The sequence below is a fragment of the Leguminivora glycinivorella genome, chromosome 5 (assembly GCF_023078275.1).
Source record: "Leguminivora glycinivorella isolate SPB_JAAS2020 chromosome 5, LegGlyc_1.1, whole genome shotgun sequence".
In the NCBI taxonomy this organism is placed as follows: domain Eukaryota; kingdom Metazoa; phylum Arthropoda; class Insecta; order Lepidoptera; family Tortricidae; genus Leguminivora; species Leguminivora glycinivorella.
In genome coordinates this window covers 18,808,919-18,881,007 of record NC_062975.1, presented here as the reverse complement: position 1 = coordinate 18,881,007, position 72,089 = coordinate 18,808,919, and the positions used below count along the sequence as shown (strand labels likewise).

The 72,089-nt window shown below is 35.2% G+C and overlaps 1 protein-coding gene across 13 annotated transcripts; it reads left to right on the top strand.

Moving 5' to 3' along the window:
* The first annotated feature begins 16,976 nt into the window (after positions 1-16,976).
* Positions 16,977-48,815, top strand: LOC125226703 (antichymotrypsin-2-like). Of its 13 annotated transcripts, none has more exons than XR_007177114.1 (11): positions 16,978-17,116; positions 21,200-21,288; positions 21,525-21,668; positions 22,811-23,014; positions 23,631-23,729; positions 24,663-24,803; positions 25,187-25,396; positions 25,634-25,778; positions 29,772-29,896; positions 30,631-30,749; positions 34,415-34,476. XR_007177114.1 is itself a non-coding variant. In XM_048130773.1 (10 exons), exons 1-9 carry the CDS (start codon positions 17,098-17,100, stop codon positions 46,952-46,954), a joined length of 1,173 nt encoding a protein of 390 aa, XP_047986730.1. In that variant the 5' UTR covers positions 16,977-17,097; the 3' UTR covers positions 48,720-48,815. The 13 variants fall into 13 exon arrangements, 11 of the variants coding, with proteins under 11 accessions (XP_047986730.1, XP_047986731.1, XP_047986726.1 ...); XR_007177115.1 differs by lacking the exon at positions 29,772-29,896 and adding an exon at positions 27,717-27,835; XM_048130773.1 differs by lacking the exons at positions 29,772-29,896; positions 30,631-30,749; positions 34,415-34,476 and adding exons at positions 46,833-46,954; positions 48,720-48,815 and having other exon boundaries at positions 16,977-17,116.
* The last annotated feature ends 23,274 nt before the right edge of the window (positions 48,816-72,089 follow it).

Genomic DNA, 72,089 nt, shown 5'->3' with positions numbered 1-72,089 from the left:
AATATTTAAATGTCGAATGTAAAATTATTGGATAAACTTATGATTTTTACCTTTGTTTTGCAATATCTAATATGTAAAACGTATTTAAGTTTATTTTTTCATCTTGATTTAAATTATGAACCTAAATATTATATTATTTATTAAAAGTTACTTATTACTGTAAATGAAAACATACCTGATAAATGGAAGTTGTGCTTTTAAAAAAAAATTAACAGAACTCCTATATTCATATGATTACTGCTAGCAGTAATCCTATGAACCTATAGACAAATAGACTTTCTCATCGTTACTCAAATGAACTTAATTTGGATACCGCTGACAATAATCTAATTGACAGATTTAAGTGCTGGAGTAGAAAAAATACCTAATGCATCAAAAACAGTAGCAGTACCGTAAGCTGAAGACCCGGGTTCGATTCCCGGCTAGGCCACCAGTGGGCCGTGTCGTTTTTCTTTCGTGTATGATATCTTGAAAAATAACAAGTCAAAAAATATTCAATAAAATAATTTGATTTGTTCTCTAGTTGAGTAGCAGACAAGTTATTTATATGTTGATTATTATATCACTATCACTACATAGTATAAAACAAAGTCGCTTTCTCTGTCCCTATGTATGCTTAAATCTTTAAAACTACGCAACGGATTTTGATTCAATAGATAGAGTGATTCTAGAGGAAGGTTTACATGTACACCGTGTCCAATAAGTTTGAATACAGCACAAATAGCCAATAAAACAAAATGAACAAATAGTTACTACATTATTATTATATTTTATGAATGGCACTCTTATTTACTACATTCACAACAAATGTTTTGGAATAACTCCAGCATTAACTTGTTTACCAGCCTCAAACGCTTCTCAAACGGATCACACGCGGCACGCACCGTTTTCTTCACATTTCATCCCAAATACTCTCAATAATCTTTTTGAAATGATCTATGTTTATGATTTTATAAAAATTTAGTCTTCAAAGCATGTATGACCATACAAAGTAGTCTAATACGCCTAAACCTGGAGGCCTGGGTGGCCACTCATGTTTCGGATAAAAAAACTGCCAAATTAGTCTTAAACTACGCTAGAATACCATTTGCCGAATGTGCTGGAGGTGCGTCTTGTTGGGACACATGATACTCATTCCCAAGCATCCTTTTTAACTTTAAGGCATTTTTTTTCTCCAAAACCTTGGTTTTAAAGAAAAAAACTTTGATTTTAACGCTTTTATCTGTAAGTACTGAAGGTAGTTTACCTCGCTTACATACTGCATCCCACACCTGGGCCGATGGTGAGCTCTGGAACCTAGGCACATTTTTCTAGTTGCCCGGAACGTTATCTATCCTCGGTACCCATAATAATTTATTTTGGACACGTGGCGTCTGTTTTATCACATACAGATTCTGCTTATAAAAAATAACTCGTCACCTGCGTGCCGAGCAAGTATTTTGTTGGCACTTTACCTCTTTGTTTTTCTTAGACACTTCGGAAATGTCATGAACTTTGTGCTTGTATTTTATTAAAAGGAATATACTCTTCAGTTTAAATAAGAATTTGATGGCTTGTGATCCCTATATCTTAAGAACTGAGGTAAAATGTGAGTATTCGGACTTATTGGACACGGTGTAGGTATAGAACCCGTGCTAAGCCGGGGCGGGTCGCTAGTTGTAAATAAAATACAACGAGTTCCCCGATTATACTTTTAAACAACGACGACAGGTTCTTTCAGTCTGCAGGGCAATCATGGTCGCGCGATAAATGATAAAACATCGGGCCGTCCCTATCGCACTTACAAATAGTGCGATAGGGACGGCCTGATATTTTATCATTTATCGCGCGACCATAATTGCCTGCCTGGTATGTAGGTACCATACTTGCTTCTTGGATCACTTATAAGATTACTCCCGCCTCGCATATTTTTTATGGTCCGTCGTCAATAAAAAGTCTATGGCGCCACGTAAATATAAAACTTCGATGTAAAGTGCATCGACAGAACGCGGTAAGGGGCAAGACAAATACAAAAAGAGGTCACTCGAAGTTAGATATTGGATATCCTCTTTGAAATCCTCATAGAAATTTCTTATCCAGTCATTTCTCCGATATTTTATGAAACATCTCTGTATATCAACCCTTTCGACAAGCCTTTTTTGATGGTACCATTAGTGTACCTAGATTTAGAGAGATAGTTTTTGTCTAGAGCTAGTCTGTGTCCATTTTTATGATGTTTTGAGTACTTATAACTTTTTTTTTTCAATCCTTAACGTCCGAACAATTATATTATTATCTATCAACATAAAAATGATAATTCCTCAGTAGCCTGTTATACTATATTTCATAAATTATTCGCGGTTCCACGAGTGGACGAAAACTAGTGTATTTGGACAAAAATTGACATATCGACCCTCTAAGCCAAGGGTAAAGTAATCTTCTATGATAATACCCTTACGTTATTGATTGTAAGGAAAGAGCTTAAAAGTAATAATTAAAACCGAGAATCAAAGCTAAAATTTCAAACAATAGAACAAAATCGGCTGCAGATAAACATGGAGTTATAATATACCTAACACTGGAAAGAGCTCAGAGGTCCTACTGCGAACCACGGTCGACTTGTTGCTTCTCTGTCACACTTGAAAAAGTGCGACAGGGAGGCATAACATGGTAGTTGAAATCTAGAAACAATCTTTACAATGCAGTTTTATTCCAATAGCCATTTGTAATTTATCGTTGCATTTTGCTCGAATTAGTTATTTGCCACGTGTGGCGCTGCACATCAAAACTGTGAAAAACTCATGGATGGTCATTAAATTAGGAGTTCGCCGGACTTATCACTATCAGCGACGCGAAACGAAATCGAAACACCGCAAAAAGATCTAAGAAGTCTGTCGCGTCAATACGCAAGAGCGATAGAGATAGACAGCTACGAAAGAGATATTATCGTGAGCGTTTCGTGAGCGTTTGTGCATTCGGGTGCGCATACAGGAGCGAAAGGGGCGATCTAGGGTTTGATTTGGGTGTCACCCGGAGTAGAAAATGCTTTCTCTCAAAGCACGGTCACCAGTCACCACACTGCTTTGTAGCAGAGCTTTGGTGACTGACTATCTGGTAATCGTTACATTGTATGATTCAAGAAGACACGCGCCTCTTGTAATATTATGTTAGATTTAACAAATCTGCGGATGACACGAACGTTTTATAGTCGAATAAAGCGATTCCGATATCGGTTTATTGCCAACTAGCTTTTGCCCGCGGCTTTGCTAGCGTTAGAAAGAGACAAAAAGTAGCCTATGTCACTCTCCATCCCTTAAACTATCTCCACATAAAAAATCACGACAATTCGTCGCTCCGTTTTGCCGTGAAGAACTGACAACCAAACAGACACACACACTTTCCCATTTATAATATTAGTATGGATGTTCGTTTCAATTGAGTTGAGTCTGTTTTATTCATATCATACAAAAGAGCTAAAAATCTGCACTTTCCAGTACCTTTAACTCTACAAGGAAGACTTATTAAATTCGCGAATCTTTGTTTTCCATTAGTTGATTAAGCTTCTATTGTTTATGTTTAATCCCGCTCAGTACTGAATAATCTTAATATAAATATCTTGGCTCAATTTAATCCAATTTAATCGTGACTTTGGATTATCTATTTGAAAATTTAATATACTTTTTGCTACTCGTATTCAATAAATTGAATAAGTTGTATTTTGTAGGGTATCGTGGAATCCTTCTAAATTGATACGTGCAGTACCATAATATTTGCTAGAAAACTGCTACACAAAGTTCAATATTATAAATAAATAAAATAGAATCAGACCTAAGTATATCTTTGAACAAAAACGCCAATTTCATAGGTAATGACCTAATATATCATGTCCAGCACATAATTATTATTGTACCCATTTTACAAATGGGCAGTAAGTTTTTTGAAGGACAAAACTTAAAAAAAAAATTAGTATAAATTTGCCGGTCAGGAAAAGATAAGTTAGGCTGGTAAAAGGTAAATTTGCTGATCAACTGTTTTTTTAGCGAACCAATGTTAGTGGATCAGTTAAATTGTAATCCAAACTGAAATAAATCGCTTACCCGCAGGTTGCTTGAAGAAATCTGATTTAAGGCTGATAGCTTACTGCTGCTTAAGTAATCAAACTGTCAACCAAAAAATTTTTGAGTAGCTCAGTATGACATTAATTGTGAACTAGTTTAAAAATACTTTCTGACCTTCAGTTGCTAACCAACTGTCCAATTTTGCTGACCAAATATATATTTTTGCTTACCAAAAAAGGAACATTCTGCAGATCGATTAAATGACACCCTTATAATATTAAGTATGACCTGAAGATATACCTGTGACCTAAAGACGTCGTGTAACAAAACTAAATGAATTAGATACATACATTGTGCGAGGTGCGTGACCATACATTTTCTCTGCAAAGAGACAAAATAAAAACTTTGCCCTCTAAGTTTTTTGAGGCGTTTAACCAAAATGTGCTTTACTTATACACGGAACTATACATCAGAGTTATATCCTATTGATTCAAATCATGACATTTTTTCAGTTATAATAATGCTAGTAAATAGTTATTTGTTATAAAAGGGGGCAAAGTTGTATTTTAACGCCGAGTGTAGGATTGAAAAACGAGCAAGTGAAAGGATTCTATAGTTGAACCACGAGCGAAGCGACTGGTTCGAGAATAGAATCCTGAACTTGCGAGTTTTTTAACACACGAGAAGTAAAATACATTTGCACCCGAGTGTAACACAAAACTATTCCCCTCACTATAGCGAGGAAACTACAACGCAAAAAATATTTATGTTCATCACTGCTTCCAGTAGTTCCACAGGTAGTAAATCATCTTATTTACTAGAATCACCTACTTTTATCAATTTTAAAGCAGTTGACTTTATTCGAGGTCAAATTACTTTACTCACTAGTGGATAAAATGCGTTTTTACCCGCTGGTATTAAAGGACAAAACACGTGTTTCCGAGCTAGTGAGGGGAAAATAATTATGAAGTTGCTAAATCCGTATAGCAACTAAAACCAGTGGATGGACACTATCCCAATTGGGTGACTCCGCTCGCTCCGCTTACTCGCATTGCTACGTAGCAATTATCAGGTTTTGCACAATTTGACTTTGCGGACGCTACCACAGATAAAATAATTGCTTGATTCTTGTCAACTCTAAGTCCGTTTTCACATTATCCGATCCGATATCGGATGTCGGAAGGATTTCAATGGAAAAAATCCAAGATGGCGCCTGTATGGGATATCGGTCTGACATCCGATATCGGATCGGAAAATGTGAAAACGTACTAAGTAGTAGAAAAGGATAGTGCCATGCATTAGAAAAAATGAGATTGATAATATTCGAAGTGTGAAATGGGGCTACCTTTGTAAAAAGCTTTATTATAGTATTAGGCATCTTATTTTTTTTTCTCCGCATACTGTTTAGTTTATAGCATGCAATCCTCTTGTCTTGATTGTTCTAATAAATAGGTATGGTATATGTATGAACATACACACTAGCTAGACTGTAAGCAAAACAACCTGTGGAAGAGCGGTGTTCTCTTAACACAAGTATCTAATATAGAGGTACTTAAAAAGAGGCACCAGCACAGACATTGTAATCAATATTTTTGTTACTGAATAAAAATATTTTTATTTTTTATTTTTTTTTCTTTCCTCTAAACAACGAAACGGTAATGAGTCACGTGACCCGTCAGCGCCATCCGCGACTACAATTTCCTGACGCTGACGGACGTGATTCCAATTTCAAACCTCGGTGAACCCTTACGAACTCGTTATAATGGGGAAAACCCTTTCTTAAAAATTACATACATCAACACACGCCTGTATTCTCAAAAAAGGTAGGCGGAGCACACGAAACTGCTCCAGTTATCAATTAAGGAGTTAAAGTATAAAAAAATCTGATAATGCAGTGATCAAAAATAGAGTCACTGATTGAAAGTTACAGGATTATTACATACACTTAATATTGTAAACGGTAACTGTAAGGAAAAAAAATATCAATATGAAACGTTTACGAATTGTATTTTGTTACTATATTATTTTTAAATCTATCCAGTAGCTGATTGGAGGAACCATACATATCGTCATTTTCCACGTTACGTAATAATTATATATACACTTACGCCGTATCACAAAACAATTAAATACTTACGATATCCGTATCTTATATAATTATATTGAACTAATTACATTGCTTTTTAACCCCCGACGCAAAAACGACGGGGTGTTATAAGTTTGACGTGTCTGTCTGTGTGTATGTCTGTCTGTCTGTCTTACTGTTTGTCTGTCTGTCTGTGTGTGTGTCTGTCTGTGGCATCGTAGCTCTCGAACGGATGAACCGATTTTGATTTTTTTTTTCGTCTGAAAGCTGAGTTAGTCGGGAGTGTTCTTAGCCATGTTTCATGAAAATCGGTCCACTATGTCGCGGTCGGGGGTTTTTTCAAAATTTTAATTTTGTGGTTAGGTTAGTTAAGACGTGTAATAACCCAGCAAAGAAAATATCGTTACATTATTTCATTAATTCGTTTTGGAGTATACAAAAGTCGATTACACAGATCATCACTTCCTGTGTTACATACATATACTGTACATTCACCTTATCACAAAATATTACCTACGATATTCATATCTTATTTTGAACTTAAAAAAAAACTAATTACGACACTAAAATAAAATTAATTCATTCTGACCAAAGAGGATCGAGTATGTATGTATGTAAACACTTTATTGTACATAAGACAAGTTAGGACATAGAAATACAGTATAGTTATGGTGTACAAAGGCGAAGTTATCCCTATAAGGGATCTCTTCCAGTCAACCTTTGAGCGAATTGAGAGGAAAAAAGTAATAAAAACATGATAGACAAACGAACACTGTACAGAATTAACTTTTTAACAAAAAATAAAACCGCCTTCACAAATAAGCGCGTTACAAAACACGGAGAAACTAAAAAGCCAAAAATAATAAACCTTTCAATTCAGATTTCTTATCGTATTGCAATAAGCTAAACATCCAAATTATAAACAAATCAATTATTTTTGTAGTCGGTACCAGACCTGTTCGTCGCCTTGCTATTGCCTGTTTGCCCCACCCAACCATACACAGGCTGGTACCGACTCCAAAAATAATTGATTTGTTTATAATTTGGATGTTTAGCTTATTGCAATACGATAAGAAATCTGAATTGAAAGGTTTATTATTTTTGGCTTTTTAGTTTCTCCGTGTTTTGTAACGCGCTTATTTGTGAAGGCGGTTTTATTTTTTGTTAAAAAGTTAATTTATTTGTTGATTTTTAGTGGTTCCTAGTGATATTATATGTATCAGTCCGAATATATGTACAGTAGTGAAAGAATTATCCTTTAACTCCTAACCATTGAGGAGTTGACCTTCCATCATCAGCTCAGCCACATAAAATTATTACCATTAGACGTAAATACTGGTGTACCTTTGAAAAATAGACTAAAAACATTACATGTGCCTATAACATTTGAAGAGTTCCCTCGATTTCTCCAGGATCCCATCATCAGACCCTGACTTGGTGCCAATGGGACCATCTCGGGGTTATACCGGTTCGATCAAAAAAAAAATTTTGAAAATCGGTCAGCCGAAAGCCATAACTTATGCAAATTCCTCTTGAGTGATGCTACCGATTGGGACTGTCTAATAGACAACGGCAATTTGTTCCATAATTGTACAGCGCGCACTGTGAACGACTCCGAGTATGCCCGGGTCTTGTTAGGCGGTACAGCAAGAGTCAGGTTTGCACTAGATCTCAAGCGATGACTACTACCAACTGCCAGGTATGTAAATCTCTCGGAGAGATATGGAGGAGAGGCTGGATTAAACAGGACATTGAAAAGCAATGTCAAAATGTGCACGTCCCTACGCCGACGAATCGGTAGCCAACCAAGCTGAGAACGGAACTCAGAGATATGGTCATACTTCCGTAAACCAAAAATGTAGCGGATGCATACATTTTGTAGGCGCTCTAGCTTATCAAGCAGTTCCTCCCTCAGGTCCAAAAATGCAATGTCACAGTAATTTAAAAGTGGTAACAAAAGGGATCGTGTAAGCGTCACCTTGGTGTGAAATGGGAGAAAGTTTTGGAGTCGTTTTAAAGAGTGGAGAGAAGCAAACACCCTTTTACTCACCTCAGCCGTATGCGCAGCCCATGAGAGCGTCTTATCCATGGTGATACCCAAATTCCTAACAGTAGAGGAGAAAGCGATGGGAATACCATCAAAAAGAATGTCGGGTACCACCATTTCCGAAAGCTTTCTAATATAATAAGGGCTACCAACAATAATTGCTTGTGATTTCTGTGCATTCACTTTCAAACCATAATTACATGCCCAAATGCGTATCGACTCAAGATCCTCATTCATTTGCCTGACAAGGGAACGTACATCGTCAATGCCAGCCGCTGCGTAGATCTGTAAGTCATCCGCGTAAAGATGATAAGAGGATCTAAGGGAGGTCGTGATACCGTTTATAAACATAGAAAACAGCAGAGGAGAAAGCACGCCCCCCTGTGGAACACCAGCGGAGAGTTCACACCAATCAGAAAACTTTTCATCGAGTTTAATTCTCTGTCGCCTTCCAAACAAGTAGTCGCGGAACCAAGTTAGGCTGATATGTGAAAAGTTTAAGGATTGTAGGATGCCAAGTAAAATATCAAAGTCCACTGTATTAAATGCGCTACTGAAATCCAGAAGAATCAAGATGGTAAGTTTCCTGTTTTCAATATTAAGGCGAATGTCGTATTAAAAGAGTATTAAAAGAGTTACTGTCAAAGTAAAATGTGTAATCACAGTGCATAGACTGCCATCTCTCGACACAAGCTTAAAACTTTTGAACCTCAGTTTTGACAATTTAGCCCATATTGTTAGCTTAATATGTATTAAAATGTCAAATATTAATATTAGCGCCATCTAGCCGAGCGTTCTCCAAAGGTGTAACGCCATCTAGGCCACCGTACCTTTTTCTCTAGGGCTTTGAGGTACGTTTTTTCTTAGAATTTATCCGTCTATACGGAGTTACATAATTATTATGTAATTTTAATTATAAATTTAAAAATTAAAAAAAAAAATATTTATTTATTATTATGGACCAATAAGTCTGAAATAAATGATTTCAATTTCAATAATTATGTCTTTGATTATGACGTAATGTTTTAACTGGTTTCTTCCATTGGATCATAAATTAAGGTCAAACTTTTTATCTCGCATCATTTTTTTTTCGAATTGTTATTCCAACAGCATGATACCACTAAATCAAAAAAATGCAAAAGAAAACAAATAGAAACAGATATTAGATCACGCATAAAAACGTCTCTTAATTGGCAATGATAAAAGGTCATGGCCAGCACGATATGAATATGTAGGTATTAACAAAGAACATGTTGACAAAGTCAATCTATCTTTTCACGTTACCTAATAATGTTTATCAGTGTATCCAAGACAGACTACACAAAAACTGACAGATAAGAATTAAATTAAAGAAGCATGTCATTTGTTCTTATAATAGTTATTTGTTATACAAGGGGGCAAAATTGTATTTTAACGCCGAGTGTGGAATTGAAAAACGAGCAAGTGAAAGGATTATATAGTTGAACCACGAGCGAAGCGAGTGGTTCGAGAATAGAATCCTGACTTGCGAGTTTTTTAACACACGAGAAGTAAAATACATTTGCACCCGAGTGTAACACAAAACTTCTCCCCTCACTATAGCGAGGAAACTACAACGCAAAAAATGCGTTTATCACTGCTTCCAGTAGTTCCACAGGTGGTAAATCATCTTTATTACTATATTCACCTACTTTTATCAATTGGAAAGCAGTTAATTGGTCTTTATTCAAGGTCAAATTACTTTACCCACTAGTGGATAAAATGCGTTTTTACCCGCTGGTATTAAAGGACAAAACACGTGTTTCCAAGCTAGTGAGGGGAAAAATATAAAAACCGGCCAAGAGCGTCTCGGGCCACGCTCAGTTCCGTAGTTTCCCGTATTTTTTTCAAAAACTATACAACCTATCAAGTTTAAAACAATTTTCCTAGAAAGTGTTTATAAAAGTTCTACTTTTGTGACTTTTTTCATATTTTTTAAACTTATGGTTCAAAAATTAAGGGGGGGGACACATTTTTTTAAACTTTTGGAGCGATTATTTCCGAAAATATTAACAATATCAAATCACTTGAATATTGTTGGATACCCTATTCATTTTTAAATAGGGTTTACAACAATATATTATTTGATAATATTTATATTTTGGAAGGAATAATCGATCCTAAAGGAAAAAAAAGTGCGTACCCTAATAAAACTTTTGAACCATATGTCGGCGGGAAAAATATGGTAAAAATTTCAGAAAGTGCTAACGGTCACTTTATCCGCGGAACGGAGACGGACAGACATGGCGAAAATAAGGGTTTTGAACTACGGTTAAAAACATGGTATTTGGGAAAATATGACGGAAACTTCCACTGGAAACAGCTACATCTGAGTTGGCCCGACACGCCATTTGGTTCGCTTTTTTGTATGGGCTTTGTCTGTTCCGGTATTATATCGTCCTTGGTATGAACATTGTCAATCTTTTATAAATCGTCCTTGGTGTTAGCCTGTTAGGTATTCATTTGTCAGTTATTTCACAAAATCATTGTTGCCGTTATTTGTATGTCTTTCCCATCACGGAACAATGGTGTTCCGGACCTTTGGGAGGCGTGCGCGGGGCCGAAGTCAACGCGTAGAGTCAACCCTTTGACACTTTAATGAAATGTAAGGGGTACACCGAGCGGATGTTGCCCTTGCCCATGGGACACACGCAGAGGCAACACCCGCCAGGGTGTAAGGACTATTTGAGAGTTAATGGAATCTAAAACGAACTGGGCTATTTTGATGAAAGTGATGGACTAAATACTGGGCTATGGATAAAAAACCGGACGCCTGCCTAATAAAACGGTATCCAATTTTATTTCCTTGCCGTTATTATTCTTGTGCTAATTAAATTGAAGTGTAATTATATATATTATTTGTGATTAAATTGTTAAACTAAGCTCATTAGTAGGTAATTAATCATTTGGAAGCATTTAGGTAACTAATGACGCTTAGGTTGATATTATAGTCTAAAAACAAAGTGGACCTATCCACTTAACTATATATAATATGACATAAGTAATTCACATTTTCATACTAGTCAACTTTCTGTTAATCTCTTATGCCTAGTAACATACTGCTAGGTAAAATAGGCATTTAGGTACATTGAGCCTTGACGAAAGACAATGTGTAGTTTTAATTGTGTAGATAATCGTTATCACAAACAATAGGTACCGTTAAAGTCTAAATGTAGTTGATCGAATCGAAGCGTAGATGTAAGTAGGTTCGTTAAGAGGGCTTTCGTGTTAAAAATAGTGAAATCGCAACCGAGCGCTCGATCATACCGTGTGTGGTATCAAATTAAAGGGCTTTGCGAGTAGTTTATAAATATATATCACATTATAGGACTTTTTCTACTTGGTCTAACAAAATATGAGAAAATGTCCAAAAGTGGTAATAATTGTACCGGTGAAGGCTCGTTTTCAAAAAATTGGCAAAAATCAATAATAGCAATTTATAATCACTAAGGCATAACAGCAATTTAAGTAAACGTTGCAAATTAATTAAGTACAAAACTTACTTCGATGTGATGTAGATTTTCAAAGAAATTATCACTTAATTTTAGGTAATTTCTGAAAAAAATTTAATTCGCCTTAGGCTAGTTTACTCTTTTTCAAAAACTTAAAATAAAAATCTAGTCTGAAATGATTGTGGTACAGGATATACGAATTATAAATTTACCCGTTTTAATATTCAAAATTGTCCAAATTTTACAAATAAGATCGACTGATTCAGCTCTATACGTGCGTTTTTCTAAACGTGCTTTAGAGAAAAATTCATAATTAATTTAATGACTTGGTTTTCAAAAATCCAGTCTTATAAAAATCAAGATAATAAGATGCTCTAACGGAAATTTGAATTAAATAAATCTATTGGATAACGGAAAGTGTAGTATTTCACCGACTAAAACTATCAATTTTACATTATTTTGACGTTTTTTTTGAAAGCAGCCTTAATTGAAGCTATACATGTCACGATTTCTGCTAGGTTTGTTTAAATTCATACACAGGTCGAACGAGATTAATTAACATTAATTATACCTATACCTTTCTTTTTCTTTTTTTTCTGGATGCGGATGGTAATGGACCGACAGGCGTGGAGGATGGAGAGGAGGCCTATGTCCGAACTGGGTGCTATAAAGGCTGCTTTAGATAGATAGATAGATTTTACCTTTTTCATGTGTATGACTTTAAATATGTGTACCAAGCGCGAGAACTTAAAGTGTTATTTTGCTAGATTTTTATAAAAAAACCTATTAAAACATTTCATTGTGTCATGAAAAGTTTTCAAATACGAGAAAACTGTCACAATAGATAAACACCAATAGCGTATTTGGAGTTTAAGGTTTTTGCGAGTTCACTATGCATTTTATTTATTTGTGTATGTAGCTTTCACCTGCGGCTTCGCCCGCGAACTAATCTAATCTTGTTTTCCCATACAAACTTTTACTTTGACCCCCATTTCACCCCGTGAGGAGGTGAATTATGAAAAAAACTTTTTAGGAGCACCTCTAGACCTTATAAGAAACCTACATGTCAAACTTGGAATCTCTGGGACCAGCGATTTCGACTGTGCATTGATATTATTATGTCAGTCAGTCAATCAGTCAGTTTCTTTTTTTATAAATTTAGATTTTAATTTTAAAGTGGAAAATTATCGACACACATAGTGGTATTTCTTAATAGGTAAAAATAAAAATAAATAAAAATAGCTTATTTGGATTGACACGATAGAACTACTTATTGAAATGTATATAAATAATTTTAGCAAGCTTTTTTTGTGAAATACCCCTATGTGCGACTATTTCCAGTTGCCATTATTTAAATGGTAATATTATTCTTTTGGTAGATATACCTTACCTATGTAGGTATTTGACCTTTATTGACCTGTATGGTGGAAAGTTTCTAAATCTGGATGAGGTCTTGGTGCCTCAAATGGCAGAGCGCTGAAGTATCGATTCAGAAGCCGTACAAAGAGAGAAGAGTACAATGTTCACCCATGTCAGTAGGTAATTTTTCTGTTAATTGCTGTCGTTTTTGCTTGCTAAGACATTCATTTATCTTATCTACATATATCGTAAGTTCTATAGGTCGCAAAGTGACCATTTCAATTAATGATCATGTCAGTTAAGTATGTAAGTAAAGAAATGACTTGGACTACCTAAGGATTACCAAAGATGATCAAGACGTATTATAGAGAGTACCGTCAAAGTAAAATATGCAATCACAGTGCATAGACTGCCATCTCTCGACACAAGCTTATAACTTTTTCCACTAAAACTATCCACTAGTGGGTAAAGTAATTTGACCTTGAATAAAGTCAAATTACCTGCTTTAAAATTGATAAAAGTAGGTGAATCTAGTAATAGAGATGATTTACCACCTTTGGAACTACTGGAAGCAGTGATAAACGCATTTTTTGCGTTGTAGTTTCCTCGCTATAGTGAGGGGAAAAGTTTTGTGTTACACTCGGGTGCAAATGTATTTACTTCTCGTGTGTTAAAAAACTCGCAAGTTCAGGATTCTATTCTCGAACCACTCGCTTCGCTCGTGGTTCAACTATAGAATCCTTTCACTTGCTCGTTTTTAAATTCCACACTCGGCGTTAAAATACAACTTTGCCCCCTTGTATAACAAATAACTATTAAACCTCAGTTTTGACAATTTGGCCCATATTCTTAGATTGATATGTGTTTAAAATATCAAATAGGTATTAATATTAGTGCCATCTAGCCGAGCGTCCCCCAAAAGTGTAACGCTATCTAGGCCACCGTACCTTTTTCTTAGACTGTAGCTGTCTATACGGAGTTACATATATTATGTCTTTTGTATTACCCAACGACTTACGTAAATATTTTGTTTTCAACTGATAATAATCACTGTGTTTTCCTGCTACCGGTTATATTATTTATTCCTAGAAATGTTATGACTTATTACATCTCAACAAATTATTTTCCAAGTAAATTCTATTTTCTCTAATAAATGTTTTATATTGTAATTGTATTGATGGACAGAGACTCCAGTAAACAAGGCAATCAGTTAAAAAGAAATAAAGTGAGACAAAACCTTGTTTTCGAGTGTGACATGCCTTACATAAACAGAGGATTCACTTTTGTTCCAAATTATTATGAACAATGGTGAAACCGATTAAACAATAAGAATTGTTTTTATCTAATTATTCAAACTAAAATTGTAGAGGTATATATGGGTTTTTATTATTAAAATTTGTTTTCAAATATACTTCGACCGAATTCAATAAAATTGGAGTTTCCAGTTCATTTTCAGTACCTCAATATTTATAATATTTACCAATTTATACTTAAGTAGAAATCTGTCTGAACTTTACACAAATATAAGGTCTATTCGTAAATTACAATCAATAACAATATTATAATAGGTAATTTTTCAGAGAGAAAATTAACCTCTTTAAACGAGTTAACTTGACTTGTACCCAAATATACTTAATATACTTACTCCGTTGGCTCAGTGCCCCAAAATGAGACTTGACCTCCGATACAAGACAGCGCTACTTTTTTCGGTCCTGCGCTACCTGTCGCCAATTCTTGACTTGGAGTTCGCACAGATCCGTCTCCACCATGTGATGACGCTCCAGCGATACCTAGGGCGTCCGGCAGAATTTGAGAACCGATCAATAAACCAGTATTGTGAGCCTAAAAGAGTGCATTACAATACAAGTGCGATTTTTTTTTAAATCGACACAAGTTAGTTACGAATTTCCTTTTCGCACGTGTATCGTACGACGTTTTTCAGTACAGATGGCCCTCCGAAGTTTCGACCTGACAAGTAGTTCATTATTATGTCAGGTCGAAACTTCGGAGGCCATCTGAGGGCACTTGTATCGTAATGTACTATTATACAAAATATTAAAACGTGTCATTGAAATAACTGGAATAAATTGTGCATTATTAAACTACTTTAAATTAGTAAAATAATATTATCTATCAACAAATTATCAACTACTTATTTAATTTTAACCACCTAAAACCCAATAAGTTGTATTATTTTACCCATGGCTACTCAGTCATGATAACAGCAAAATTTAATCGAAAAAACGTATGTCAACGTAAACAAATTAGAATATTTTGCACCTAAAAGATTATGTCTTTCTAAAAATAGCCAAAACTTCTTTCTGAAACCAGTTTAACATGAATCATTACTTTTGGCAATTAAAATATATGGGCATCATTAACAGAAGCTGATTATTTAACACTTTCGAAACCGGGCTCTAAGCTGATACATATGTAAGCTGCTTCTAAGCGGTGTGCCCGACAGATTAGTGTTAATTTATTATCACATAGATAGACGTTAGCAATTTGTTTATACTACGTCGGTGGCAAACAAGCACACGGTCCGCCTGACAGAAAGCAGTCGCCGTCACCTATGGACGCCGCAACTCAAGGAGTGTCACGTGCTGTGCTTTTTGCTGTGTTAAGTACACAGCAAAAAAGAGTGTACAAGTTCTAAGGAGGGTTTGGGGTGCCGACGACTCAAAGGACAACAGGCGGAACAAATTAGTTCCGTAGATCCTTCCGTCACCAGCACACTGCACCCTCATTGAGCTCTGGCAGCCTTACTCACCGGCAGGAACACAACACCATGAATAGGGTCTAGTGCTATTTGGCTGTGGTCTCCTGTAAGGCGGAGGTACTTCCCCAGTTGGGCTCTGCTCTAGATTCGATGATATCCGCTGTGCTGTGCCCTATCACACAAAGCGGAATATCATTCGCAATGCCCTACCTCCTGCAAATATGCTTGATAGGTACTCTCCATACGGACAACTTTTGTAATCACGTTAATATAAATGTAGGCAGTTTCAATTTTAAGTGTCTAAAACTAGCTAACGTATGACAACATTATATCTATAGTCCAACTATGAATTATGGCGCCAAGAGTATACATATTGATAACAATATAATATTCCGGCAGAAGGGATGAAAAATACGAGTACCTTATGTTACGGCGTCTTTCATCAGTACTAATGCATGACTACAAAATCTATGAATGGAATTTACTGCATAGTTCACTGTAAACCTATAAATGCTTCACATATATGTATAATGTGTAGTTTTATAGATTTATAAATCAAAACCTACGTCATTTCTATAAGAAAAAACATACCTAAAAAATATTTATTTTACGTTTAGACCTGGTATTTAAGCCGTTATTTCATTAAAGTTTTCTTTATAATAATATAATAACATGTAACAATTAGATGTAATAATGTAAAACTTAATAAACCGATAAATCGATAACCTGCTATTCAATCAATAATGTAATTTAGGAATGAAACGTACATTCTAATAAAGCAGCTTACATGGGTTACCTTAGTATTATAATTGCAAGAAAATGATGCCTGTTTTTATTATATTGAAGTGTAACCATCTCAATCAAGCCACCGCTTGTAGTTTGTAGAAATAATAGGTATTAATTACCTACTTTCATAAATGTATTACCAGTCTTATTAATTTTTAAATAATTTACACACGAGGTCACATACTTGGAAATTTGAAATCTCATATTTTGTGGTCCTATTAGTTTTTTTACGTATTCATTATCAAATACTCGGAATTGTTTACTACCACATTAAATTAAATGAATACCCAACACCACATTACAACGCGTATTATCGTCTAAAACAAAAGATGAGAATACGGGGATCTCCAAATCTATTTACTTTGTTCACTCATTAGTAAATAGTGCACTAGCTGACTTAACCATGTTTGTACACTTAAGCTATATTAGAAGAAGGTCGTAAGTCCTTAAGAAATTGTTGAAGTTTATGCCGTTTTAGTTCAAATCAGTTGTACTGGTCACTTAGTCTGGCCGTGGCTTCATATAAAAGAATCATATTGGCATACCGGATTAGTTTATGTTCGGTGGGCGCACTTGTAACACTGGATAGCAACATGAAGACTTTAATATTTTGTAAGTGTTATTTTTTTATATTTTAGTGTTTTTGACTTTTTATGGTGATGTAGGATTTTTTTTTTCAATGTCTATGGGGACAACTCTCTTCATTTTTTTAAAATTTTAACCTTCATTATTATTCGGACCACTTAATCGGGACCATCGTTACACGCTATTAAGACCCGATTTTAAAGTTATTTAAATTCAGTTTAGTATGTATAATAATTATGGTAGCCTTAGCAAAAAGAATGTTTATGCTTTATGTAAATCAAACCGTTTTTATAAACTTAATTCTTTGTCATTGCACTCATCATTTTCCAACAAGGATAATATCACATTTTAATGTGACGAATCTAAAAATAACCTTTTTAGGGTTCCGTAGTCAACTAGGAACCCTTATAGTTTCGCCATGTCTGTCTGTCCGTCCGTCCGTCCGTCCGTCCGTCCGTCCGTCCGTCCGTCCGTCCGTCCGCGGATAATCTCAGTAACCGTTAGCACTAGAAAGCTGAAATTTGGTACCAATATGTATTTCAATCAAGTCAATCATTTTTAAATTTTTAAATTTTAGTTTAAAAAATGAGAGTATTCATTTGTGAATTGAATTGATGTTGTTAGCATTATGTAAGCAAAGCATGTAACTAAATAGTGAATAATGTGTATGAATTTTTAAGGAATAAAAAGGCTATAATAATAAAAATAATGTATTTCAATCACGCCGACAAAGTGCAAAAATAAAAAATGGAAAAAAAATGTTTTATTAGGGTACCCCCCCTACATGTAAAGTGGGGGCTGATATTTTTTTCATTCCAACCCCAACGTGTGATATATTGTTGGATAGGTATTTAAAAATGAATAAGGGTTTACTAAGATGATTTTTTGATAATATTAGTATTTTCGGAAATAATCGCTCCTAAAGGAAAAAAAAGTGCGTACCCCCCCTCTAACTTTTGAACCGTATGTTTAAAAAATATGAAAAAAATCACAAAAGTAGAACTTTATAAAGACTTTCTAGGAAAATTGTTTTGAACTTGATAGGTTCAGTAGTTTTTGAGAAAAATAAGGAAAACTACGGAACCCTACACTGAGCGTGGCCCGACACGCTCTTGGCCGGTTTTTTGTTATGGGCGAAAAGTGGAGGTAGCTTAAAATTGCTACAGTAAAGGTGACGTTGAAATATTTAGATACTGCAGCTGTATTGCTGTTGCGACTTGCGACTGCTACATCTCTATAATAAAATATGCTTCATTGGTAAAATGAATGACGTTTGCCATCTGACTAATATTTAGTGCGACGATTATAACGTTGATTAATTAGATAGACCATTTAATTAACACGGATTCAATTATATATTGCATGTCAATTAATAATTAACATTACAAGATTCTTTAACCAAAAACATATCAATCCAAATGTAAATGATTACTAAAATTATACAAGAACAAATTCATTAAGTTTTTATCTTTTGTTGTGGATCGTCAAATCTAGAAATTGCAGCATAAATGACTGATGCTTCTACAGTAGACATTCAAACGTCACCTTTATTTATATTACCTAATGATGGATTATTTTATACCGTTTATTGTAAAATTGTTTGATACTAGTTTCATATATAACCAAAGAATATGTCCCCGCCTTTTCCGTATGTTTGAGATAAAAACAAAAAGCAATAAACGGATTTTCATGCAATTTTCACTTATCAAGAGAAGAAATTAATTAGAAAGGTATAACTCTTAAAGATAGGGTTGTGCGTAACCCGTGTCTAATCGGCGCTGATCGATAGTGTTTTATAAACATCAGCCAGCTGCATAGCAGTGCGTAGCCAAATGCCCAAATGCAAAACGATTCGCTCACAATCGTGATCGTTTCGTGAAGCGTTTGTGCATTCGGCTACGCACACAGCCCGAAATGACAATCCTTGACTGATCGTCTGTCGCGCCATTACGGAAGAGAGAGATAGCTAGCTACGATAACGATATTATCGTAAGCGCTTGTGCATTAGGCTACCCTGTAACGTAATATAAGACTAGGTCAATACATTTACGATTATCTGAGTCGGTTGATATTTTTCCACATGTTTTACGATTCATTGTTAAACTGTGAATGATGTAAGGTAATTGAAGTCATTTAATACGGTTATCGATTATACTCAGATATTGAATGTCAAGAGTATTCCATTGTTCAAGCCTTTACCTCATTTTGCGTGAACATGCTCATGTTACGTAGTTTTAAGTTTCAAAACTCGTTTTATTATTTTAATGAACTAAAGAAATTAAAATTAGGAATCACTTTATAAATTCATACGAAAACTGGACAAAAATAATTACTAACAAATTAATGCAGATTCGAATCATCATTGTTTTTTCTTCAGTTCATTGCTAGTTTTGACCGCCCAGTCATCTTCTTATTTTTCCTTATTATTTCTTATTATATATTACATACAGCTTCCCATATCTGCTATGTATAATTTACTGTGTGTAGTCATTACCGATTAAACGAATCTGTCTATCTTGATTGGATTTTTTTAGTACCTACATCGTGATAAAAAAACTTGTAGGTACATTTAAATCACAACAGCACTAAATATCTACACATACTCGTACCTACCTAAAATACTGCACAATGACAAAGGCAGATATTCAAAACATGTCATGGGTAAAACCAAACGTTGAAATCGAAGTGCTCGTAAACTAACAGCAACACACACAGCGGAACTAACTCTTCACGCTACTGCGTTATTACGTAGGTATGCAATATGCATTGTTTTATTATCTTGATAAGTTTACGTATTTGTACAGTCAATTTGTGGTAATTTAAATGAAACTTCATTTATTTATCGGGGCAATTTAACGATAATAACTAGAATACAAGATCCTATTAAGTATCCACTCAAAACAAAAATAACACTTTGCCTGTTTTTGTAACCTTCATGTGACATTCTACGTCATTATCAATTTTTTGTCTGCTTTTTTATCAAAGAAATTGTTTTAGGTAGGTATTTCATTAAAGTGGGTCTGTTTGTGAAATATAAGTTATTGATATCTATTCATGATAAAAAGTAGAAACGTAGTAACCGACAAAATACTACCTTTACACCAGAGCAAAACACCTGTTTTGGAAAAAAAAAACGTCTTTGATTATGAACCGAATTCAAATTTAGAATGAGTAGGTATGTTCTATTATTATAATGTAAGTTAGATGTGGAAATTATTCATTTCTGAAATAATCTCCAACACTCAATATTCCGGAATCACCCAAAATACATTATACACCAAAATAGTAATAAAGATAATTGTTACATTTTTATTTTATGTGTTCTAAATTCTTGCATTTAATATTGATAACGCCCGAGGTATAAGTAAGTGTTAGTCACAAGAACTGTGTCATTTTTGTAAGTTTCGTGTGCATTTCCTTACTAAATTTTTCATTTGTTTATATTCAATTCAGGTTAGTTCTTTCCCGTAAAATTTATGACTATTACTATTACGATATGAATTCGGGTGTCATCCGCTACAACGCTGTAGTAAAGATACCGAGGGTAGATCGAGCACTGTCTAGTGTTTACACAACTTCGACTTCAACCCGCTTTCAGTTTTCCGTGATCATGATGCTAACTGCATCGAAATATCAGCAGTTCGACAAAAATCAAAAGAGTAATCATGGTCTATTTAGTCTAATTTGATTATTTACTGTGTTTCTTGGTTTTGATGTAACATTGTAAACGGGATATTGTCTTCGGTTACCGCGACAGTTACTCATGAAATAAAAGTATGTAAACGGATTATATCGCGTACAATGCATTTACAATTCATCCTGACGTTTCGGCCACTTTGAGCACGAATGTTGTGTTCGAAACGTCGGGATGAATTGTAAATTCAATAAGTACGCGATATCCGTTTCCATAGTTTTATTTCATTGTAAACGGGACTTAATCGCGTTTAACTAAGTTTTAACAAACCTCCGACGTTTCAAGGTTTTCAGTCTACTCCGAGACCACGGAGACACATGATTTGATTAAGCCCTGTTTACAATATTAAATATGTGTAAAAATCGTGAAAGTTTTAATCAGTGTTTTGATTGTGTCTTCTGTCTTTCCTTTTGCAGTCGCAGCCGCCGTTGCCATGGCGTCAGCCACTGGCGAGGAGAAGCTCCTCAACGATGGAAACAACGTGTTTACCGCCAACATGTTTACGGTGAGTCATGTCATTTGGTATTTGCCAGTCGCTTTTCGGTGAAGGAAAACATCGTGAGGAAACCGGAATAATTACAATAAGATCTAGTTTACCCTTCGGGTTAGAAGGTCAGATGGCAGTCACTTTCGTAAAAACTAGTGCCTACGCCAAATCTTGGTAAATGACGACGAGGTACACACACACATGTTAACATATATGTTAGTGCATCGATTAATTTATATTTTCTAAATGAACAGGAGGTGGTGAAAGAACAGCCAGGCAAGAGCATGGTGATGTCTGCCTTCTCCGTCCTGCAGCCGCTGGCCCAGCTGGCCATGGCCTCCGTCGGCGAATCCCACGACCAGATCCTCAAGGTCATCGGCCTGCCTAACGACAATGTGGTAACTATCCTCTATACACTTCTACATTATACTTTATTTTAATGGGTGTTCAGAAGTTTTATCATAGATTAAATATGAGAATACTATCCCATACATTAAAATGCAACCGCTTAAGAACGCGCATACACTACACCACACATAGATGGCGCCACAAAAAATGTCTTGTAGCTTTCGATTATACTTGTAGATGGTGTTTAGTGTCACTTTTTTTTTGACATAGATTTATGGCTCGAAAGTGACACTTACAAATAATCGATGGCAACAAGGCATTTTTTGTGACGCCATCTATGTGTGGTGTAGTGTATGCGCGTTCTTAGGCGGTCGCATTTTAATGTATGGGATGGTATGAATTTCTCATATTTAGTTTATGGTTTTATTTACGACACATTTTCGAGTCTTGAATCGAAATATGAAATCAATATGAGTCAGAAATTTTGCAAATAGTCGAGTATAATATAATAGTACATTTCTGTTTTAAAGGGTTTTTATTTTCTTTATATTTTTCGAGACAAAGACAAAAAGTTTAATGGTTTTTACATACATACATACAATCACGCCTGTTTTCCATAAAGGGGTAGGCAGAGCACATGAAACTGCTAAAGTTACAGTGCCACCCTTGGCAAATAAGGGGTTGAAAGTAAACGAAACTGTGACATTGCAGTGACAGGTTGCCAGCCTCTCGCCTACGCCACAATTTACCCCATATCCCACAGTCGCCTTTTACGACACCCACGGGAAGAAAGGGGGTGGTGAAATTCTTAACCCGTCACCACATGGGCAAAAACGGCGGCGGGTTAATGGTTTATACTACTACTTTTCTTAATTTATTTCAATTAGATGGCCCATTGACATTTTATCCCGCCAGGCGGCGCCTGTGCAAGTGCCAAGGCATGTTACTGTCATTCATATGTATGTGAGAGAAAAAAATATTTTCTTCTCGCTCTCTCGTATGAAATTCTATATCTGTGCAATGGACTAATAAGGTGGCGCCATCTGTCATAACCTTTGAGTGTGCCTCCTCATTGATCATCCTCGTGTTTGTTTTTGACTTCAGTTTGATTCAACATTTTATTTCTATATTATCACTTCATGATATAAATTCCAACTGATATAATATTCTATAAGCTAATTTTAATTTTCAGACTAAAATCGTGTTCCCTAAAGTGTCCGCTCAACTCCGTGCTGTGAAGGGAGTGCAACTGAGCATGGCCAACAAAATATACATTCCTACCGGCGCTGAGGTCAAGGAAGATTTTGCCGCTCTCTCAAAGAGTATTTTTGGGTCGGAATTCAAGAACATTGATTTTACCAAGAATGTGCCAGCTGCTAAGGAAATTAACTCATGGGTTAGTATGTTTGGCAGTGTGTTTGTATAGTTTTACACTAAGATGTTAACAAATTTGTATGTTAGGGCCACTCTCTCATGTGACTGCATTAGCGACTTTACGTCAACTTTTAAACTTAGTGTTGACGTAACAGATACATAAAAGGAACTTGATGGTAGTGAGTCATTTTCAGCAATATCTTTTGAGCGTTACCTGAAATAAAGTAAGAACAATTGGATGAGGTATTTTCGGTTTGTTGTTACCGTATCAAGCAATTTCTAATATTTAATGACCAGTAACTTTAAAAAATCTCTGGGGCCACAATTTTTTTTAACATCAGGCCAATCCAAACTAGTCGTTAGTGACCCTGCCTGCTAAGCCGGTGGTCTTGGGTTCGAGTCCCGATTTCTGAGTCCTGGATGTTCTCTATGTATATAAGAATGTATTACTGTATTTATCTATATGTGCACATATCGTCACCTAGCGCCAATAGTACAAACTTTGCTTAGTTTGGGGCTAGATTGAACCATGTAAGGTGTCCCCAAATATTTATTAACTACTTTTTTATATATCAGTCGTCTGTCATCTTTTGCCTGGCCATAAAGGATATTTTTCTATTATATTTATTTCTTCTTAGGTGGAGGATCAAACGAACCACAAAATCAAGGACTTAGTCAACGCCGACTCCTTAGGAGCTGACACCCGTGCGGTGCTCGTCAACGCTCTGTATTTCAAGGTCAGTTATAGTAGTTGTATTTCAAGGTTAGTCCGGCGTGGCTTCCGTAGCTCAATTGGTAAGAGCATTGCACGGATTGCAAAAATGGTGCGGGTTCAAGTCCCGCCGGAAGCGTAAATTTTTCCATTTTTTCCTTTAATATAAAAATGTTTAGAATCGTTAGCAGACGTTTCTGCTTAGTAAAAATTAATTTAGTATGGGTTAGCACATTGTTACTGGTGAATTCTCAATATAACTTGAGACTCCAGTGCCGTTACAAGATGTAATAGTCTGTCGGTAGATGGCGCTAGACGTCACCCCAAGACGTGTGTACAAAAGGATAGGCATGGAAAGATTTGCGAAGTCCGGCGTGGCTTCCGTAGCTCAATTGGTAAGAGCATTGCACGGATTGCAAAAATGGTGCGGGTTCAAGTCCCGCCGGAAGCGTAAATTTTTCCATTTTTTCCTTTAATATAAAAAGGTCAGTTATACTGGGTTATACCATCATCACCATCCTCCTTGCGTTATCCCAGCATTCGTCACGGCTCATGAGAGCCTGGGATCCGCTTTTGAAAATTAATCACAAGATTTCACGTAGACACTACATTTATGAAAGCGACTGCCATCTGACCTTTCATCCCAAAGGGTAACTCGACCTTACTGAAATTATTCCGGTTTCCTCACGATGTTTTACTTCACCGAAAAGGTGAGTTATAAGTACTATATTATAAGTATTACTGCATTCAAGCAGATAGTAAATGGAATAGAAATAAAAACACACAGAAAAGGGTGATAAAGGTGTTCTTTTCTACAGTTTTGGAAAGGAAAATAATGAAGCCATTTCTAAATCTTACAGTCAGTATGTGCAGTCTGTATGTGATAACTTTGTGTATGGTGGCTAATATCGCCAACTTTTAAATAAATCTGATAAACATTTTTATTTTTACCTTTCAGGGACAATGGGACAAAAAATTCAACGAGAAACTCACTTCTGATCAAGACTTCCATGTAACTAAAGACAAGACAGTTAAAGTGCCGATGATGTACAAGAAAGATGATTTCAAATACGCCGAGAGCGAAGAGCTCGATGCTAAGGTAATTGATTTTTATAAGTACCCATTATTTGCTCTTTTTATGCCTAAGAAACGATGGTTTTATAATAGACATAAAACCGGAGCACTTCTACCAGATTCGAGCAGCATGTATTATACGCCGTTGCCTTGTATGAAGAACTATTCCATTATTTTTCGTTCTCCGATGCGTATGAATTTTCATTCTTAATAACTTCCATCTAAAGACTATTTACGCTTGAGATACCAAAGTTCAATAGTTAGGTCAGCAAATCCTGATCTCGGAAAAGATTTTTTAAAAGAGCTTCTAGCTAGAAAACTGTCACTGTTTTTGCTGTCATTAAGCAATCAAGATTTAAATTGTAATAGACAAAACCTACATATTTGAAACAAATTATTCCCTTTCAGCTCTTGGAACTGCCATACAAAGAAAAGGAGGCGTCTTTCCTTATTGTCCTCCCCAACGAAATCGATGGTTTGGCAGCTTTGCAAGAGAAACTGAAGGACCCCACCGCCTTGGACAAGGCTGTTGCTCAGATGCGCGAGGTGGAAGTCAACGTGCACCTACCCAAGTTCAAGATTGAAAGTACTATCAACCTGAAGAATGTTCTGCAGAAGGTAATTTAATGAACATAACACTCTTCCCATTATACATTGTAGTATCTGATTATCATGTCAAAAAAATTTAAAATTTCAACAGTTTGACACATCCGCGCAAAATAATCTCCTCGAAACCAAAGATTTTGAGCTTTTTTTCGTCATTGCCCAGATTGTCTGTCTCAATAGTCCCCTTTCTCTTGGTCCGTATGACGCAAAATGTTTACTAGTACTTATTTCCTTGATGTATCTTTTCAGATGGGAGTTACCAACCTTTTCGATGCCTCCAAGGCCAGGTTGGACAACCTCTTGAAGAACGAGAACGGTCTCTTCGTCAGTGATGCCATCCAGAAGGCTTTCATTGAAGTCAACGAGGAAGGAGCCGAAGCAGCTGCGGCTAACGGTAAGTTTTTCTTACTCTATAAAACTCGGTATAGCCAGTGGGATTTCAATAAGGTCCTTCGAATGTGACTTGTCTTATTCTTTAAGAGGTTCCTCCTAGTTCACGTCTAGTCTATGGTCATGAGTTTTAATAATATCTATTCTATTCCAAGTTGTATAATAAGAAAAAAACCGACGACCCTTTTGAAAGCCCAGGCATATTATATTTGGAAATATAGCCATTTTACAAAAACGCCTGTCTAGAATTTTTAAGAATTACCAGGTGGTTTCTTGCATTAGTTAGTGTGTGTTTATGTGTGTCGTTATGATAATTTGTTGGCTTTTTTATTAGATATAAAATAGGTATTTGGATTTTTGATTCAAGTGTCTTTCTGCTATCTTATTTTATAAAAAAAAACTGATGTGTTTCTTCTGTGGATATATATGTATGAACCACTTGTAGGCAAGCAACTTTTCTTGCTGACAGGTTTCGTGTCTGTGTGTGTGTGTGTGTGTGTCTGTGTAAATTTATTATTAACATTGTTGGTATTTCCTACATGTTTTCTCTGTAACTATAAATTAATCTAGAAATCAAAGTAGGCTCAAGAAGCGTTTACTCTTTTAGTCGAAGTGAATTAACGAATAGGATATTAATATTGATGCGTTTATATTTTTAAATGTTCTAATATTATCAGGATACTATTTTGTCATAACTATATGTACACTTCGAGGGCACGAATCAGCGTGAGCGATTAAGTCAATATCAAAAACTTAACAGATATTTAAAACCAGTATAATTAAAAAAAATACCCTTACGTTTACACCTTATTTCCAAACCAACTAGCCAAATTCATACATTTTAATATCATAAAGTGTGCGTTTTAATGTAACATTAAAATATTAAGAGTCTTTGGGATGATGGCAATGTTTAATTTTGTTTTCATTATCATTAAATTTTACACATATTTTACCAATCATATACAAGTGATTTTTAAATATTTTATATCTCATTTAAAGAATAAGAGATAAATTACAAGAAACGTTAGTGAATAATAAGAAAGATCAAAGTATTAAAATTGCTTAGTTGTGTATTTGATCAAGAATACAACATTTTATCTCCACCTTTTTTAAACTTACCTCGATATTATATTTGTCTTCTGTTAAATACCGATTTTTTTCTCTTATTTCAGCATTCGTATCTCTAAACCGATCAGGAAAATTGCACTTCACCGACCCAAAAGAATTTAAAGCTGACCATCCTTTCCTCTTCTTTTTAACCAGTCACTCATATGAACTTTTCAGTGGAGCATTTATCAATGAAATAAACTAATTAATATGTAGTGTTCTTGGTAGTTATAGTGCATGTTAGTTATACGCACTACCTCATTAATGATCAAATATTATGACTGTATATTTGACAAAAATTACAAAATGAAATGTACATTCATTTTTGATGCCCAAACTACAAAATAAATTAATAATACATTTTATATTTCAACATTATTAGTGTAAATGACTATTTCTAAATTGTAAATAAGCTTGTAAAATATTTTTTAAATATATTTTTTAGCAAAATATGCATTATTATTGGTCTCTTAATTTGATCTGACAATACCTGATTTGCGTTTGAAACGAATTCAGTTTTATTTATTTATTTTCAATATAAGCATTAAAATAAACGATTTATATTTAATAACAATACATGCAATATTATTATATGATATTCATATAAAAAGGAAACAATATAATTATGATATAAAATAATCTAGTAAGCACATTGTAAGCAACATAGTCGCTCTGTTGCGATTGAAAATAACTTAAACAACTAATTATTGTGAAAAAATAATAAGCAACCTCAAACTGACAAAAAAAAACGATTATTTTGTTATTTGTGACAGTTTTTTTTATACGTGTCATTTGTATTTGGATTGTAAAACAAAACATAAATATTGTATTTCAGAATTCGGAGTAGTTTACGCAATGCTGAAACCAGAAATTTCTTTTACTGCCGACCGGCCCTTCCTATTCTTCTTAAACGCCGGCTCAAGCACTTTATTCAGCGGGACCTTCTTTCCCTAAGTACAAACTTACATTAACTTTGAGTGCATGCAAAATGCCTGGCAGAAATGTCTATCACAAATGTCTTTAGTTACCTCTAGCGACCTACCATACAAATAAAATTGGCAATCTGATTGGAAACATGCAAGAACCACTGCTTTTGCATGAATTATATAAAAACAGTCATAACGAATGTTTCACTAATAACATAATTACATTAATAAAAATAGTACTATCCATATTTTCTACATTATACGGAAAATTTAATTTTCATAGGCCAATGATTTCTTTATTCGTACTTCAAGTAACGGCTACTAGTTGAAAACTGTCATATACTTACCTCTCAAGATTTTTTTTTTAAATATCACTGAGATTTTTAATATCAATAGCATTTAGGTTAAATTATTAAAAATATATATAATTTTTACGGTTTACACAATTAGGGACTAGAATTGATACCATTTAAATTATTATCGAAAATATTATCATAATACTCAAACCGGGTTCAATCTTAAATAAGGATGTATTGTGTCTTATACGATACTGTCTTAATTATGTTGTACGATAACGATAATGTTAAGCCACTTAAAACTGACTGAATGTTATGTATTTTTCATTGATTCATTTATTAATTAATCATGAAATATGTGATATGTGATATGTTCATATTTTTAAATATTTAATTAAAGTAGCATAATATAACCCAAACATTAAAAAAGACTTTTATTTAATTTATATGATGCCGTTTACCTATATACTCATGAATTGTTAAAAATAAATAAAACTATTATAGTACTTTTTTTATTTGACTTACCTACCTTAAGTACGAAATGAAAACTCCAGAACTAAAGTATTTCAAAACTCAAGTAATCGTTACCATTTTACCCTCGAACTAGTTATTAACTGATTGACTATGGTTTTACTTTTTATTAGAAAAAGTGTTACTAGTCTGTAATAGACAGCTATTTAAACAGTAAAAAACAACAAATTATATAACCAGGTTTAGCGAAACAACTTCTACTTAATCCATTTAATGTGAAAAATCCATTTGAGTGATTTGTATCTCTTCTTCTTAGACATAGTGTTTTCACAGCTCAGTGCTAAGGACTACTCTTCAACTAAATCTTCTCCACTTTGCCCGGTCTTTGTTATCCTCAGGTATTGTTCTCTTTCACGGCGTTCAACCAACTCTTCTTTGGCTTACCGGATGGTAAGGTGTTTATTTCTTTTGTAGCCCTTTAGTATGCGGCTAATAGGTATAGCCAATATGGCCAATACCACGCCATACCTTCGAAGGCCTACAGTTTATCCGCTAAGTCATAAATTCCGAGGCTGCCACAGATGTGTTAGATACGTACACACATGTCATTGCAAAACTTCCATCATCGTGTCGTGAACACACCTTCGGAGGACAAGCCAGGTCTTGCTACCATAAAATAGGGCCGGATGAATGATGATCTTCTACACAAGGATCTCGATATTCAAAGAACAGATTTCTTCTTGCCATTTAGCTCAAGCAGCTCTGATGGACTTGGACGTCGTCATCGATTTCACTTAATTCATGCAGCACGGATCCATCCATGAATTTATCATTTTCCGACTAATTTGTGTACTAAATACTTTCCTACAGTTGAAGTTATATCTACCTATATCCATTTATAAAAACTATAACTGGTTATAAAAAGAATGAACGAAATATCCAATTTGCATACAACTGTGTAACATGTATGGGTCAATCCGCTGCAAGTGTAACGTGAGTCACGATTTTATGGCATGTTCCATTTATTCACGATGCAAGTTCATGTGATAATCTGTCTCTAAGTAAATGTTACTTTCGCGATATATGCATAGATCCTTTCATTTGCAGCTGCAGTTCAAATAAACGATCAATGAAGTCGTGACTCACGTTACTTTTACGTGAATTCACTCTTCTATGTATTTATTTATTGTATTACAGAGTTCTCCGTAAACAGAGTCATGGTTTTAAAGGAAAGATTTTACTACTTCACGGCTGACAGGCCTTTCTTATTCCTCCTTAACGTCGGATCCAGCACTTTGTTCTCCGGCTCCTATCAGTCCTAAGTACACAATTATATACTGGAGTTTCTATGCATGCGCGGTTAGCTAGCACGTTGTCTCCAAGCCTGGCTGGTTTAATGCTTTAGATAACAATGTGTCGCAGAAAGCAAACCGAGATTGAACCTCTCTTTCTCTATAATATTGTCTTCGGTTACCGCGATAGTTACTCATGAAATAAAACTATCGAAACGGATTAAATCGCGTATAATGAATCGCGTATGCGCTCTTTCTCTGCCAAAAAATGTGGCAGGTCATGCCGCTCACAAATCGACCTCTACAGTCACCAAACTCGTTGTCTAACCAATGTGTAAATCTTCTGCAATAGACGCAAAGGCCTGTGACGTAGCGTGAGATAATTCCGTGGGCAAAGTCGCATTTTCGGTGCATTTTATTTCAATATTGACAAAACTTTTGGCTTTCGAGGACCACGAAGTAAGAGCTTGGCGAGGGGTCGCTTCATTCACGCCTAGTAACGCCACTGTTACGCAAGTGCTTACAAGTATCATGATAGGGGCATAACCATTACATGAAAAATATAAGAAATAAAATACTTAACGGTTTCACTTTATTAAATTAATGGGCATTGGATACACTTATATTATACTCTTTTTGTGTAATTTCTTCCTCCTCTTGGATAAATAATAGGATTAGTAGGAATGAAAGAGGACAGGTAGATTGAATATATCCAACTTTATTCTTTTTTTATGACATTTAAGCGTAATCAATTTATATTACAGAATACGGCGTAGTAATGCTGAGTGCGCGCCTCGGATATGATTTCATGGCGGACTCGCCTTTTATTTACTTCATAAGAATCAGAGCAGTGAATATCTTTAGCGGTGCCTTTCAAACTTAGGTTTGTGCCTAGCTTTAGGTGCCTCAGTACTGTAATAAAACTAATAAAGTATAATAGATTGAATAAAGTAGATACATGCATGTAGAACCTTCTTTAATAATCAGTAGTGATATATTAAGCATAATTAAATTATTGTTTGTAGAAATTTAGCTCACGTAGTTTTAGTCACTTTACAGCACTAGTCACTATAGAGTCAAGTAGCGTATCCATTTTAAATGCTTAAGTAATTATTTCATTCAAAACAGTTTATTAAGCAAAAAAATAATGTAAAGACTGAAAAGCTGATCAAAGATACATTCAAAATAAATGGCGTAATAACAACGGGAAACATAAAATTATGTATTTGTGCCGGAAGAGCGTCTATCAGTGCCAGGAGAATTATAAGAAGTTGAATGCCTTAGCTGAAGTTTTTTAATATCTCACGCGATATTTGTGACGTTATCTGGATAAAAGGACCTTATTGTAGATGGCACTTACGTCCCGTGGCGTCGTATATGTACACGAAAATCACTCATAACGCCGTAAGCGCCATCGACAATCAGGTCCCTTTGCCCAGATAATGACACATTTTTCGAATAGCTGGTACCAACACTCAACAGTGCATGAGCAGCTGTGCTCGTAAAATTATATGTGCTTTTGCATAAGAGTTCGTAGCCATTACACAAGGATCTTTTAGTTATAGAACACCGCATTATGTGTCCGGAAAAATGGCCCACCTGGCACTTTAAGACATAAAGGCGCTAAAGATGCAAAACTCGTATAAAGATACAAACAGATTATCCTTACGATAAGAGACGAAGAATGACGTTTTGATATTCACCGCGATGAGATAGCTGATTGGAACGGCCTTGAATTATCACTGTAGGCGAGCAAAATGACGTATCATGCATGGGTCACCCAACACTTTCAGTGATAAACCAACTGACCCTGTCCATTATGAGACCGCGACCTTCAATCTAAAGAGATTGAAAGAATAATGAAAACTTTATATATAACATTACAGAGTTTGGAATCGTTGAAATGATGATGAAACAAGAAAAATGGTTCACGGCAGACCGACCATTCTTGTTCTTCCTTAACGCCGGCTCCAGCGTTTTATTCAACGGTTCCTTCCAACACTAAGTACAAAACTCACAATTTTGGTTTAAACTCATGCACGTGTATCTTTTCAAATTACATATTATGCAGCCCTTAATTTAAGCCCATTTATATTCTCAATGACTGATAAGATCAACAATCGTCATTCAAATAAATGCTTGACTTTTTCGGTCCATTTTTGGGTTAATAAATATTTTACTGGAGCACCATCAATAACGTATTTAAACTTGTCGTTTAGCAAACTTAAAAATAATTGAAAAAAAATATTTAAAAAAAATTCAATACTCGTTTACGATAAATATAATACTTATTTTATCATCTTGAAATTGTTATATTGATTTGCCTGGCCTTGTACCACATTTATGTAGCCCTTTCACGGGTCCTCAAAAGACATGTTGGATATAAATTGTACACATTGCACATTGAATGACGATGATAAACTTGCACGTTTCACATTTTTTATTATTTATTTTAAAACGAGCAAAGTCACGAAACATTAAAATAACAAATACAATTAAATCTAGTCTTAAGCTTAGAATTCGAAGAATCGTGTTTTGGTTTAACTTCGAAAACGGGTAATTATGAAATATAAAATACGTTAAATTATACAATTAATTTAGCAACACTTCTAACAGACAACAGGCAGTATTTGGTAAAAACTAGAAAACAGTTATTAGTTATTTATTGTTTTCAAAATTACCTTGTCTCGTAGCTACTTGTATTTAGTTGTGATAATAAAATATAAATGTCATTCGTAAACAAACGGTGTGTTTTTCGGGATGTCGCAAGCTTACCTAACAAGCTTAAAATAAAGCTCTGATAGTGTTAAAAATGCTTAAACGCGTAGCAGTGGTAAAGTCAACGAGGATTCGAAAACTGGATAGATCGGCTTTGGCTTTAGGTTACCTTAAAACAAACAGGTTAGCTTTTCTCTTTATTGGCACGTTTTGCATGCTGCACGCTTTATGTTGGTATATCTTAAAATTAGCAACGGGTATTTTAAGGGGGTTTAAAAGTTCTGAGCTTGATTCAGATTTAAGAATTGATTATAGTTTGAACTGTTTTGATACGACCGTAATAATCGTGGTATTTATACTTGTCGCATTATTAAGCTGCGGCTGATGTTATAATGCCCTTTCTATCTTAAGCTGGTTTTAGTGTCACGCGGACCGTCCGCGCGGAGCGATCCGCGCGACCAATTTGTATGAAGTTGATGTTGTCGTCCGCGCGGACCGTCCGCGCCTCTCTGAAACGCTCCCTGAACTTAATACATATTAGTCCGATTCATATCGCTCCGCGCGTTCGGTCCGCGTGACACTGAAACCAGCCATACTGGGTCTTCATTAGCATGAAAGAGATAGCACTATGACTTTAGTCGCTACTTAATATTGCGACAAGAATACCTAATTGGTAATTGCACATCTCATACCCGGTATCAACGCGAGTGTTGTCAAAGGTCAAAACCAGTTTCAAATCATAACAAATTATTAAAGTTGAATCGGGCTCTTTGCTTGGCAAGATGATAAGATCTTCCAGACCACGTATATTGACCGTGACTGACATAATATAAAAAAAAAATACTTTGAACTTGTTCGATAAACGGATGAGTGACCTTTTAGGTGACATGATTAGTTATAATAAAGCATAGTTAATTTAGAATTGGTACGCGATGGGAGGAATTTAATTTTTAAATGAAAAGAAAAAAGTAAACAATATTTTTTATTGCAGAATATAAAAGATCGTTTATTAATTTATAGCGTGTCACATATATTTCAATCATTCAGTATGTTTATGCACAAAATTACGGACTTTTCTGAAAATAGTATTCATCATCCTCTGAACAAGATTTTCATCCATCTTTTTTGTCTGTTGATTCCGTGTGGACCGCAAGGAGTGGATATTTTGAATTATTTTGCCACTATTATTTAATTGTCCTTTAATGAAATAATGATTTGGGCAATAATTATTGCCTAGTAGTTTTCTGGAAATTCAACAATTTAGCAATCATTGACCCAGACCAAGGGGATTTTTCACGTATTTGTTCACAGTGCATTTTCGCCGGTCAACGTCCATCATCAATAACTTACAAACGCAAAAAGTTGGATCAACCAAATTTCTAATATAGAGTTATCAACGTATTAAAATTAAGATGTGATTATCAGTTTTTTTTAATTTTTAAATATATTTTTTTTATTCGTCGTTAAACGCGTGCCAATACTATGTTAACTATGCTTTACTTGATGTGGGAGAAAATCTATGGTAATAATGTATAATAGCCCAAAATTGAAACACGTACTTGTATTGTATTAACATTAGTGTTATGACATTTGTTTCGGTTTTGAGCCACTTTCCTTTCTTCTATTTTTTTTTAAGTTCTTGCTCTTCATTAACATGAATTACCAACTTCTTTATCTTTGCTTTTATTTAATCTGCGAAGCTGTAGATATTGTAATATAATTATGTAACGACCGTTAATAAAAGTTCTTGCAATATCAAAATTTTATACGCATGTATATGAACACAAATGCGCTTTCAAAGGTCTAACATACTATTTTCTCTATTTTCAGAATTTGTTGGGTATGGTTCAGCTCTAGTACCGCCACCTTCTAAGACCTTTACAGTGGACAAACCGTTTTATTTTGAATTAAAATCTACATATACTTTATTTAATGGCTTTCAGACGTTCAAATAACTTAAATTATTTCGATGTTAAATTATTACTGTTTGGATTGTGGTGGAATAAAAAAAAAATCTTAATATATTATAATGTTTTTTTTTTTTCATTTCCTATTTTTACATGGGTGCACTTTCGTTTTAGCCTTGTTTGATATGAATCAGTGTTTTTTTTTTTAATAATCGTATGAAACAAACAAACCATTTATTTGATTGCTTGCCCCGATTCTCAAATTAAAGAATTTCTAAGAAGCGCACTTTATTCAACTACCAACTATTTTAGGACTTCTTTCTTTTTATTTTACAAGTCGAGTGACAAATGTGGATAAAGACATGAAAGCTTGAAATAATACCAAAAATATTTAAATACAGAAATGGTAATAAATACTAGTAACACGAGCTAAATAAATAGTAACGAAATAATTGAAAATATGTATCATAATTGTCTTGTAATTTTCTTCTAGATTTTTCTAATCAGAACACCGATACCGATTAAATATTCTTTTAAACTGACTATAAAAAAATCATTTATAGAGTAGAAGCAAATCTACTTGAATATAAAACTTAGGTATATCTCCAAACGGCGTCAACGTGTTAGAACTATATCCCCACATGTGCAGGCTCGTAAGACCCGAGAGTTTAAAAAAAAACAATTAGAAACACTGTGCCAGATAGTTTTTTTAAGTCTAAACAGCAGCGGGCCTAGCCAAAATGATAATCGTTGCAGCTACATGGCGACCAAAATGCAGACCAGCTCTCAACGATACACTAACGAAGCATAAGCGTTAGTGATATTGGCTAGGTAACAGGTTTGCTTTTTTTATAATTGTCCTGCATGCTGCATGGAATATTTTATTGGTCAAATTTTGCCTAGTTCGCTCCTGAGACAATAATTTTGCTCCAACAGTTTTTACATTTTAAAATAATAAAAATATAGCAAGCTCCATTTAATACAATAAAAAAAAATGAAAGCGTTCTTTTAGTAAATTATTTTAATGAGTTCAATGCGAAATCATAATAAATTTAATATTGTCTTCGGTTACCGCGATAGTTACTCATGAAATAAAACTATGGAAACGGATTAAATCGCGTTTAATGAATCTAAAATTCATCCCGACGCGAACTCTTTACAGCGTTCGTGGTCAACGCGATTTAATCCGTTTCCATAGTTTTACTTTATAATACACTTTTTTTATTTAAACAGATTAATTAATTTAAATACCTATGTCCTACTAATTTCTGTTTATACATCATATTTTGGTAGCGGACTTTGATGTACTTAGACTGTACTATACCTCTATAGTGATTCTTGCACTATGATGTACCTATTTAGATTGATACTTAAGTTATAAATTTTGTAAAGGTACCATTACTAAGAGAAGTGCTATGTTCATTGAATACTTTTGTCACTTTATAATATTTTAATTCATTAAAAAACCGATTATTTTAAATTTTCTGCCAGTCGAAATTGTCTCTGGTACCTTATTTCCTATGGTTTAGTCCTCAAAAGAGCCGTGAAGGATGCATGAGTGTGCTAAAATTTAGACAGTGATTTTTTTTTATAGTTTTATAAATGTTTTCTCTTTTTTCAGTACATCAAATACTAGTCCCAAGACCTGGTCTTCCTCCGTTGGTAATGGATTTCCATGCAGACAGACCTTTTTATTTTGAATTGAAAGCCACTTACAAATTGTTCTGCGGTGTTATAAAGTTTGGCAATGTATGAGTACATTTGAGGATTGTTGATAAATATAATATTAATTAATTAACTTGTTGTTTTTTTTTTATATTACGTCGGTGGCAAACAAGCATACGGTCCGCCTGATGGAAAGCGGTCACCGTAACCTATGAACGCATGCAACGCAAACAGTGTCACATGCGCGTTGCCACCCCATTAGAAACTTGTACATTCCCTTTTGCTGTGTTAAGTACACAGCAAAAAGGAGTGTACAAGTTCCAAGGAGGGTTCGAGTTGCCGACGACTCTAAAGGACAATATACGGAACAAGTTAGTTGTTTGTTTACTAATTTAAAAAAAGTCATTTATTTCAGACCTTGAGTTTGTTAAGAAAGAATAGTAGTGAATGTTCTTTAAGCAAATAATACTAGTAGGTAGGTAACAATTTTATAGTGCACGTCTTATACAACTACTCTTAAATACTTATAACATAATTTTCAAAATGAAAAAAAAAAGTTGGTGTTAGTAAATATAAAATGGAGCAAAAACTTTTCTCTTTCAGCTTTTCTCGTGTCGGAGTTCTCCCTAGTCCAAGAGCTGGACTTTGAAGCCAACCGTCCATTTATTTTCCATCTTAGGCAAGGAGCCCGCACGCTTTTTAACGGAGTCGTCCATTTCTAGATTATAAATATTATATAAGATCAGTGTGGCTAAGACTTTTCTACTTTTAAAAATGTCTAAATGGAAAGGAACTAACCAGTTGTGTGCATTTTTCATAATTCTCAGTGAAAAATCAAAATAAAATGAAATCTTTGTAATCAAAAATAGTTTTAATTTACAACCTGATTTAAATATACGACAGAAATTACTGTAATGTTTTCCCCTGAAACAATATCACTATATATTGACATGTCCTGTTAATAATTATGGTAGGTACCATACAGTAAGTATTCATATTCACATTTGTTAATAGGGGAGACCGGGCCTAGTTGACTATAGGGGTAGGTTGACTAACTATTAAAAAATTGAGCCAAAAATCAAACATGAGCCAACCAGTGAGGTACGAAAGTCCGTCACCTCCCCCCGCTCAGTCACCGGTGAGCCTCTCGTACCTCATATCGTATCACTGGTTGGCTCAAGTTTGATTTTTTTAATCAATGCCATTAGAAAAAAATAGAGTTGTATTGTTTTTGCTTGAAAAACGAATATTTTCTACTATAACTTATTTATAACTAAAATTCGAACTACATTGGAGGTCATTAGAGGATGAGGATCTCTTTCATTGACAATAATGATTAAAAGTCATAATGTAATGATTGATTGCCAGATTAACAGTTCTCGACACAAGCTTAGAAATTTTGAATCTCACTTTTGACAATTTGACCCATATTCTTACATTGATATGTGTTAAAATGTCAAATATTAATATTAGCGCCATCTAGCCGAGCGTACCCCAAAGGTGTATCGCCATCTAGCTCACCGTACCTTTTTCTGTATGGTTTTGAGGTACGTTTTTTTCTTAGACTTTATCTGTCTATACGGAGTTACATATATGTCTTTGTTATGACTAACCAAAATGTGAATAAACGATACAGTATGACTGAAGACTACAATAATCTGCAATACAATAAAGAATAAAGAATAAATAAAGACTTTACAGGAACCAATAGAGACCCGATGAGGATAAGATCGTCTATTAGTTTTGTTTTATCTTGTATACAAACAGAGTGAAACTATACAGTAACGAAACTAAACTAAATAATAAAATAAATAAAAAATAAATAAAAAGATTCAAATAAGTAGGTATATATTCCTAAAAATGGCCGGAGGTCAGTTTGTACAGAAAAGCGTCTTCGGAGCTCAGTCAATATCTTCTTAAATTACGAGTAGGTAAGACAAAAAAAAAAAAAATGTAAACATTTTTCTTTCTAGACCGTTAGCGATGATGACTAATGTAATGGTCTATAAGGTAAAGTTTTTCGTTGTTAAGACGCTATGGGAGCGAAAATGCTAAAATGGAAAGGAGTCCCCCTTTCAATTTGGGAATTTCAGTTAAATATACTAGTGTTATTAACTAGATTTATCGAAAAAAATGTCCATTAAGAACAACTCAGTTAAGATATTGCGAAAAAAATCTTTAAAATCCAGGTTCCGCTCTCGACTGTTTTCTCCTTCAAAACTTATTTAAAAGGAACGAAATTTGAGAATCTGAATAAAAATAAAATAGTCTGTGTCGGACCGTTTAGATTTTTTGGCTAAACCCCATCTGTCGCATGTATCCCACCAGACGGAATTATCCCGGTGAATATTATACTGTTGACTTTAAAGTCTTAACCTGGTGAATGAATCAGTTACAGTGTCCTTTCTTATCCCGTATCACGGTCTTGGATTGTCTCCTTTTGGTCAAATGGCTGCAATGGTAATTGTCTTTTGCAGCGTTCGGTGTAAGCTACTTCAGTGCACCGCGTACACGGTACTTCATGGTCGACCATCCCTTCCTTTTCTTTCTTAAAGCGGGAGAAAACGTTTTGTTTAATGGCGTATTCAATAATTAGGTAATTTAGATTTTTCGCCTTAATAATAATAATATAAATGGTATTCGGTGTGATTTGGTTTCAACCTAATTTAAAATCATAGGTTAAAAGGGATGAAACACTTACTTAAGATGTGGATAAGATCGATCGTCTATAAGCTGTTTTACCTGATTTAATTGTATGCAGATTTAACTATTTGTCAAAGCGACTTACATTATACAACAAAGGCAACCTTTAAGAGTTTTGAATGATTCACGGTTATTTTCATTAGACTTATATTGACCGGGATACGCTCGACAAAAATCAAAAAGGTAATCACGGTCTATATCCCGGTCAATATAAGTCTAAAGGCGGTTGCCTTACAAAGGTTTTTGTATGTTATAAAAGATTCAGACAGGCATAATATTCCTTAATACCTGAAAACTAATTGTATTCAAGAAAACCGCTGCAAAGTTTATACCGTGTGTATGTAGAGGTGGTAATTGCATGATAGTTAGCCAAACTTTGCACAACTCGATGGCGAGAACGTCATCCAAAATATCTGTAATTTTTGTTCTTAGTGAGTAACATTAGTCTCTCCATGATAATTATATGGAAAACTCTTAGGCTGTTAGATGCATTCTTACAGATAGATGTCGCTATTCTCCACCCTAAGGCGTTTAAGATTTTGAGGGAAGGCATGGATAAATTCGCACATATCCATCAGCAGGCCTCTGTGGCTCAGTTGGTGAGAGCGATGGCTCCGGCAAAGCCATAGGTCGCAGGTTCGATTTCTGCCGGTGTGAATTTTCCCATTCATCCTTGACATAAAAACAAGTGACGGTGAAGTTAGTGTTTGTAAATATAAAATCTAGCAAAAATTTTTCCATTTCAGCATTTCTCGTGTCGCAGTCCCTAGTACAAGAGCTGTACTTTGAAGCCGACCATCCATTTATTTTCCATCTTAGGCAAGGAGCCCGCACGCTTTTCAATGGAGTAGTCCATTTCTGAATAATGCCCTGGGACCAGTTTAAAAAAAAGTGTTAGATTTGTATCTAATGTTCTCATAAGCGGAATTAACTACATATATTGTGAACAAATTCAAATAATGTCTTTCAAATTTCCAGCTCTAATAAATGGGATACCCCCATTTGCCAGAATTTCATTTGCCATAATTTTATTTTCCATCCTATTCAACAATCATAATATTGTTTCTCATAACATCTTATGCCATAATCATTGTTTACTATATTAATCTAGTGCCAGAAACTTTGTTTCCCATAAAGTCAGTTTCCATAATGTCATTTGTCAGAATCATCGAAATCCGTAATTACCACATTCCATACCATCATTTGTCATACAAATTAGCGTCCAGAAAAGTCAATTTCCATAATGTGCTTTGGCAGAATCGAAAACTACTATAATAGGTACTAGAAGGACTAGAGAATGAAACTGCTATCAGAAAGTAGGTTAGGTTAGGTTAGAACTGTGACCCCTTGGAAAATGAAACTGCTATCAGAAAGTAGGTTAGGTTAGGTTAGAACTGTAAACCTCTGGAAAAGGAAACTGCTTGAAAAGTAGGTTAGGTTAGGTTAGAACTTTGACCCCCCGGAAAATGAAAATACTATCAGACAGTAGGTTAGGTTAGGTTAGAATTGCGACCCCCTGGAAAATGAAACTGCTATCAGAAAGTAGGTTAGGTTAGGTTAGAACTGTGACCCCCTGGAGAATGAAACTGCTGGAAAAGTAGGTTAGGTTAGGTTAGAACTGTGACCCCTGGAAAATGAAACTGCTATCAGAAAGTAGGTTAGGTTAGGTAATAATATGGGCAACAATTAATATGGCAATAATTGCTTATGGCGTTTGAATATTCTATGAAACCATATTATTGCACTTAATAATATGGCTAACAAATAGTATGGCATTGTATGATTATGGAAGGTAATATTCGGATAAACAACGAGTATGTCATATGATTTTTATGGTAAACAAATCATTCGGGCAAATGAAATTCAGGCAAGTTAGATTCGGGCAAATGAATATTATGTTAAATGACTGTCGGGCAAACAATAGACAACCCTAATAAATTTATGACGAAAAATATAGTTTTACTCTAAAACCCGATTACACCTTCAAGATTAACGTCAAAATACTCGAAATCCAACTCGTCACATACCTACTTATCCAAAGAATATCGTAATTAGATCGAATTTTGAAGTAGAAGATTTAAAGTACAGATCAGCCCGATAAAGAATATGAATCCTTATTCATTCCTTCATTAGAAGTATGTCTTATCTATATAATATAAAGCTACAACCCGACTGACATTTTTCCAAAAATAGGCAGAAGGGGGATTTGAAGGTGGCAGTGTTTGGTGTGGTCGTATAGAGTTTGGTCCTGCGACCCCGGATAGATCAGACCGTCGGTCTACCGGTTCCGGGTAAAAAAATGTCGGACGGCCTGGCCAAACGGCTGGAGTTAGCCGGGGAGTGTTCGACCAAATGTCATAGAGGACCCTGGGCAGTTTTTGACGCCGCCATTTTTTTTTCAAAATGGCCGACTTTTTTTTTGACGATTTTTCAAATTTATCGTGGAGTGCTCAAATTTTGGTCGTAGAATCTCCAAGCGGCCTTGATTCGAATGAAATAAAAAAAAATTGAAAAGTGCTACAAATGTGGGAAAACTGGCCACTTTTATTTTGTATGGCAACTTTTAAACCGTAAGAGATAGCCGGGGGTGCTCGACCAAATGTCATACAGGTATCCGAGTAGAAAAAAGTTGCATTAAAAAAAAATCAAAATGGCCGACTTTTTTTTTTTGAAAATTTTCAAAATGGTCCTAGCGCGCTGAGATTAGGCACACGGGTGGACGGTCGCGCTAAGATTAGTATTCAAAAAGAAAATTTTGAAAAATTCAAAATGGCGGCTTTTGAGGGCCAATTGAAATTTGAATGGAGGTTTTTCTTTTAATTACCATAGCTCCGTAACGGTACAAAGAAGTGAAAAGTGCTCAAACAAATGTTATACAGTCACCCGAGGTCCATCGAATGGCATTAAAAAAAAATCAAAATGGCCGACTTTTTTTTTTTTTGAAAAATTTCAAAATGGTCCGAGCGCGCTGAAATTTTGCACACGGGTAGACAGCCACCCCAAGATTAGTATACAAAAAGAAAATTTTGAAAAATTCAAAATGGCGCCCTTCGAAGGCCAATTGAAATTTGTATGGAGGTCCTTTTTTTAAATCCCCATAGCTCCGTAACGGTAGGGAAAAGGTTAATAGTGCTTGAACTAATGTTGTACAGTTATCTGAGGTCCATCGAATGGCATTTACAAAATTTCAAAATGGCCGACTTTGAAATTTTTTTTTTTTTATTTTCGGTCCGAGCGCGTTCAAATTTGGCACGTGGTAAGAACGGGGGCCAAAAATAGAAATGAGAAAAAAAAAATTTGGAAAAGTCAAAAACGGTGGCGAGAGGGGACAAAGTCAAATTTCCCTACCAGTTTGTATGGAGGTTTTTTTTTAAATCCCCATAGCTCCGTAACGGTAGGAAAAAGGTTAATAGTGCTTAAACTAATGTTGTACAGTTATCTGAGGTCCATCGAATGGCATTTACAAAATTCCAAAATGGCCGACTTTGAAATTTTTTTTTTATTTTCGGTCCGAGCGCGTTCAAATTTGGCACGTGGTAAGAGCGGGGGCCAAAAATAGAAATGATAAAAAAAAATTTTTGGAAAAGTCAAAAACGGCGGCGAGAGGGGACAAAGTCAAATTTCCCTACCAGCCTGAGGGAGCGTTCTACAGCCCGACGGTCATTGCTCCGGTCCAAGTTCCGAGCTGCGTACAGACAGTGCTCCCAAGCAAGAAAATATAAGTAAAAGTGTCTAAAAAGCGACGCGGCGGGCCGAAGGCCGCAGGCCGGAGGTCCAACTTCCCTACAAATCCTACAATCCCCACAGTAAACTACGCGGAGGGCCGAAGGCCCGGAGCGTGTCTGACAGGCTCCCAAGTATGCGAAGGCCGCAGGCCGAGCTGCGGGCAGAGTGCTCCCAAGCACGCGAAGGCCGCAGGCCGAGCTGCGTGCAGACTGTGCTCCCAAGAAAACAATAACAAAAAGTATCTAAATAAGCGAAGCGGCGGGCCAAAGGCCCGACGCGGAGCTTCGAAACCCAGCGAAGGCCGAAGGCCGAGCTCCGCGTAGGGCCGAAGGCCCGGAGCGTCCCTGATCGGCTCGCCGGCGGACCGGGAAGTTGGAGTTTAAACACGACCCAATAGTAAAAGTGTCTTAGAGAAGCGAAACGACGGGCCGGAGGCCGCAGGCCGCAGGCCCGTCGTGAGCTTCTCAAGACACTTTTACTATTGGGTCGTGTTTAAGCTCCAACTTCCCTACAACCCCCACAGAAACTACGCGGAGGGCCGAAGGCCCGGAGCGTGTCTGACAGGCTCCCAAGCACGCGAAGGCCGCAGGCCGAGCTGCGGGCAGAGTGCTCCCAAGCACGCGAAGGCCGCAGGCCGAGCTGCGTACAGACTGTGCTCCCAAGCAAAACAATAACAAAAAGTATCTTAACAAGCGAAGCGGCGGGCCGAAGGCCCGACGCGGAGCTTCGAAACCCAGCGAAGGCCGAAGGCCGAGCTCCGCGTAGGGCCGAAGGCCCGGAGCGTCCCTGATCGGCTCGCCGGCGGACCGGGAAGTTGGAGCTTAAACACGACCCAATAGTAAAAGTGTCTTAGAGAAGCGAAACGACGGGTCGTACTATTGGGTCGTGTTTAAGCTCCAACTTCCCTACAACCCCCACAATAACTACGCGGAGGGCCGAAGGCCCGGAGCGTGTCTGACAGGCTCCCAAGCACGCGAAGGCCGCAGGCCGAGCTGCGGGCAGAGAGTGCTTCCAAGCAGACAAAGGCTAAAGCAAAAAAGCAAACAAGTAAAGCAAAAAACAAACAAGCTAAGCAAAGAAACAAAAAAGCAAAGCAAAAAAACAAACAAGCAAAGCAAAAAAAAAAACAAAAAAGCAACAAGAAAGACCGCGGGGCCCTCGGGCCCCGCGCACCTTTAAAAAACTAGTAGTATTCTATAAGACGAAACTAAGAGTATGTAAGATTCGTCATATTCCACTATGTATTATTATCTTTTTTTAACTGGAGATGAACGTTGCCCAGATTTCCTACAATTATCTAAACGTACTTCAGATTGGTGTGGTAAAGTATTTCATAGAATACGTGTATCAGGAGAACGTTTTACAAAATGTTTATATGTACCTACAGTATACGTTTCTCCGTCAAGCAAGTCATTCAATTATGTGGCCTATTTCCCAATACCGACAATTGTCGCATATCAGTGACACTTCGCCGTTCATTTTCTGTTAAACAAGTAAATATTGACGCTGAACGCTGAATGACAATGTTATTTATCAACTCTGAAATAGGCACAGAATACAACTAGGGAACAAATCAAATTATTTTATTGAATATTTTATGATTTGTTTTTTTTTTTCAAGTAGTCACACTACTATATATAAATTATAAATTGAAATGGATATCATACACGAAAGAAAAAACGACAAGGCCCACTGGCGGCCGAGCCGGGAATCGAACCCGGGTCTCCAGCTTACGCGGCTAACGTCTTTACCACTAGACCACCCGCCCGCGACGGACGCGCGTTAGCCGCGTTAATTATATAAGAAACTAAGACTAAACTTTAAAGCTAGCTAATGTCTAAAATAGACCCTTGAGGCATTGTACCTCTACCAAGGATACTGGCGACATTTCCACGCTGTATCGCAATGCTGATACGTTGTGCGATGAAGTCGCCAGCTCTTCAGTCACCAGTTACCTCAACCAGACATTTAACATGCAATGAACGGCTTACCACGGCGCTTGCGTGGGCGACGGCGATGCGACGCATACGAAATCAAACCTTATCGATATGGACGTATGAGACGCGACGGCGACGGTCGCGCGACCGTCGCCCACGCAAGACACGGCGTTAGTGTCACTGATAGGCGACAACTAAATAATTAATTTAAAACTAAATGAAAAATGCACATCTTCTTTAGGGCTCGAACCTGGGATGTCAGAGCGACTGGACCGACATTCCAGAAGGTCGCAGGTTTAAGTCCTGCCCAAACGTTTGACTTCCAAAAAAACACAGATTTGGACTAGTCTCCATACTAGGGTTTATCTAAAGCTATCGACGTGGAAGCAGCTCTTATAGTCGACCAAAAATAGCTCGTTGGTATGAAGACGCTTACCCATCGTCATCGGGTGCGTATCGATCGATATAACTTTTTTTTTGATATATTTTAGTCGTTATAACGATCATTTGATATAATTATTAAATCATAAATATAACAACAAATAATATACTAACTAATTGTATAACTCTTATTTAATATAATGATCATTTTTTAGAATAACATTTATTATAACATACTTTGAGTATAATGATTATTTCTGATAATAAATAAATTGTATAAAACAAATTCTTTCTAAAGCACAGTTAGAATTAAAAAAAATACAATAAATTAAAGTCATCATTTACCAGAAAAGTAGATTAGGTTAGAACTGTGATCCCTACACACAACGTGTTGCTACCAGAAAAATAGGTTAGGTTAGGTTAGAACTGTGACCCTTAAACATATGTACTGCTATCAGAAAAGTAGGTTAGGTTAGGTTAGAACTATGATCCCTTCAAAAAAGAATAAAATTAATTCATGAAATGTTTTATTATAAATAAGTGTTATACGAAATAAAGATTATACAAAATAAAAGTAGATATTTTGCGGTTATACCAAATGTTAATTAGGTTGTCCTAATTAACATTTGATGAGTGATTATATCCTTTACATATATATCAAATGTTATATCAAATGTTACTATACCAAAAAAAGTTACACCAATCATTACACACCCATCGCCACAGATCAATACAACAAGATGGCCCTTACAGGGCGACTCGCGGTCACCAAGCATACGACAAATCAGGTTTATAAAAGTTTGAACGCGTGCGACACCGATCAGTAGCGCCCAAGTATACGACCCGCTAACAGTGTCCGTGTCCGCTCGGGAAAAAATCTTAAATAATCAATTTTGGTTGCAAACAATGGTCTCTTACAGCATAAAGTGGTGTGGCAAGTCTTCTAACACTTCTACATGTAAAAGATGGAACAACATTCCACAGTTAAGTCAAATTAATTATTTTGTTGAATATTGTTTATTGTCCGCGGAGTTCATTTATACTGGTCAATATGGTTGTGCTGAGCGGCGCCGAGGCGCGTCTATCCCTCTTTACCGAGTTAACAATGTGATATGCTATCCCTTTCACGTAAACGACTAGGCATGGGGCCATGTTAGTTTATGTCTGTTGCGGGAACTTCGTACTGCCGTTCGTACCATGTGCTACCATTTTATGAAATATAAAAGAAAGCAGATTTGTAATAGTGAATAATTATCTAGAATCTGTAGTCTGTAGTGGTATTTAGTTCATTGATTAGTTTAGAATATTTAGTTGGTTATTTAACTTAGTAAACGTAAGTAAAAATGCACAGTTTAGTTATTAGTTACTAGAATGATTTTTATTGAGATGCTATCACAATTATCATCCTCCTTGCGTTATCCCGGCATCGGCATTCGCCACGGCTCATGGGAGCCTGGGGTCCGCTTTGGAAACTACTACCAAGATTTGGCGTAGGCACTAGTTTTATGAAAGCGACTGCCATCTGACCTTCCAACCCGAAGGGTAACTAGGCCTTATTATAATTTAATTATAATATTATAATTTGTTGCAAAACAAATTCACCACAGTACTGGTACCGGTACCATTGTCTATAATAGACATGTCCCATTCCCATCCCTACTGCTAATCATAAAGGCGCGCCATTATTTGAAACGACCAATGGCAGCACCGTGCGCGCCCGCCTCACCCCGCAAGGATTGGTGATTTGCGTCTCGAACAATATCGCTTGCATTTGGCTTCTAGTGGGGTGTTCTGTGCCCATCGCTGAACGCAGCTATAGTAACGAGCGCTTTTTATAGTCGACGAAAATCGATTCGGCGTCGATATGTGTGGGGAGACCCTTAGTCATATTATGTCTGCAATGTCGTGACGGTCTGTTTCTTTTTTCAGCGTTCGGGGTAGCCTTGATTGCATCAGCACCACGTATCCGCTACTTCGATGCCGACCATCCCTTCCTTTTCTTTCTTAAGGCGGGTGAAAACGTCTTGTTCAATGGCGTTTTCAATAAATAGGTAATTTTAATAATTCGGCCTTAATAATAATGGTGGTTGGTTTGGTATGGTGATTTGGATTTAACATAATTTAAGGTAATTTAGGGTAAAAGTGGAGAAAACACGCAGTAACTTTCTGTATCAGTTCTGGTCAGAGTCAATTACGAAAAAGTGATACTATGTAATATAATTATGATTACAACGGAAAGTAATTGTATAACGAATTTTTAATATGTTATATGCTCGCTTACGCCTCAATTGTGAAATACGGGTTCACTCACGTTAAATTCGAAAATTGCGGAACGCTTTGGAGAAGTGGGGGGGGGGGGGGTAAAAATAAACAAAAAGTAGCCTATGTCACTCTCCACCCTTTCAACTATCTTCAATTAAAAAATCACGTCAAGTCGTCGTTTTTTTTCCGTGAAAGACGGCTAAACAAACAGACACATTTACTTTCCCATTTATAATATAAAGTATGGTTATGATTATTACGGAAAGGAGTAGTATAAGGATTTTTTAATTACTGTTATATGCTTGCTTACGCCTCATTTGTGAACTAATTTAATTAGTTGCTTTGTCCACATTCACCCCGCTCTACACATAAGGAATGCACATTTCAATTAAACTCGTGGTTAAACTACATATTTGCTCACTCCGGATGGCTTTGCTTTCAAAGATGAGTTAGAAACACGAAAGTAAACCAACTAGTTGTGACACAAAATAAGTTTTCAAGTTTTGTTTACACTATACTAACAGCGTATTAACATACCACCTCTTTCCTTATATGTAAATTAATTACACGCAGACTCAAGCAGAGTAGAACATACGCTTCGAAAAATTGGCTATTACCAAGAACGATTTAATACTGAATTATTTTTAAAATCGGGACTTAATCGCGTATGAATACATATTTTAGTGAACTGTATTAGTGCGGGTAGTTCGGAAAACTCGCGCGGCTATCAGAAGGTGTTGATGTCATTTCAAGCCAGTCTTCTCCGAGATCACGGGGACAACGCTGTCCCTGAAACGTTGGAGGTCAGTTTAATATGTAGTCATACGCGATTAAGTCCCGATTTTAAAAATAATTATGTGTAATTATCGTGAAAGTTTAAATCAGTGATTTAATACCGGGGGCCGACTTTTGAGTCTCACTGTCACTAAAATACCGGTTGAAAACGGTGAATTGCCTATTATTTTCAGTGACAATTTTCTGAATTCGAACGCCGTGAGACTCAAAAATCGGCCCCTGGACTGACAAAGCCCATACAATGTATGTTCATAGTCGCACGCATCTAATGATTTTTATATGATATATCTTTATTTACATGAACATATTTACATAATTATACAGAGTGTAACAAAATGGTGGTGATCCGTTTAAGGGCGTACTCAGTATCGTATTCTTATCAGGAAAAAGTAGAAGAAAATTTTTTTTCGCTAAAAAAATTTTCACTGTTGTATGAGCCGGGCCGCGCGAATCGGTCGAATCTCCATACAAAGATAAAAAAATTTTTTGCGAAAAAAAATTTTTATCCTACTTTTTCCTGATGAGAATACGATACTGAATACGCCTTTTTAAACGGATCACCACCATTTTTGTTACACCCTGTATAAGAAACTAGGACTAAACTTAGAAGCTAGCTAATAATGTCGTAAATAGAATTTATCATTTATTGAAGTAAGAAGTAAGAAGCCTAATACGTCGTGAACGTAATTTGTTTTTCATTCATTTTAACTTGTACCGTAAATAATACGATATTCCAGTAAATCTAATTTATAATTTCAGGCGCAACGGTAAGCAGACGCGGGCGCCCTTTCAAACAAGTACAGAACAAAAGACGAGTGTTTATTTTTGGAATAAATAAAATGTCAAAAAAAACTACGTCTGACGTTTTTTATAACTGCCTTATTCATTACTGATATAAGTACAGCCATACTATCTTATTCAAATCGGCCTTTTATATCCTTCTTTCATTCAAAAGTAAATATACTCATCATCATCATCAATTGCCTCTAACATCAATAATATTTATGATGGGTTAAGCAGAGTCCATTATTCGCGGCACTTCCGCAAATGGCTAGTGAGCCCAATGCAAGAGCGGCAGCCGCGACCGCAAAGCTGGCAGGAGAATATGGCCGTGTCCAGTGACAAAGGTTGGTTAGCGCGCTGGTGTCTCAATTCTCGCCTAGAGTGAAGAAGGTCAAACCATCATGCTTGGTCGTGTGCAACTACTCCTTCACCCAGGGTCTTACCTCTCTTAGTAAATTTAAATTATTTATGGACGTCATAAACATCGTGAGGAAACCGGACTAATTCCAATAAGGTCTAGTTACCCTTCGGATTGGAAGGTCAGATGGCAGTCGCTTTCGTAAAAAACTAGTGCCTACGCCAAATCTTGGGATTAGTTGTCAAAGCGGACCCTAGGCTCCCATGAGCCGTGGCAAATGCCGGGATAACGCAAGGAGGATGATGATGCACGTCATTCAACATTTATTTTGTTGTCAAACAAGCAATGACTACTTTTAAATCATTCTTCAGTCTCAGCCAGCCAATTTAAATAGCCATAAAATCAACTAGGTTTATAGAGATTTCTTCTAAACGGAATATTTGATAACTATTACAGTAATCGGCCATAAAGAATGCACATCGGTTTTTCGTCTTCGTAGAGTGTTGTCTCTTTCTTGCGTATGTGACATTAATTGTCTCCTTCCAAACGCAATGATCCCGGTATACATTTTACACGGTTGACATTATTACGCAGTTTCAATTGCAGAATTATGCCATGTCCTGGTTACCTATCCAAACTCACATCTTAAGCGTATCGTAGCTATCTTCTTGTTACTATTCTAGACGCCTTGTTTTTTTTGTTTTCCGTTAAATTTAACGAATTCGACATGATGTTAGTTTCGTTATCAGGAACCACCCTGTATATCATCACTTTTATTTAAATTCGCAAAAAAAAAAAAACATTTTATTTCATTCATACATATTAAATGAATTAATTAGTGTAAGAGACCCTTAAAAATAATATTCAAGTTAGTGTCAAGTGATTGACGGCACATGTCAAAACAAATAACATTGGGAAGTGGTAAAGGCTGTCGTAGACGTGTTCAGTAAGAGTTAAGACGCCAGTTTCTTAGAGAAATTTATTGTATTTGATCTAAAGAACCATCTGTTAAAGTTTTTTTTTTTATGGGATAGGAGGCAAACGAGCAGACAGGAGACAGCAAAGTTAACGGAGACAGCAAAGTTAACGGATCCATGCTAAAAAAAAAAAAAAAAAAAAAAAAAAAAAAAACTAATAGCCCCCATTTAGATTCATTGCGCTGGGTCTCGACGCTCTCAGAAGCCTCCTTCTAGTATTTACAGAATACGTTCTTTACACAATACACCTTGTGCACGACGGTCACAAAAGGATTACCGACCCTTTCTATTGTTCGATCTGGACTCGGCGCTAGACCATTGTTACCCTACCCAGCTACCTGGCAGTGTCATGCACACCTTTTCCTTGTGTCTCATACTGATAGGTATTTTATAATTAATTTTTAGTATAACTTTGTGATCATATGGATTGCGATTCTAACCTAACCTAATTAAAATACCTAACTTTTCCATTCGTAACCTAACCAAATTTAATTAAAACCTACTCTTAGTTAACCTAAGTAGTCTAGACTTACCTTTATGAAACCTAACTGAGTTTCACCTACTTTTATTTTTATTTCTATAAATGTAGGTATTTATGAAATGTATTATAATTACGTTTTAACTTAAGAACTTCTGAGTTACATTTAAGTTTATCCAAATACCTAAACTTAACGATCCTATCTAGCGTATCTTTCTTTTTCTCGAATATTTATGATATCTTATACCTATTTCTATCATACATCTCTTTGTTGTATTACCAAATTTGTACATATGATTAATAAGTCAATTTTTGATTACGTCTTAATAAAAGTTAATTTCCCATCTTATCAAACTTTTTTTTTTTACATATATTTCAATGTTTTGTATCTGAATAAACCTCGGTAATTTTGTGAAGTTGCGTTTTTGCTTAATTGCTTTATTTATTGTACCTTCTTTGAATAATTTACTTACCTATGTCTATTATTATTTTTTATGACTTGTGTATTGTTTAAGAGAATGCATACTTTCAATAAACTTGTTAAGACGTGAGAAACTGAGAACCGGTTAAAACATGTTTAAGGCTAATTCTATGTGAATAAAAATGTCTTTTGTGCATTTTTAAAGATAATATATATTTATTGTTTCCGTTTATTTGAATAATTCGGGTTTTAGGTAAAGAGATCCTTCGACGAACATGTCAAGGCATGATACTTTGTATTCATATTTAACAAAGCATTAACTGGTGTAAACATGTTTTAGACTAACGCACCGGTAATTCTTGTGACTTGAATTTTTTATTGTAACAACTTAGTTGCTTTATTATAGATGTTTATTGTATTGTAAAATGACAAAAAGTTTATTGTTTGCGTTCAGGTATAAGATGAACTGGTTGAAACAAGATTTATGGTACGTTCCCCTGCTCTCTACCATATTACGAGTATAAAAGCCAAAGAGAGTCGAGGCTGAATAAGTATTCCTGTAGAGGCAGCCTTCTGTACCAGAGCTCCTTGTATCTAGTGTGGTATATAGAGAAGTGGAGTGTGCGTTTAAAAGTGAAGTGTTTATAGACAGATCCAACAATGGACGTGAGTATGTTTTTCTTTTTAAATTACTGTAACCCATATTGCCTTTTTATAATATTGTTTCGTCTAGTGTTCTTTGTATTTAATTAATAGAATTGTTAATAGTGTTTAAAATATTGTCTTTCATTGTTTCAGTTCTCTGAAAATACTTTCAAGAACTATTACTACCCGGAAAATCAGGGTGATTCAACCGATGAGGAAGGTACAGCTGGTTTCAAAGTTAAGCAAGCCCTCGCAAAGAAACGTCCTGGAAATAATATTGACAGCTTCTTTGAACGACCTAAAAAGCAGTGTAAAACCTTGAAACGGTCTTCGAATGTAAGCAAAAGTTCGCCAGAAGGCGTGGCTAATTTATCATCTGGACAAGATGATGGGGCGTATTCATCTCACTTAATTAAAATAGAGATATATGATATGCAAACAATCAAAAACATCCCACCCACGGAACACTGGAAGCACGCGGACGTCAGACTGAAGTATTTTGCGTTGGAAGACGACTTGGAATTACAAAATACGCGAAATATTGTATATAATATTACAAAACAATTAGCTTCTAAGGACACATGTGTAAAATATTTTATAGATAATAAGAAACAGTGATAAATATAATTTTTAACGATAGCAGTAGGATAGTGTTAAAGTGTTTCACATTTCTTATCTTTCCTTTTTATGATTTAAGTAAATTTCCTTGTAAGATATTCTTTTGCATTGTTTCACATTAAAAATGACGAAAAGTGTTAAGTCGGTCCACTACATTTGTTAATATGTAATAACCCTCTTTGTTTTATAAAATGTATACTCTTTATTGAATTACTTAACGCAGAAACTCAATGTGGGGAGGCGGCCTCGTTTGACAATGGATTCTCTGAACTGTGATGTTTATGATGCGGAACTTATAAGACTCTGTGAAGTAATCGAACTAGATGAAGAGTTATATGAAGCCGCCCGACTTGTGAGCCAATGTCACGGAGAGACGTAAGTTATTTTCACTTAAAATATTCATGTTCCTGCATGTTCAAACCATTTAACGAATACCTGCTTCATGTTGAGTTTTAACTTGTTATGACCGGATCTTGTTTCTACTTGTAGCGATTATTCCATTACCTGCTGAACAATAGGATAGTTTTTTAACGAGGCGATACTTGATCTTATTGTTACGTTGATGGTAAGGTGGGAGAGCCCACATATATAAACGGGGTATCTGAGATTGTTATCATTCAGTGTTTTACCACCGTGCTTCAATAATTGTAATACTTATTTGTGACGTTCATTTCCAAAATGGTTTTTACTTACTATCATATTGGTCCCACTTTACCTCGTGACAAGATTGCACAATTAAGTAAAGAATTTATTTTAAAATGTTTCCATAACAGTATAAGGCTCTGGTACACAGAAAATAAGTTACCTTCTACATTAGTGGAAGATTTTGATATTAAACCATACTTTACACCATGTAGTGGTCATTATATCAACGATTCCAAGAAGAAAACTGTATCTGAAGATGTAATTGACGGTGTTTTAATGATGCAAGCCTATTGTCAGCAGTGTCGAAAAGATTTGAGTTAGTATAAATGAAGTAACATTTAAATATTTTTAATTATATCTCGCATCAGAGTATTTATAAATGTATATGTTTTCGTTGTTTTAGATCTTCTCAAATAGGAGGTGGATTGAAAAGGTCGGCTACAGTTTTAGAGACAGAAGAAGAAGAAGTATCTGTTAAGAAAAGTCGCCTAGCTGTTGAGCCTACATCATCAACGTCATCTAAACCAACCCCTTCTGTCATTGTAAGTACAAATAATAATGCTGAAATTGAATGTTCTGTATGTAAAAAGTTAGTGTCTAAAAGATATTTTAAAAATCATTTAAACAGTAATCTTCATAAAAATAATGTTATAAGATCTGACTTAGAATGGATTGATGTTCAATTAATTGAGAATGCGTTTAAGAATAGGGTGGCCACTTATAGAATACTACTTAATGAAAAAGTTTACCAACCTTTTACACCTGAAACTATTTTACAAAAGAATAGAGATAAAATCTTTGCATTATTGGATCGTTCCCTTGGTAATCATTTTGCATTGAAAGTTAACTTTATTCTAAATGCCGATTTTACACAAGAGAGCAAACAAATCAATAATACTTTTGATTTCCAACTATGTAACAATATTATTGATACTAGTAGCGACAAGGATGAAATTTTCGAGTCCGTGGTTAAGGATATATTAACAAAATTATCTAACTTTGAAAGAAAAGACAGTGGGTGGGGTTTAGTAAAATTTAACTATCTAGATGTTAATGTTAACAAATTTAATCCGTTGCGCGGTTCTTCTTATATTGAGTTACCACGAGATATTCAAAATAAAAAAGCAGTTATTAATGTAAAAAATAGTGATCAAGAATGTTTTAGATGGGCAGTATTGTCAGGATTATACCCCCCAACAAACCATCGTTCAAACTGTACTAAATCGTATATTGTTCATAAAAATAAATTGAATTTTAGAGATTTAACTTTTCCAATAAAATTGGGGATATTCCAAAATTTGAAAATTATAATAATATGAGCATAAACGTTTTTGGAATTGAATACAATTCTCAAAATAAAAAACATGATATAGTAGGGCCATTGCATTTAACAAAGTGTAGAAAAGATATCCATTTGAACTTATTGTATATATCCAAAAATAGTAACGGACATTATTGCTTTATCAAAAACTTATCTAGATTAGTATCTAAGCAATTATCAAATACACAGCATGCTGTTCATATTTGCGATGGATGCTTATCCAACTTCACAACTCATGAAAATTTAATGAAACATCAAAGAAACGATTGTTTCCATGTTTGCACACATTTACCTTCAGAACAAGATAAAAAGAAAAACTGGTTCAATGAAAACGTTCCCACCAATGAAGTTACCTTCGATAATTACGAACGTAAATTAAGGGTGCCTTTTGTTGTTTATGCTGATTTTGAAGCCTTTTTAAACCCAATAGCAACACAGTCAAATAACCCTACAACATCTTCTACTACAAATATTCAAAAACATGAGGTATATAGTTTTGGATATTATATTAAGTGTTCCTATAATGATAAATTGTCTGTGTATAGAACATACAAAGGTAAAGATTGCACCCAGGTATTTATGAAGTACATAGAAAAAGATTTAAAAAGCATTTGTAAGAGGAATACTTTCGGAAAAACTCCATTGCCTTTATCCACTGAAAATAATAAACATATTGCTCAGAGTAGGACATGTTACATTTGTGATAGAAATTTAAATAGTGATTCTATCATTTCCTACAATTTCCATACTGGTCTTTACGAAGGCGTAGCACATACATTTTGTTCTGAAAAATACAAAGCACCTCAATTTATACCTGTATTTTTTCATAATTTGAGTAACTATGATAGTCATTTCATAGTACATGGACTTGGTTTGGTGGAAGGGGACATTGAATTGATTCCACAGAACAAAGAAAAATACATTTCATTTTCTAAGAAGTTACAAATAAATAATCGCACAATCAAATTGAGGTTTGTAGATTCACTTAAATTTATGCCCAGCAGTCTTGATAAACTAGCAAAAAACTTGTTTCCTAAACAATTTCATGAATTAAAATTGAATTTCACTTGTGAGGACGATTTTAAACGCTTATTACGAAAGGGTGTGTATCCGTATGAATACATGACATCATACGATTCTTTAAAGTTAACTGATCTTCCCTCTAAAGACAATTTTTTTAGTTCTTTGACTGATAGTCACATCTCAGAAGATGATTATAATCATGCAAAAGATGTTTGGTCCCACTTTCGTTGCAAAAATATGGGCGATTATTCCGATTTATACCTAAAAACAGATGTTTTGTTACTGGCTGACGTATTTGAAAATTTTAGAAACCTTTGTCTTAAGACCTATGGTTTAGATCCCGCTCATTATTATACTGCTCCAGGATTAAGTTGGGATGCAATGTTATTTACTACAAAAATAAAATTAGAACTCCTAACTGATATAGATAAAATATCATTCATTGCAAAAAATATTCGAGGTGGCATATCGCAATGTAGTAACAGATATGCGAAAGCTAATAATAAATTTATGGATGATTTTGATTCAAACATACCATCGTCCTATCTTATGTATTTTGATGCAAACAACCTTTACGGATGGGCTATGTCTCAATGTCTCCCTACAGGTAAATTTGAATGGGTTCATGTAGATACAGACTTCAATATAGCCGATGACGCTGATCATGGTTTCATATTAGAAGTTGACCTCGAATACCCTAACGAAATTCATGACTCACATTCAGATTTACCATTCTGTCCTGAAAACGTTTGTTTGGGTAATTGTAAAGAAAAAACTGATTCCTAATTTAAATAGAAAAACTAATTATGTAATTCATTATCGAAATCTAAAACAGTGTTTGAAGAATGGTTTGGTATTAAGTAAAATACATCGCATTCTTAAATTTCAGCAGTCTATGTGGTTAAAAAGTTACATAGATTTAAATACCCACATGAGATCGCTGGCATCATCTGATTTTGAAAAAGATTTTTTAAACTAATGAACAATTCAGTGTTCGGTAAGACTATGGAAAATGTTGCAAAACGTGTAAACGTCAAATTATTAAATCACTGGGAAAATCGAGGGAAATCGCAAGGGGTTCAGTCTTTGATAGCTAGACCTGAGTTCCACAGTCTATCCATATTCTCAGAGAATTTAGTAGCTGTTCAATTGAAAAAACTAAAGTCTTTTATAATAAACCGATTTATTTGGGGTTTTGTGTATTAGATATATCAAAAACTTTAATGTATGACTTTCACTACAACTACATGAAAATCAAATATCCTAACAAACTCAAACTTCTTTATACAGATACAGATAGTTTAATTTATCAAATTTTCACTAAAAATTTTTATGCAGATATAAAACAAGATCTTAATTTCTATTTTGATACATCTGACTATCCTCCTATCAATAAATATAATTTCCCACTTATAAATAAAAAGCGATTAGGATTTTTCAAAGATGAAAATAATGGTAGAATTTTAAAAGAGTTCGTTGGTCTAAAATCTAAAATGTATGCCTTAGATGTTGAAAAGTATGATGAGAATGATGACAAAAAAGGTAAATATGGTGTTTTATCAAAAGCTAAAGGAGTCAATGTATGTGTTACAAAGAAATTTACTCTAAATAATTTCAAAACATGTTTATTTAATAAAAATGTGCAACGTGCTCAAATGCTAAGATTTAAATCTATAAAACATGTAATATTCACTCAAAAAATTAATAAAATATCATTATCTCATGATGATACAAAACGTTACTTATTAGAAAACACTTGTGACACCCTTGCGTGGGGACATTGTAAAATAAAAAAATAATTTAAATTTTGTCATGTAAATGACAGAACATTCAAATTCGAATTATTGTTTGTAATATATATTTTTTATGTAAATTTGAATAGTTAACTTAAATTTAATTGTAAATTATATTTTAATTAATTGTCTAATTTAACATTTATTCGTGTTTTGGCATAAGAATATTGTAAACATAGATTTATTGTTTTTTATGTTTAAATTTAAATTGGTGGTTGGGTATATAAAATGTAACAATAGATTATAAAGAAAAGTGTTAATATCAAAATAAATATACATATTTTTTATCAGGTTTTTTTTTTTTTTTACTCTACTTTAGTTTAAATAGTAATATGTTTATTGAATAGCACCATTTAATGTCTATCCGCATTCATATCAACACTGTTAAACATATTACAGCATTCAAAGATGATTCATTTTTATCATCCTTTCACTACCATTGTCGCAGGTCCCAGTGGGTGTGGCAAAACTCAATTTGTTACAAATTTTTTGAATAATACTAAAGAGATATGTAACATAGAATTTGATGAAATTATTTGGTGTTATGATGAAATGCAACCTCTTTATAATCTAGAAAATGTAAATTATAGTCAAGGAATACCAGATTTTTCAATTTTCGATGGGAAAAAACCTAAACTTCTAATAATAGATGATTTAATGAGAGAATCAGATGGACGAGTTGTTGATATTTTTACTAAAGGAAGTCATCATAGAAATTTAAGTGTTTTTTATATAACACAAAACATATTTCATCAAGGAAGAGGTCAACGTGATATTTCACTGAACACAAGCTACATTGTATTTTTTAAGAACCCTAGAGATAAAACTCAAATACGATACCTGTCACGACAAGTTTGTCCTGAAAACTCAAAATTCGTGGATGAAGCCTACAAAGATGCTACAAAGGATGCTCATGGTTACCTTATGATTGATCTGAAACAAAATACAAATGACATATGTCGTTTTAAAACAAAAATATTTCCATTTGATGGACATTGCACAGTGTATGTACCCAAAAAAGGATTTAAATATGATAAAAATCAACAAATTTTAGTCAGTTCTACATGATGCATGCAAGAGTAAACACATATAAACATTTATTAGAAGCATTGCACTTGCTTAAACCCAAATATCGTACTGCATTACTTAAATCTTGTGATGATGAAGAGATCAACATTATATGCGAGTGCATTTATAATGTTCTGAATGGGAAAATTCCTTTAGAAAAAAAGGAAAAAACAAAGTTAAAAAAGTACAAAGACATATTAAGGAAATTAGTTTCAAAAGGTAAACATAAATTAAGAAAAACGGTTATAATTCAAAAAGGAGGTGCCTTTTTACCTATTATTTTAGGAGCAGTTCTAAGTGCCTTAGTTAACTCTTTATCATAAATAAACAAAATGGAAAACACGAAAAAAATGTTATTAGTTGAATCGGACTTTATTGAAAAGTTGAAACGCAATGAGAACCCTCCTGAAAATTCCTCATCTCGGCTAGATGAAGAAATGCAAAAAATTCTCAAAAGTAAAATGAACGATCGTGAAAAATGGATGCTTTATTCTCAAGCATTGCAGCGGTTTCTACATTTTATTGAAACAGATCGAAAACCGTTTAAGATACCTATAGTAATGGAGGGGTTCGATCAATTCAACAAAGAAAGTAATGATATCATAAATTCAAAGATACCCAAAAAGGAGGAGACAGAATATAAGGAATCAGCGAAAGGTGATGTAACTGAGATAGCTGCACCATCTTTGTTTAACACGACACCTGGTGAAATAAATCAAGAATCAATGCCGATCAGTCCATCAAAAATAATAGAGATATTACCTAAATCTTATGAAAAAAAGCTAGAACGCTATTAGATTACATTGTTTTAAGTAAACCTAAAATTTGGTGGAAGCAGACTGGTGAAGTTGTTATAAACAACCAGACTATTCAAAATAGCAATATTACCGATTTGGTGAGCGACACGGTTAGATGTCTTAAACGTCCTAAACCAATTGGGTGGGAAGTGTTTGCTTTACTTTTAAAAGATATCAAAGTTCCTAAGTCATGCATTGGTAATCCTACAAATTTAGCATTTATTAATGACACTCCTTTGATTGAGCCCTTTACCCCTCTACTTCTATAAGAACACGAGCCTCGTTAGATAAAGAAAACAACACATCTACTCCTCTTACTACACGAGTACAAAAATCATCTGCAAAAACTATAAATTGGGAAAGATGGACTCCTTATTAGATATTAACAGAATCTACTATGATATCTCTCATCCCGCTGGTTATAGCAGTTTAAATAATTTAACAAAGGAAATGAAAGGTCAAATGAATAAAGAAGATGTAAAAAAATGGTTACAATCTCAAGACACGTATACACTACATAAACCTGTTCACAGGCGGTTTACTAGAAATAGATACATTCTATCTAACTTTAATGAACTTTGGCAAGCTGATTTGAGTGACATGAGTACATATAGTCAATTTAATGATGGTTACAAATATATTCTTTGTGTTATCGATGTATTCAGTAAATATGCTTTTGCAAGAGCCATGAAGAAGAAGGATTCAGCAACAGTTAAACATTGTTTTGAAAGCATATTTACTGAAGCCAACTCAGTTCCTCGTCATATCCAATCTGATAAAGGTACGGAATTCGTTTCAAAGGTGGTAAGAGATTATTTCAAAAGTAAAAATATTAATTATTATACCACTAATAACCCTGATATTAAAGCAAGTATAGTAGAAAGGTTCCAGAGAACTCTTAAAACGAAAATGTGGCGTTACTTCACTCATAAGAATACATATAATTACATAAATGTTCTACAAGATCTTCTTTATTCTTACAACCACAGCTATCATTCAAGCATAAAAATGTGTCCAGTTGATGTTAACTCTAATAATATTATGACTGTTTGGTGTAATTTATATGATCGCAATACAGATAGACAAATCTCACTAGAAACTGCAAAACTAAACGTAGGAGATCATGTTAGAATCACTAAATACAAACATATATTTCAAAAAGGTTACGAAAGTAATTGGAGTGATGAAATATTTATAATTAATTCAATTATTAAAAGATCTCCTCGGATTGTTTATACACTAAGGGATTTGGAAGGCGAACGCATAATTGGGACGTTCTATTCAAAAGAATTACAAAAAGTAACTTACCTCCCCTCCAACGAGTATAAAATTGATAAAATATTACGTTCACGTCGAGTTGCTGGCAGAAAGGAAATACTAGTGAAGTGGCAAGGTTATCCTAATAAATTTAATTCTTGGATACCTGAATCAAGCTTAAAGAAAATATGAGTGATAATAGCTTTTATTTAACTTTGTTAAGTAATAGTTCATCCGATTATTACACAGATAATACGACTGCACATTTTTTAACAAAATTACCAAAGACCATTAAATTGGATGGAGAATGGGTAGTTGGTTTGGTGGAATTTCAATACCCTTGTTCTATGTATAATGTACAAGAGCATGAAAACATAATTTATATAAAGAAAAAAGTGTTTTCGCCTGCTGACAAGACTTCAAAAATTGTGGATATAAAAACTCATATACCAGCCACTACTTACGATAATATAGATCACTTTCTTCAAGCGTTTAATGAAAACCCTCAGTTAAAAAATAATGTAAAATTTCGTTATGATGAACTAACAAAAATGATAGGAGTAACAACATCAAATAAAGATATCACTTCTATCATAACAACCCCAATACTAAGTCTTCAAATGGGTTTTAAACCAAGAACAAATTTGAAACAAATCACATTGGGAAAAAACCCAGCAAATTTATATTTAGGTTTACCATCTCAAATATTTGTTTATACAGATATCATTCATCCACAAGTAGTTGGAGATGTTATAACATCGTTACTTAGAATAATACCTTTAGATCCAACTAAGTTCATTTATGGAGCTTATAAAACACATATTTTCTCACCTGCTCACTATGTACCAGTTTTACGAAGAGAGTTTGATACAATTGAAATAGATATAAGAACAACAACCGGTGTTAGAGTACCATTTCAATTTGGGTCTTCTTGCGTGAAACTACACTTTCAACGTGTAAAATGATGTATAACAGATCATCAACCTCTTGTCCTTACGAACATTATTATTCACACCAAGCCGGCTCTGGTGTAGGAATTGTCTATAAGGGAGTTCCATATCAAAGAGGACATGGTATAGGCAGTTTTTTGGGAGGCCTATTTAGATCCGTACTCCCTTTATTATCTAGTGGTTTAAGAACCATTGGAAAAGAAACTTTAGGAGCAGGAGTTGGACTCTTATCTGATATGGTAAATGCTCGCCCTATAGAGAGTTCCATACGATCACGATTCAAGGAAGCAAGTGCAAACCTGAAAAGAAAGGCCGATGAAAAAATTGATTCCCTTATGTCAGGATCTGGGTATAAAATGTCCAATAAAAGAAGGGAACCGCTCATTGCTCTAAAAGCATCGCGACGAAGAGGAAGTAAAAAAAATAAAAAAGATATAAATAACGATATATTTTCAAACTAAATAATGTCATTTTTACATAATCATTCATGTGAGTGTGCGAAATCTGAATTAGATATATTTGCCCTTCCATCAACTCAAACAAGCATTGAAAGCGGACAGTGGATTCATTATAAACCAATTTCATCTTTAAGCGATGACGGTCCAATCGAATTTCAAGTACCTGGATCAGGTGATGACTACATAGATCTATCACACACAATGATACACATTACTGCTAAAGTGTTGAACCAAGATGGTACTAAATTAAAAGCAGATGCTGCAGTTGGACCCACCAATAACTGGTTACATTCTCTTTTTAATCAACTTGATGTATATTTAAATCAAAAACTCATATCACCACCAAACAATACATATGCCTACCGTGCTTATATGGAAAATCTTCTCAACTACGGACCAGCAGCCAAAACAACTCATCTTACTTGTGGATTGTGGTATGAAGATACGCCGGGCTATATGGATACTGTTGACGTTAACAACAAAGGGTTTAACAAAAGGCTGGAATTTATCAAGGAGAGTAAGGAAGTAGAAATGATTGGTCATTTACATGGTGATATATTTAATCAAGAGAAATTCTTAATAAATGGTGTAGAACTACGTATTAAGTTAGTTCGCTCAAAAGAATCATTCAATCTTATTTGCCACCAAGATAAAAAATTCAAAGTACAAATAATGGATGCCAGCCTCATTGTAAGGAGAACGAGAATCAATCCTAGTGTTTTGTTAGCCCATCAAAAGTATTAGCCACAACAACTGCGAAGTACCCCATTACGAGGGCAGAAGTTAAGGTTCTCACAATACCGACGGGGGTTCAGGGTAAAACATTAGATAATATATTTCTCGGACAAATTCCTAAAAGATGTATTATTGGATTTGTATCAAATTCAGGTTTTAATGGTAATTTAGCATTAAATCCGTTTAATTTTCAACATTATAATATGAATTCATTTAGTTTGTTCGTAGATGGTCATGAAGTTCCTTCTAAAACATTACAACCTTCATTTAGTTCTGGTACAATAGCAGCAGCATATCACACTCTATTTTCTGGAACTGGTATTCATTTCCATAACGAGGGTAATGGAATAAGCAGAACAGATTTTGGTCAAGGTTATTGTTTATTGTGTTTTGATTTAACTCCTGATTTATCTGCTAATTCAACTTCACACTGGAATCTTGTTAGACATGGTAGCGTTCGGATAGAAGTACGTTTTGATTCCGCTCTAACTAGTACCATTAACTGTATTGTGTATGCAGAATTTGATAATATAATTGAAATAAATAAAAATCGTGATGTATCTGTAGATTACAATAGTTAAGAAACATATAAATACCCCGTTCTCTTTAATTTATTTTATTTGGAATTCATCATTGTTTGCATGATCATCAATAATTTGTATATGTTACTTAACTATGGATACTAAAGAAATTCAATTTTGTATGAGGAAACTAAACCCATTGTTTAATTCAAATGTTTTTGCTGCCAACAAAATACCTATTCGGGTTAATCTACCTACCTTTATTGTCAGTAATTTGGACCCTGATTCAAAACCGGGTTCCCATTGGGTTGCTATACACATTGATGTAAATGGTGTAGGTGAATATTTTGACTCCTTTGGCAGGAAACCTTCCGGTTATCATAAGTCATTTCTAGATAGAAATACGAGACGGTGGTTTTACAATAATAAATCACTTCAAAACCATTTCACTTCTGTTTGTGGTGAATATTGTTTAGTTTATTTGTATTTTAAGTTTCATGGAAAATCTATGAAACATATGCTTAACTTGTTTTCTGATAATTCTTTATGTAATGATCTAGTATTACGAAATATGTTTAAGACCTTTTTTGTGAAATAAATAAAAATACGTGTACTGGTAATAATGATTTTTATTTTTAATTCTCACATAGTTACCTTTATAAAACTACAGACATTTGACACCATTTTATTTCTTATTTATTTTGTTTGGAATGTGAAACAATGCAAAAGAATATCTTACAAGGAAATTTACTTAAATCATAAAAAGGAAAGATAAGAAATGTGAAACACTTTAACACTATCCTACTGCTATCGTTAAAAATTATATTTATCACTGTTTCTTATTATCTATAAAATATTTTACACATGTGTCCTTAGAAGCTAATTGTTTTGTAATATTATATACAATATTTCGCGTATTTTGTAATTCCAAGTCGTCTTCCAACGCAAAATACTTCAGTCTGACGTCCGCGTGCTTCCAGTGTTCCGTGGGTGGGATGTTTTTGATTGTTTGCATATCATATATCTCTATTTTAATTAAGTGAGATGAATACGCCCCATCATCTTGTCCAGATGATAAATTAGCCACGCCTTCTGGCGAACTTTTGCTTACATTCGAAGACCGTTTCAAGGTTTTACACTGCTTTTTAGGTCGTTCAAAGAAGCTGTCAATATTATTTCCAGGACGTTTCTTTGCGAGGGCTTGCTTAACTTTGAAACCAGCTGTACCTTCCTCATCGGTTGAATCACCCTGATTTTCCGGGTAGTAATAGTTCTTGAAAGTATTTTCAGAGAACTGAAACAATGAAAGACAATATTTTAAACACTATTAACAATTCTATTAATTAAATACAAAGAACACTAGACGAAACAATATTATAAAAAGGCAATATGGGTTACAGTAATTTAAAAAGAAAAACATACTCACGTCCATTGTTGGATCTGTCTATAAACACTTCACTTTTAAACGCACACTCCACTTCTCTATATACCACACTAGATACAAGGAGCTCTGGTACAGAAGGCTGCCTCTACAGGAATACTTATTCAGCCTCGACTCTCTTTGGCTTTTATACTCGTAATATGGTAGAGAGCAGGGGAACGTACCATAAATCTTGTTTCAACCAGTTCATCTTATACCTGAACGCAAACAATAAACTTTTTGTCATTTTACAATACAATAAACATCTATAATAAAGCAACTAAGTTGTTACAATAAAAAATTCAAGTCACAAGAATTACCGGTGCGTTAGTCTAAAACATGTTTACACCAGTTAATGCTTTGTTAAATATGAATACAAAGTATCATGCCTTGACATGTTCGTCGAAGGATCTCTTTACCTAAAACCCGAATTATTCAAATAAACGGAAACAATAAATATATATTATCTTTAAAAATGCACAAAAGACATTTTTATTCACATAGAATTAGCCTTAAACATGTTTTAACCGGTTCTCAGTTTCTCACGTCTTAACAAGTTTATTGAAAGTATGCATTCTCTTAAACAATACACAAGTCATAAAAAATAATAATAGACATAGGTAAGTAAATTATTCAAAGAAGGTACAATAAATAAAGCAATTAAGCAAAAACGCAACTTCACAAAATTACCGAGGTTTATTCAGATACAAAACATTGAAATATATGTAAAAAAAAAAAAAAAAAAAAAAAAGTTTGATAAGATGGGAAATTAACTTTTATTAAGACGTAATCAAAAATTGACTTATTAATCATATGTACAAATTTGGTAATACAACAAAGAGATGTATGATAGAAATAGGTATAAGATATCATAAATATTCGAGAAAAAGAAAGATACGCTAGATAGGATCGTTAAGTTTAGGTATTTGGATAAACTTAAATGTAACTCAGAAGTTCTTAAGTTAAAACGTAATTATAATACATTTCATAAATACCTACATTTATAGAAATAAAAATAAAAGTAGGTGAAACTCAGTTAGGTTTCATAAAGGTAAGTCTAGACTACTTAGGTTAACTAAGAGTAGGTTTTAATTAAATTTGGTTAGGTTACGAATGGAAAAGTTAGGTATTTTAATTAGGTTAGGTTAGGTTAGAATCGCAATCCATATGATCACAAAGTTATACTAAAAATTAATTATAAAATACCTATCAGTATGAGACACAAGGAAAAGGTGTGCATGACACTGCCAGGTAGCTGGGTAGGGTAACAATGGTCTAGCGCCGAGTCCAGATCGAACAATAGAAAGGGTCGGTAATCCTTTTGTGACCGTCGTGCACAAGGTGTATTGTGTAAAGAACGTATTCTGTAAATACTAGAAGGAGGCTTCTGAGAGCGTCGAGACCCAGCGCAATGAATCTAAATGGGGGGCTATTAGTTTTTTTTTTTTTTTTTTTTTTTTTTTTTTTTTTTTTTTTTTTTTTTTTTTTTTTTTTTTTTAGGTTTAGCAAGACCATGGATGGGCGGTGGTGGGGTCCTGGGAGCAGGCCCCAGACCCGGGCTGGTAACGGGGGTATCCTACTACTCGGAATTCAATAAAAACAGGGTGTAGTGGCTGAAAGAGCAGACTACGTTTCCATCGCCACGAAGCGTCAAGTTGGTCGGCTGGTTTTGCCCCGTGTCATTTTTGGATTCTCCACAATTTTTTTATGCGATAGGAGCCATAGGAGTCATACGAGCAGACAGGTCGTCTTATGAAGAGCGATCACTGTTACCCACAAAAACTCAAAACACCAGAAGTTTTGGAAGTGCCCTGCCAGCCTTTCAGATGGGTGTACGCTCATTTCTTGAAGGTTTTCTAGTGAAATGTTTGCAATGTCGTTATGGTATTTTTCTTTTTTCAGCGTTCGGTAGAGGCACAGTATAATAAAGAGTACTATCGTACAGTATATGGCCACTCCCGCTTCCCGCTGAAAGTGCCTCCCACCCCCTCGGTTACCTCACAATTACCGCCTATCAAAAAGACGAACAGTCGATCTGTCATATGTCACTCATACAAGCATGGTACGCGTTCACCTACACGAGCTGAGACTGTGTGCTAGGAACGCGCCTCTTTCATATATTTGATCGCCAGTGTCCGAGGTGTGGTAGAGGCTTTAGTAAATTACGGCGTAGCCGCTACTTCATGGCTGATCATACCTTCTTTTTAGGGTTCCGTAGTCAACTAGGCCAAGCATCAACAGCAACAGTCTCAGGAAATATCCCATAGGGTAGACCGGGGACAATAGAAACACGTTACGGTTGAAACAAGTCTTTCTCAAAAACTACAACACCTACGTGGAATACGCAATACTCAGGCCACGAGGTCGACCATTTTGCAAGTTTATACAATACCAACAACGATCGGGCACGCGAGTGACGTGGCAGTGTCAGGGAGCCGATGAAAATTCTCGACCAAAAAGTAAGTATTGGTGCTCTCGTACATTTTTGTCTAATTTTGTGTAGCCGTCTAGTATGAACATTTTAATTCGCTAAGTGATATGAGTGTGAATTCTATAATATTTTACATCTAAGTGCCATGAAACCGTGATGGAGTGTCATTAATAGGTATATAATTGACTTTGAAATCAGACATGTGTTGTGGCGACAATAGAAACAACGTCCTTGTGGACGATTGAAACGTTTCAAACGTCCCTGTGTTTTAATCGTCCCCGCAAGTAACCGACTATCAATAAAATGGGGTTCTCTTTTTTGTAAGTATAATAGCGTGTAAATTCCACGAATGAAAGCAGCAATATGTACATATAACTCTGGCCTGAAAATAGAAGTATGTGACCCACAGATCTTCAAAAATGTCTACCTACATACACTGCACTAAGTGATATGAGTGTGAATTCTATAATATTTTACATCTAAGTGCCATGAAACCGTAATGGAGTGTCATTAATAGGTATATAATTGACTTTGAAAAAAACATGTGTTGTGGCGACAATAGAAACAACGTCCTTGTGGACGATTGAAACGTTTCAAACGTCCCTGTGTTTTAATCGTCCCCGCAAGTAACCGACTATCAATAAAATGGGGTTCTCTTTTTTGTAAGTATAATAGCGTGTAAATTCCACGAATGAAAGCAGCAATATGTACATATAACTCTGGCCTGAAAACAGAAGTATGTGACCCACAGATCTTCAAAAATGTCTACATACACTGCACAGTTGCACACCGTTGTTCTATGGACTGGTTATGATTGGAACAAGGTTATAATTGAAACACCCACTTTTGTATGAAACACATTTTTTTTTTATGACTGTTCTACAGAATTATATCTTATTGTTTCATACTAACCAAAATGATAAATTTATATGTAAGAAGTTACCGAAACAAAGAAGATTAAAAGTCATGTATTTCTTTTTTACGTTTCTTATGTCAAGATATTGAAGGAATCTTCAGGGCGCTGATATTTTTTGTATAGTTTGTACTACAAAAATGATCTGGTGGTCTGTTTTTGTAACACGGCAGCCATTATTAAAGATATGAATAAAAACATTTCTTTATTTTTACCAAATTTATAAGGGATGTTTCAAATGACCTCGCATAGTGTTTCAATTGACAACCATGTGGGGTCAATTGAAGCACTCTCCCGCTTCCTCTTTAATTTCATAATACAAGATAACCATGGGCTACATACATTTAAAACTAATTGTGTTTAAAAGCCTAATAAATTTCCTTATTAAAAATAACTTTCATATCTTTCTAACTAAGTATTCAAATTAAAATGCCACAGGCGATTAAGTATAAATTGTTTCAGTTGTCCCCGGTCTACCCTAGAAGACATTTAGCAAACGCTAAATTCGGTTACGGACAGTTTGGTGCAACCGACCCTAAGACGTCGTTTATATTTAGCATTGTCGTCAATCATCCTTCTTACCCTTAAACAAACGACCAAATAGAAGTGTAAGATACCAAAACCTATTTGTTTAAATACCAGTCTAAACGTTTAAGTGAAATCATGGCCGCTCAAACAATAGCTACCATAAAGATAACATGGAAGGCGAAAGGTAGCCCACATTAATCTCTGGTTTGTTCTTCTGACAGCGTTCATTAAGGCACAAAAGCGTGGTCTATCATCTAGTTTCCGTACTGCCTCTGTGCAGATGAAAGGTAATAAAATCATACACAACTATGGGTAGTTACGTCGTTTTATTGTTGAGGAAAATAGCTTTTACAAATTGGTGCTGTAATGCTGGGTGCGGCGGACAATGGAGTTAAAAGGTACGTATGTTAGACGAAATGTTAGCTTTAGTTATTTGACATGATTTTGAATGACTACTGGATTATAAGCGCGAGAATAACAGCGTGCGTAGCCGAATGGCACAAACGCTCACGAAACGAAACGCTCGTAGATATCTATCTCTATCGCTCTTGCATATTGGCGCGACAGAGTCAGACTACCTTTCGCGGCGTTTCGTTTTCGTTTCGCGCCGTAGAAATGCCATTCGGCTACGGCACCAGGCCAGGCGACGGCGATGCGATGCGACGAAATGAAACCTTCGATCAAGCTCAAGCTCAGCAAGATCAAGCTATTTGACTTTTAGAAGCAAATTTCAACACGCTGAGAGGCACTGATATCATTAGGACATTTTGAAGAGATGACAGCGCGTTTTGCTCGTACTTACCTATAGAGATGTTTTTCCGGATATGACAGGGGCAGCTCACTACGCGATTCTTTCGCCGAGCTACAAATATACGAGTAAATACCACATTTCACTGAGACGTACATAGTTGCAAAGAGGAACTAGTGATATAATAAATGAGAAAGCATTAAAAATCTTTTTCCCCTCACTAGCTCGGAAACACATGTTTTGTCCTTTAATACCAGCGGGTAAAAACGCATTTTATCCACTAGTGGGTAAAGTAATTTGACCTTGAATAAAGTCAAATTAACTGCTTTAAAACTGATAAAAGTAAGTGAATCTAGTAATAAAGATGATTTACCACCTGTGGAACTACTGAAAGCAGTGATAAACGCATTTTTTGCGTTGTAGTTTCCTCGCTATAGTGAGGGGAAAAGTTTTGTGTTACACTCGGGTGCAAATGTATTTTACTTCTCGTGTGTTAAAAAAACTCGCAAGTTCAGGATTCTATTCTCGAACCACTCGCTTCGCTCGTGGTTTAACTATAGAATCCTTTCACTTGCTCGTTTTTCAATTCCACACTCGGCGTTAAAATACAACTTTACCCCCTTGTATAACAAATAACTATTATCACGCCTAATAAATTGCTACAAAGCCAGTATATTTGGCGCTCTTTGCTACCATACCTATAGTATATTTAATGCTAGTTGTTCGTTACGATAAGTTTTCTCTAAAACTACAAAAAAAAGACTCGGTTCGATCTTGAATCCGGTGTACGATTTTGTCCCTGTTGCGGTTGAGTCGGCTGGTCCCTGGTGCTCCGAAGCCAAGGATTTTGTGAAGGCCTGGGTAAGCGCTTGCGGGATAGGGGTTGCGATCCTAGATCGGGTTTGTACCTTTTTTTTTTAAAGAGGGGAAATGCATTACGCATACCACCCAGGCCGGACAGGCCTGGGATGGTTATGTGGGACTCCCTAATAGGCTGATGAGACCTGGTTTACCCACTAAAACCCCTCTGTCGCCGTCGCCTTGCTATACGGCGAGGTCCCAGGCACTCCAAAGTACTCGTCCGTAACCTCGCCAGCAAGCGTCCAGACCCGACTCTTGGGGGAAATCACCCCACCGTCTCAGTGGGCGCGTACATTATTTACCGCGCCCTCCCACGCAGGGCCCCTTTTTTGTACCTGGTACAACGTATATCGTTGGCTTTACAGCGCGGCAACGCGGCTGGTATTTTGGGGACGTTAGTTCTGGGTACTAATCGGGTTAGGATATAAGGTTTTTATTAAGAGTATTGTGTTTGCCATTTTTTTGTGTGCTTGAATTTTGACGATGCGTGTTGCTGACAAAGAAAAGTTACGAAAAGTTAAAACCGTATCGCAAAATACCATCAATTAAATATATCTGGACCATTACGCAGCTGGCGGGCATCGTAATGGAATCCATTAGAGCTCGAATAGCTCGATACAGTGCACGCCGTGCAGTATTCTATGTATTTATTGCTGCCATCTATCGTTAATCCAGGGGAAAACTTTTAAGACCAACATCGCAATAGAAATGATCAGATTTTTCCAAGGTAAAAAAATAGTCTCAAAACCACACGTTTATTATTTATACTGGTAGACGCATGACATTAAAAAGTAGTGAGACCTTAGAAATACTAGTTTTTAAAATGTCAGAAAAATTGTGACTCAAAATCGCACATTATTGTCATCATGATATACACGATGATTTTTAATCCGTGAACAGGAACCATTTTTTCTAACTCAGTAATTGATGGGGATTACGTTAAAATAGTAATTACGTGGAAACAAACTTGTTTTTTTTATCCTAATTTTAATTTTGAGTTAAATTTTATCCTAAAATCCTTGTCACTCTACTACCTTATCAGTTTTAATGAGTTTGTAACCTTTACAAACTTTTTAGTAATTGACAATTTATGAGTAAATCTTGTCATTGACATTGTCAATTACTTTTGTCATACGCGTAAACAAAGTCAGATTCGTGGATATTGAATGAGAAAATTATAATTTATTTTCTAAAAGTCATGCCTCAACCATATCCGTACTCAAATATCGAGCGTTACGATATTATACGTTTGTCGATACAAACAAACAGCACAAGACGAACCCAACAGTTATTCCACGAACTTCATCCAAACGTCCCGATTCCCAGACACAATTTGATAAACCGCATGCACCAAAACCTACGTGACTTCGGACAGTTTACAGTGCCGCAACATGCTCAAGCACCCGGACGACCTCATCGTCATCCTGACGATCTGGATCGACGAATCTTAAGATTCTTTGCTCGGGATCCTCGAAGGAGCACTAGGCAAGCAGCAAGAAGATTTCGAGTGAGTCAATCCTTCGTGTGGCGGCTGCTTAACTCGTCCGATTTACATCCCTTTCATTTTCGACCTGTGCAAGATATTCTACCAACAGATTTTGAAGGGAGGGTTGCTTTCTGTCAGTGGTTCGAGAGAAACATCGAAACCAATATCTTGTGGTCGGATGAATCGACCTTCACGCGTGTCGGTCAATTTAATGTCCATAATGAACACTTTTGGGCTGCCGAAAATCACCCGAAGAAACGCGTTTCAAGTGCGTTTCTCGGTAAATGTGTGGGCAGGGATAATTAATGAGACATTAATTGGACCCATATTCATAGAAGAGAGATTAAATGGAGGAAACTACCTAAATTTGCTAAGGCATATGGTGACAGAACTGTTGACGCATTTCCAAGTGATGGTGCCCCCTGCGGAATTTGAACAACCTGGGCGGTGGATCGGCCGCGGCGGTTTCCAGCATGATGGTGCTGCAACGCATTTGACGAAATAAGGGCTAGCAATTCTCTCCGCAGAATTAAAAATAATCACAGGCGTCGAGCGGAGCTGTGTCAAGAACAACACGGTGGTCATTTTGAACACTTGTTAAATTATGTTTAAAATATTTTTTTTATGTTTTAAGGACTGTATCGTTAATTATAGGGACACAACAAACCTCGTCTAAATGTTGACATGTGCATAATTTTGTATTATTATGGTCCGAGAGTATGATCTGAAGGTATTGGTAAGTACTATTTGATATAAGAAGGTCTGATATTTTTTTTTATTTTAGGGACTTTATGGTACTTTTATTAAGGTCTAGCAAATACATTTCGGACAACCCCTAATCTGGCTTAATTTGAGAATATCTCAAAGACTTTTTGTACGATTTCGACAAACAAA

Excerpts from the sequence above, each read along its gene's own strand:
- LOC125226703 (XM_048130769.1), top strand. Across the intron at positions 21,669-22,810 it reads GCCTGCCTAACGACAATGTG|ACTAAAATCGTGTTCCCTAA; the intron begins GTAACTATCCTC and ends TTTAATTTTCAG. Across the intron at positions 25,397-25,633 it reads TGAAGAATGTTCTGCAGAAG|ATGGGAGTTACCAACCTTTT; the intron begins GTAATTTAATGA and ends GTATCTTTTCAG.